The 72,089-nt window shown below is 41.5% G+C and overlaps 5 protein-coding genes across 5 annotated transcripts; 3 read left to right on the forward strand and 2 right to left on the reverse strand.

Annotated features, from left to right (window-relative positions):
- Positions 1–3,066: 3,066 nt before the first annotated feature.
- LOC308283257 (growth arrest-specific protein 7-like) lies at positions 3,067–26,133 on the forward strand (the record flags this gene model as incomplete). The annotated part of the gene is made up of 10 exons (XM_080723647.1): positions 3,067–3,192; positions 11,253–11,342; positions 13,715–13,830; positions 15,425–15,499; positions 16,058–16,136; positions 17,942–18,073; positions 19,778–19,901; positions 23,337–23,416; positions 23,508–23,606; positions 26,020–26,133. The coding sequence occupies 10 exons, from the start codon at positions 3,067–3,069 to the stop codon at positions 26,131–26,133; spliced, it is 1,035 nt and encodes a 344-aa protein (XP_080579773.1).
- A 4,792-nt stretch (positions 26,134–30,925) lies between these two features.
- Positions 30,926–33,967, reverse strand: LOC308282866 (S-modulin-like; the record flags this gene model as incomplete). Its single annotated transcript, XM_080723253.1, has 3 exons — positions 30,926–31,059; positions 32,605–32,716; positions 33,587–33,967. 3 exons carry the CDS (start codon positions 33,965–33,967, stop codon positions 30,926–30,928), a joined length of 627 nt encoding a protein of 208 aa, XP_080579379.1.
- A 6,540-nt stretch (positions 33,968–40,507) lies between these two features.
- On the forward strand, positions 40,508–45,869 carry LOC308283891 (germ cell-specific gene 1-like protein; the record flags this gene model as incomplete). Its single annotated transcript, XM_080724408.1, has 5 exons — positions 40,508–40,811; positions 41,458–41,505; positions 43,075–43,227; positions 44,804–44,915; positions 45,566–45,869. The coding sequence occupies 5 exons, from the start codon at positions 40,508–40,510 to the stop codon at positions 45,867–45,869; spliced, it is 921 nt and encodes a 306-aa protein (XP_080580534.1).
- Positions 45,870–51,624: 5,755 nt separating this feature from the next.
- Positions 51,625–53,587, reverse strand: dhrs7ca (dehydrogenase/reductase (SDR family) member 7Ca). Its single transcript, XM_080724289.1, has 6 exons — positions 53,410–53,587; positions 53,164–53,276; positions 52,758–52,968; positions 52,527–52,619; positions 52,261–52,407; positions 51,625–52,068 (listed from the first exon to the last, which is right to left on the reverse strand). Exons 1-6 carry the CDS (start codon positions 53,573–53,575, stop codon positions 51,863–51,865), a joined length of 936 nt encoding a protein of 311 aa, XP_080580415.1. The 5' UTR covers positions 53,576–53,587; the 3' UTR covers positions 51,625–51,862.
- A 6,318-nt stretch (positions 53,588–59,905) lies between these two features.
- Positions 59,906–68,491, forward strand: LOC308283699 (splicing factor U2AF 65 kDa subunit-like; the record flags this gene model as incomplete). The annotated part of the gene is made up of 11 exons (XM_080724167.1): positions 59,906–59,954; positions 61,278–61,494; positions 61,596–61,699; positions 62,002–62,153; positions 62,298–62,414; positions 62,558–62,696; positions 63,476–63,555; positions 66,870–66,992; positions 67,096–67,182; positions 67,762–68,004; positions 68,360–68,491. 11 exons carry the CDS (start codon positions 59,906–59,908, stop codon positions 68,489–68,491), a joined length of 1,443 nt encoding a protein of 480 aa, XP_080580293.1.
- Positions 68,492–72,089: the final 3,598 nt, after the last annotated feature.

A 72,089-nucleotide genomic window follows, 5' to 3' on the forward strand; every position in this document is an offset into this window, starting at 1 on the left:
AAGATATCTCATCATGATCACAAGACTTCTTCTGTTGATTGTTCCAAATAACAGATTATAATCTGTCTGTCTGTCTGTCTACCCGTAGAAATGTCTGATGTTGCTGAACAGAAAGCCACCATGGACAAGCAGGTACAGTATGGTATAAAACTGAACATCATAGAATTTTACATTTAAAGTTAATTAGGGACTCCACATCAAACAGATTTTGATTTGTCCATAAACGTTATCACGTTATACGTTATATTTGTTATTTTTCATCTCCTTTAGAAATATTTACAGGATGTAATGATCATTAACTTGACTCAGAGCAATAACCCACCTACTGTATCTCCCTCCCCAGTCAGAGTTAGGAGTTTAAATGAATGTAGCATTATGTGCAGGATGTACTTTTTATTTAGATGTGAGGGGAATTCATTTAACCAACATTTTGTTGTTGTTGAATATTACAATTTTAAAACACTTGTGTGCCAGTGGTCACCCTCCCCGTCCGTGCCAATGTTAGCACCTGTACCTTTGCCTATCCCTGCTGTAAATAGGCCTACTGTACAGTAGCAGCCCCTTTTACAGTCTTGATTTGTCTATTTGTTTGTTTGTTTAGTTTGTCAGTTTGGGATATCATGCAGAGTGCCATGCTCTGTGCCATGTAACCAGTGCCACTCCCATATCACAGATTCATCTGTGCCAACAGTGATCACACGCCAAGAAAGACACGTGACCAATTACGAGTCAGATGAGGGCATACCATGTCACCGTCGCACCGGAGCGGTACTAGATGGACAGATATCAGGGCCATATGGGAAACAGAGAATTGGAAAACACATCCTAGGGTTTGTCAGCTTTTGAACGGAGGCCAGCCAGGGAGCTTTAGCTCACATTGAGAGACCTGGGAAAGCTGGGGGCCCCAGACCGATAAGCTGGCTCCATCGCTGTCCTTCTCCCAACAGCCTGAGTAGGCACTGCTCTGCACTGCCTGCCACCATGTTCTGTTCCACGAAGGTGAGAGAGAGACCGAGCGAGTCTGTGGCGATACGGTTTTAAATACTACCTACTGTACGTATAGCCTACTGTAGGTTCAGGTTGTATTCTGGCATGTTTTCTTTGCACATTGCACACTCTGAGACAACGACATCGGTGGTCAGCGCCACCTGCCACCATATGTGTGCGGAAGGACGGAAGGTGGGGGTGTGAGCCCACCACAGTATTGTTGCGGATCACCTCCTCCATTGACCATGTTCACGCGGCGGCCATTTTGCTCGTACTTCTAAAGCCTCGTTTATACTTTGTTATGTGGCGGTGACCCGCACCGAGAATGGCAGATCTCCAAGCTCACGACGCGTCACTCACAGCCAGCCCAGGGCAGTGGGCTGGCCGTGTTGGTGTTGCTGATCAGTTGTAGGTGGATGTCATTATAAGGCGTGCGGGTGCAGGGAGCTGCTGCCCCTGCAGCGATCACGTGTGCAGTATAGCTGCTCTGCTGTTCACATTAGAGCGGGTTTCACGCCTCCGGTGGAACACTGTCATAAGAGAGAGATGATAATGATGCTGTTGGAGCCGTCCTGTACTCACATATTAGACCGACCATGAACACGGATGTGCATGCACACGTATACATGCACGCGCGCACACGCACACGCACGCACGCACACACGCACGCACGCACAAACAAACATATACACGCTGATGAATATGAGTCTGCTTTACTAAGTAGCCACAAACCTTTTAAAGTCCTTTTACAGTGCCTAACGTTTGGTCTCACTGTCACTCAATCTGGATCACACATTATTGCGACTGTCAGGTCGCAGTTACTATCAAAACCTCCACCGGCTGTCTGTCAGTCTGTCATTCTCTCAGTCAGTCTGTCAGTCTGTCATTCTGTCAGTCTGTCAGTCTATCCATCACACGTCACGTCATACTTTTGCCCTACTCATATCTCTGCCACCGTTGCCCCTATCCATGCCAACCTCCAGCCCGCATTTCTCACATGGCCCTCTTCTAGCGCCACCATGAAGCCGATTCTTGCAAAACACATTTTTGGACACTGCTCCTACAGATTTTGCCCTAAAATTACACAAAGCGGTACACAGTGTCTCTAAAGTCATGTCATTAACATAGATCTGTCCTATTTTACATATTCCCACCTGATTGGCTACCATTGCCTTCTAAAGTTTGTGTATGAGACCTGACGGTCGCTTATCTCCCGATTAGGGAGTCTTACTGGTCCATACAGAAACTGATTATGCATGTACGCACGCAAACATGCACGCACGCACGCACACAGGCACGCATAGATGTCCTTAAATCACAGCTTTCCAAATCTAATAGGTTCATAAACATAAAACCATAGAGGCACTTGATTGGCTGCTTTTTCCCTTCTTCATCTCACATGAGAGGATGCTCTCTCTCTCTCTCTCTCTCTAGCGCTCTCTCCACACCAGCTTGTCTCATCATAATTAGCCTTTTGGAGATCATCATTCACCCATTTAAATCTCACCCTGCTCTCCCTCCTTCCCTTCATCCCTCCTTCCCTTCATCCCTCCGTCCCTCCTCACACCACCTCCTCTGTTTTCCTGGCAAGGACTATGTAAATACCCCCCCCCTCCTCTCCCTCCTCTCTCTCTCTCTCTCTCTCTCTCTCCTTCCTCTCCCTGGGTAATTTCCTCAGACATATTCACACACTGCTATGCTCTCTCTCTCGTCCGCTCACGCATCTCCAGACGTGTCCATCCTCACTGGTCGGTCTCTGCATGGACTGGAGCAGACGTACCGTATCTCCTCGCTGAGACGCGCAACTCGTGTGTGTGACAGGCAGCAGCTCGACGCCTCACGTTCACAGGACCGCGACCGACCCCCACCCACACACGCTGCCTCCCCCCCTGGTCTGCCCCCCTCCCTGCTCCCCACCACCTCCTACTCACCTCCCCCTCCTCCTCACCCCCTGCAACGCATCACCTCCTCTCCTCCTCTCCACTCAGCGCAGCTCGGCAGCTTCAGGGTGCGCGCGTGTGCACGAGAAGGCTTTCCCTCCCGAAACAGAAGGAGCAGGAGAGAGGAGGAGAGGAGACGATGATGGAAGCCAGCTTTGACACTGAGGAGAGCTTTGACGATCCCTCCTGTCTTGTTCCACAGCCCCCCGGCTCCATCTCCCCGGCCAAGAGGCAGATCAGAGAGGTCAAGGAGACCAAGACAACGGTGAGTACCTCGAAGCTCCCAACTTCACCTGTCTCCTCCATTTCCCCTGCTGCTCTCTGCTGTCAGTCAGTCTCTCTCTCCTTTTATCTCTGTTCCTCTCTTTCCTAGTTCTGTTGTTCTCAGAGCTCCGTTTCTGAAAGGCTGGAAAATCTCAGGTAAGCTGATGTTCTGTCTCCAGGATTCTGATGCTCTCTGCAAACAAAAAATCTAGTAAAGTAAAGTAAATATCTTTTTCATGTCATGGCTAGAAAGATTTGATCTTCATGTCAACTGATGAATACTGCATTTATGTAACTCACATTCTGTCTCCACAACACTACGGTAAATCATAATGCATGATGTGGATCGTGACTATGGAGTCACATAGGGAATCCTCCATTGAGAGTCTACAGGACAGAACATTATTCTCAATGAAGGAGCATCCCTGGTGTCTCCCGCTAATCTCGAGCGAATGGACTAACCGTCCTTTACTCCGCAGTATTGATTTTCACGACTCCCTGGTAGCTTGACAGACCCCTGGCAGAGATAGATTTTACTCACACAAGATGCATCCTCAAGGCACCAAACTTGCCTAGTCCCCCCCCCCCCCTCCCCTTTCCTCCAACCCCCATTCCTGTCTGCTTCGCAGATTTGGAGCAGGAGTGTAGCCTATAGTTCCATTCCAGGTAGAGCGTCTGTTTTCGGTACGGCACGCTGTCTTTGGAATGACAGAAAAGCGTAAAGCTTTTGTAGAATTGCTGCGGCAAGCTATATGGGTATTATTTTGGACTGCGCACTCGTGTCTGTCTGATAAGGATCTCATGTGGATCTCCAAGAGTTTGTTATTCTCTCAAGCATTTTACAATAATAGATTATAACTCATTTTCAAGTGAAAATAATGTGACACGTTTTTCACCTGAAAACCAGTCATTTCTGTCGGAATGACAATGTATAAATTAGAGTTTTGTCGCTTTTTGGTCTGATGCATTTACATCCCATCCCAGGCCTAGAGGGGCCACAAACACACTACTCTGCAAGGCATTGCAGGTCACACAGCACTGCAGCTGTCATCTGGCAATGTCTCCAGGATTTGGAAAGTAAGCACTTTGTACACTGCATTGTTAGGACGGAGTACTCCTCCATCAAGTCCACTACAATAGCAAGCATTCAGCCTGTCATACCACACGCATACATTCTATGTTAATGAATCCATTATGCACATTTTATCTCATAGTTGTACTGCATTACACACAATCATAAAGATCACTTATCGGTGTGTCATTATGCTGAGTTGCAGATCGTCAAACAAAGAATAAGGAAAAGAAACCAAAGATGTTGACTGGACGCTCGTATCCGAACGAGTCCGACTTTACATATAATCACTGATTCGTCCCAAGTTGTTATGTAACCTGATGGCTGATTATGATTGATGGCAGAAGTTAGAGGGGTAGAGGGAAGCAGGTGGTGGTGGTGGTGATGGGGGTGGTGGTGGTATGCCGGGCTGAGAGCAGACGGACACAGGAGGTTTTTGTGTTTGGCTGGGCTGGTGTCGTATACCCTCGTGGGCTCGCTGACCCGCCGCGGCCACGGGAGCCGTCAGTGTGGCTATTGTGAAGCCCCACAGACCTGAGAGAGACTCTGCCAGGCCAGTTGCCATGGTGACAAAAGCTATAGCACTGATTAATGGGTGTTGAAAAGGAAAACACTGCTATAGTCTCCTATAGCAGTGTTTTTCCATTTCAACACCGTCAAATGCTCAGATTTTTACTGAATATACACTAGGAAAAAAATATAATGAGATGCCTTTTAAAAAAATCTTTCATTGATCACAGATCTATTATGGTTGGCACACTATGATATATTTCCTTTTGATTAAGAGTACTCAACAGATATCTCTGTATTGCTAATAAGCCATGATAACATTTTGTTGTTTTTTATGACTTTTAACTTTAATTAATAATAATTGTCTCATTTGATCCTGCATGCTTCTACAATAATGAATATATTGAACAATACAAAATAACAAAATGCAACTGAAATGATAAAATATGGTAAAAAATATACTAGCTCTCTGACGTTGCATGTTAAATCACACATCATGTCCAAAAAAGGTGTTCTGATGGTGTGTGTGAACAGCTGAATCAATAAGTGTTGGTGGGGTGACGTCAGGGGAGGGAGGTGTTTTTATTGTTGTGCCACCAGTGCATCTCGGATTACACAACCCTCTACAACCCTCCAGTTGTCATGGAGACGCGTGTGCACATCCATGCTAGAGTGCCTGCTAGTGTCTCGCTGCCTATAGTCAAAATCCTGTAAGTGTAAAAATGGACTCAAATAGACCCTCTGAGACTGAGTTAAATGAACACTGAGGATTTTAATGTGTGGACCCCCATGTGGGTCATATGCATCATAGAGCAGAGCAAAGCAGAGCTACAGTATAACCTTGCTTTCACCTTGTCTCCTCCATCATAGCCAAGTGTGACCAATACATGTAGGTTATGGACCGAGAGCATTTTGTTAGCCTTCTGTGTTTTCTCACATTATCACACAAACCCTTCTTCTGGGCATGTCTTAATTGGCGAACGTTTGGCGGAAATTGCCGATCCACAAAATCACGGCGTGTTGCAATGCGACGCAACACAATTCACATTATGAGTTTGTAGATCAGCTATTTTCAGGGAAGAGATTTGGTGTAGCAAAGGGGCCAAGGTTAGACGCATGGTAGACCCCAGTAAACAAAGTGTATACTGTAGGGCAGTATTATAGTAGGGCACCTTTTCTGGATCAGGGCCCACTTGAACATCTTGAAAGCCCACCCATCTGACCCCTTAACACATTCCCCGCCATTTTAACATACCTTCGTACTCTATGGTGCCTCTGGTCTCCATAGACTTCCATGTAATTCATAGTGCACGGATCATGCACACCCATGCCTAGATAATGCACCACGTGTGTCCACATTGCTCACAGCTTTCAAACAAAAAAATCCGAAAGGAAATCCGTTCAGGCATTCATGAGATAGAAGCCATTATGTTTTCCGAAAATGTAAACAAAGATGGCTGCCATGTTTGATAGATGGGGTTGCTATGGGGGTTAAACATGCAATTTCGCGATTTCTATCATGCCTACTACATTTTTTGGGGTCCAAAAAAAATTTTTGAAAAAAAAATTAAAGATTTTTTTTTTTTCAAAATGGCGGAAATTCTCGGGACTATCGGGCCTGGCGGGGAAAGACATTGAAATAATCTCGGGACTATCGGGCCTGGCATGCAATGAGTTAACATCAGCTCAGATGGGTGGGCTGTGTGCATTGTTTAGTTTAATGATCCTATCCCAGCTTATATCAATAGTTAGTTCCTATTTATCAGTAGGCCTATCACAATGAAAGTGCCTAAAGAAAAAATACAGCAATTTTTTTCTTTTTTGTTTTGCATATACAAATTTCTAATATTAATGATAAATTATCAAAAAACCTTACAGTATGTTTTGCCAATTATTTGGGGGCCCCCTTGCGATATCCTCATGGCCCACCAGTGGGCCCCGCTCCACAGGTTGGGAATGGCTGCTGTAGGGTGTAAGTGTTTAAACACTCTCTCGGGTGCTGTTGGATGTGTTGCCATGCTGTGCCACGCTCAGCGCAGACTATAGCCCAGAGGGCAGATGACAGCTTGTTGGAGTGGCATCTGCCATCTGTGGCAGGACCTGTCTTCTTTTGACCGGCCTCTCCCAACGCGGTCAGTTCTTGCAATATTATTAGCCCATGTAAAATAATAATAAAGAATGAGAGAACAGTGGATTGGGGTGGAATGGAAGCGAAGCATGCTGACAGCAGTGGGGAAGTCTCACATTGTGTTTGTTATGGAGGGGCTGCCTTTACAGCAAAAGTAATTTGTCGCTTAGCAACAGCTGCCGAGCCTCTCAACAAGGCAGATGATTTCATGAACCGTTGCTGTGATGTTCAGCGCTACAGTATGCTTAGAACTGATGTGATGGGGTGTATGTAAGTGAGTTAGCAGATAAGCAAATGAGCAAAAGAGTGAGGTAATTTGGGGGGTTAGGAGGTTCTAGTCTACATCTGATTGTGTTGGAATGGCTAGTTAGAGTCGTTAGAGTGTCATTTGTTTGCCTGACATATGCTTATTTTTATGTGTGCCTCATAGGCCATTAATCTTCTACTCTGTCTGTAAAATGTGTGTCTATTCAGCAAAACAAAAAGCTGCTGCAATATGTGATGAAGACCCCCCGCACACTCAAGTTTGTTTATGTAGCTTATGAAGAAAAAAGAAAAAGGCCCCTAATTCTACAAACTGACATCATCATATGATTATGCTACAAGAAGTTGATGCACTGTTCTAGCCTAATAGGATATGTACATTATCTAATACTGTATGTAACCTAAGGCTATACAAATATAACCTATACCCACATGATAAACACCATTAATCGCTCAGGCTACAGTCTGAAGGGCTAAACCCTTTCTAGTTTCTAGCTATCTTAAGGAAAGAAAAAGGTCAAAAACATCAGGAACGAATAGATCCTCAATGAGGATTTATCGTGCTCTGACTGTCCCTGTGTCATAAAGGTAATCTGTATTAATATTTTAGTCCTGACTCCGGAGCACCTCACTAAGCACCCATAAAAGAGAAGTGAGTTAGGGAGACAGCCTGGCTTTAGATAAATGGTCTCATTTTCTGCTGGATGTGAGGAAGGAGATAAACAACGGCTGTGATAGATGTGGACCAAGCGTAATGGAAAATCTGGTGCCCATGACAATCAGTCTGATCTCTGATGCAGAAAATGAACAAAGTGACTGCTCTACACACGGAGTAAATCATGCTGCTTCCGATTAGATAGTGCCTACATGTATGATAGTGTGTGTGTGCATTATGTAGAGTTGTGGTCAAGTAATGTTTATCTTTCACATTTGCAACGATGTTAGCATGCATTACACTCCATGCAAATCTTTTTATGATTGCGGTGGGTAGTCTAGAAGAGGGTCTGTCTCTGTGTGCGCGTGTGTGTCCTCAAGAGCAGGACTGATAAGCCAAATGTCTTGTGCACCATGCCAGGATGACAAGGAATTAACTCCACGTTAATGGCAATGCAAGACCTAGCTGTCTAAAGGGTCTCTGCGTGCGTGCGTGCGTGCGTGCCTGTCTGTCTGTCTGTCTGTCTGTCTGTCTGTCCAGAGCTAATCTTGCAAACCACTAGACCAGCGGTTCCCAAAGCTTTCAGGTCAAGACCCAAAAGAGAGATTAGAGTTTTGCCCGGCCAGAACCCAAACTAGTCAAAACAAAATAGCTTTTTGGAAAGCAAAGGGAGAGAGGGACCCATAAAAACTTGGTCTGCATGACGCCAGTAGGCCATACATATGTACCTCACTTGATGGCACGCTCAGGTGAGTTTCAGTGATGTCATCAGTGTCAATGATGGCATAATTACACCAGTCTTCTGCCAAGGTGTCTATGCTTTACCCTAGAGATACCCTAAAATGCATATCAATTTGGGGGTTCTTGACTTGAAACAGTTTGAGAAGCACTGACATGTATTGCCCAGCGATGGCAGGCAGCCTGTGTGGAAGTGAAGAGTGGATGTGTAATATAGAAATACTTGAAATAAAAAATTGAAAAAAATCAGATGGTGTTGTAGGAGTCCTAGTAAGAGGAAAATGTAATGTTTTTTTTCAAAAAAATGTTTTTGTAAGGTTTTATAGCCATAAATCAAAAATCATAAATCATGCTCTAATTTACATATGGTCTTGCCAGTCTTTATAACAGAAACACTGCAGTGGCACCTGCCTGCCTGCCACGACTCGGTTCAACTCAGATGTGACTGGGCATGTTTTTAAAAAAATATGTATTTCTCCAAAAATTATGTTTTAGCAAATTCAAACATAAAAAAGGCGGAACCAGGGCAGGACAAGGCAGAAAGAGCCTGCTGGTTGGTCAGTCAGGGACCAATCAGAAGGCTGACAAAGGGTGAATTATGCCATCAGTGACACAGGTGTTTAGTCGATTAGCCCCACTGCTCTCATCATGTGATCGTGCTGAAAACTTACACAAATGTGCACTCATATGTCATAAGTAGGCTTGTGTCATAAATGTATGACGTCATGATGTCATAGGCTGAACACAGTCTTTTGTTCCCTTCTTCTGTCTCTTTTAAAGGATCGAGGTCAGGAAGGTGTTTCTGCTTTAAATCTTGAGAGCATTTGTGTTTTTCTGCATTGCTGACACTATGTCTGGCTGCCCATGTAGTTTCTGACATGGCACAAGGACCATGCCGTTAAGGAACCACTGGCATTGAGGGCATGTTGTTGTGTCAGGAAGGAGGGAGGGTGCACAGATGGCGAACATTACATAATTGCAGCCCTTAGATTAACTGAACCTAGGGAATACATGGATGTGTCTATTTATTCTTCTGTGCGGTGCTGATTGTGTTGGCAACCCCACATACTGTATACTTTCACGGATAGGCATACTTGATTCATTAGATTTGGTTTCTCGCTCTCGATGACCAACAACGTTGCCATGCATAAGGTAATAGGAATTAGGAAGACCTACTGAAAAATCATAGCATTAGCCTACTGCTCTTCCTACTGTTCTTTATATTAAAATAGGCCTAAGGGAGGACCGGCCGACTGGTTATGGTGGGCCACTGGCGGCCGACCACGTCGTCACGCTCATGACCACCATGACTCAGCCATAACCACCAGTAAGACTCCCTAATCGGGAGATAAGCGACCGTTGGTCGCTTATCTCCACAAATATCACAGCCTCCACCTCTCACGTCATACGGGCAGCCATAGTTACACCTGGAATGTTGAATCTCCATATATGGAGATAACCTACCCATCACACAAAGTCTGACCTCACCAGCCCATACCTGGGCATGGACGACTTATATCTCCATATACGGAGATGGCCATATATGGAGATACGATGACATCACAGAGTCCACAGCTGATGATGTGGCGTGATGTCATACAATACACAAACAAGCCCTATATAAAGGGGCAATTCTCACCAGGGAAGAGAGCATTCCCCTCTAGCTGAGTATCTTAAGATGGTTGGATGTGATGATAAGCCACAAATAGGCCAAAAGTTTGTTTTACCAATTATCAAGACATACGGGCAGTTGACAGTTTGCCATTGTTACTCATTGAAGTTGAATCTCCATCTGAATCCCTTTTATGCCCATATATGGAGATCCCTGCTCTGAGTATCTGACATCACTAATCCCTTTTATGCCCATATATGGAGATCCCTGCTCTGAGTATCTGACATCACTAATCCCTTTTATGCCCATATACAGTATGGAGATCCCTAACAGAATCCATTTTATGCCCATATATGGAGATACCTGCTCTGAGTATCTGACATCACTGTGATGTCACCTGTTTATGCCTAAATATGGAGATCCCGGCTCTGAGTATCTGACATCACTGCGATCTCACCTGTGATGTCACAGTGACACATCACCTCAGTATCTGTGATGTCACAGTGACACATCACCTCAGTATCAGGCGTTACACGTATACATTGAGCAGGGCAAAGGTGTGACGTGTGTGACGGACGGACGGACGGACGGACGGACGGACGGACGGACGGCCGGTGGAGGTTTTCATACTAAACTGCGACCTTACGGTCGCAATAAGTAGTTCCCTGATGCAGCTGTGCCCAAATATGGAGTGTGTTGTCATGGCATCAGGCACAAACAAATCAGTCAGCTCCATATATGTGCACAAAGGGCCATATATGCCATATATGGACATATACTGATGACATCAGAGATTTCCATATATGGGCATAAAAAGGACAAGGACTGACAGATACAGAGATCTCATGTATGGGTTTAAAAGTGCAGTCCAGATACAGATGCGTGACTAATATGGGCATATCAGTCGGATCCGACGGATAGGCGGTGCAATGTACCATAGGTGTGAGGGCCACATATCGACCCGAACTCTAGTGTATATATATTTCTTTTTTCAGACAGGCTGGCACCAGAGGCACTATCACCTACTGTTTGTTCTTGTTGTTCTATGTTTTGAATTGACATTTTAATGTCTGTGTTTCCAGATTAATGGCGTCACGTTCCCTCTACCTGGGGAGGGACCAGAGCAGCAGCTCCTTAAGCCCGGTGAATGGAGTTACTGTGACTACTTCTGGGTAAGTGAACCCTCATCTATTGTCATTAGGCATGGCTCAATACCAAGCAAGCACCATCACGATCATTATTCCAGCAGTAACCAATATGGTTAATTTATCTCAGCACTCGCCAGCTGAAACCTGCTTAAAGAAAATGCTAAATGAATGTGTTCTTCCTCAGCGTTAATTGTGTGCTGGCTACTTTCTCACTCTCAGGATAGTGTTGAGCTGTGCACCTTGAGACTTTTGCTTAATCTGGCAGTGTTGCAGGGAATAAACTCCCCATTGCAATTAGAACTGTAGACTCACTCCCTAGCTTCCGCCATGGTCTGAAGACTCAGCTCTTCAGACTCCACCTTAGCCCACAGCAGTTACCGTTGCACTTGCCTACCCTCAATGACCATACATGTAAATTAGATAGCATTTTCTTCTATGTTTTTCGATTTGTAAAGTCTTTACTGAATATGTGCTTGGTCTACCTATGTTTTTATTTTTCTTAGATTACTATTTCTATGCATTTGATGTATTAATGTTGATGTACTGATGTATTACCTTGCTTATTGTAAGTCGCTCTGGATTAAGGGCGCCTGCCAAATGACTAAGTTGTAAATTGTTGCAGGCGTTCTGCTTGGCAGTGCTTTCTCTCAGTACATAAATGAGATCCTACACTGATAGATAGTACTCATTATGCGTTTCACCGGCACAAGATGGAATACAATACAGCGCACTGCTTTTGGTCTGACAAACGATCTGAAGGGCCTCATGAGCAGTGGGGTTGATTTTCTGTATGCCTTATTTATACAGAAGGACACGCGCGCGCGCACGCACGCACGCACACACACACACACACACACACACACACACACACACACACACACACACACACACACACACACACACACACACAGTATATTCCCTTTTAATCACTTGATAAGATAAGCCCTCAGTCACTCTGCTGGCCCCACAGTTTTCATACATACCGTGCAAAATGTTATTTTTAGACCATTTTACCTACTCTACCTGCAGCTAGTGTAGTGATCTGTAACAACATGTACTCCTGCTGATCTTGGATCGGAAATCTCCTTCCTGTTCACTCTGCTCTGTACCTTCCAGCTTGCCAACGTTGCCAAAAAACAGAAAGAGACAAATACTGTCCGCTCTCCTTCAAAAAGAAAGAAAACCATCCACCAATCTCTTTACTTGTCCACAACTGCTGCCGTTTTAATTTATCGTCCTTCGTCCATTTTGTCATGTTTTCTGTGATTGATTGTGATCCCACACGCGTCCCGTGACCTGCTTCATGGAAGCCACAGCACCAGATAAATCCACCGCCTCTGTTCCGCTTAGTGTGATTCATCAGTCCCTGTCACAAACCACAGAGGATGCTGCTCTTGGCTGACTCTGTTATACAAATCTGCACACATATCGTTGTTGTCAGGTGTTAACGTTGTATGTCCAAAACCGTTTGTTTTGTATTTATCATTTTAAAAAACGATTTAAACTAGTGAAAATAGCCATCTACAAGCACACAACGCCTTGTGAGCTGCTATTTTCACTACTTTTGTGCGACACTTTTGTATGATGAAGTAGGGCTTTAATTTACCAAAAAACATACACATGAAACATGGAGATACAAGGTTTCCGCCTGATAGAGACGACATATAAATGCTCGGATTACACGTGAACAAATGCAACAAACAGATGCACGTATGCGCACATATGCACTGATACCTGTACACAGAAACCTTTCCGCACAGACACACCTATACAGTACATCCACAGACACATGCTCACATACACACCTTAACAGTAAAGTTAGTTGTTGCTCAGTGCTAATTCAACAGTATTTATTAATGTATTTATTTTTAGAGTACTTGTCCCTATTATAGTCCCTCACCTGAAGTGAGGAGCCCCCACCGGGAGGAAGTAGTATCTCCGTCCTACTCCTACTTTTTATCCCTGTGCTACATGAGCGCCCTAACCGTGTTCAATTAACAAATGTAACCAAATGGCCTACCGTATATAGACTCTCAGAGTTAAATTAAAGCACATTGACATATGCCCTCCTTGACAGCGATGTGACTCAGAGATTCCGGCTCGTAGCTCATGACTCACCCAAGCTACACACAAATCCCCCAGCACACACTCAACATGTAAACAATGCCCAAAGGTGCCATGTGACATTCTGTTAATGAATTCATGCACTGTAACACCATGTACACATGACATGTAACTCTGAGTGTAAAGACAGACATTTTGGTTCCATTTGTACTCCAGATTTGAGTTACAAATGTATAAATGAACACTGAGGATTTCCCTGCACATGTACAGTAGCTGTGCAGTGGATAATTATTGTGTTTGTGTAATTGAGTGATGTCTCCTTTCTCTCTCAGACTGACAGGAAGGACCCCCAAGGGGGCGCCTGTGTTCCGGGCTTCGAGGTTCTTCTGCAGAAACAGCTGAAGGGCAAACAGATGCAGAAAGAGATGGCAGAATTCATTCATGAGAGGTATGCACGCATCGTGACAGAGAAGGCTTGTGCATTCCATTGCGTGTTGAAGTCACCCAAAACAGATTTCAGATTTTTATTAAAATCTGCTTGTTGAACATGCTATTATTAGATAGCCTCGGGTGATCTTTGTCTGATCGTGTCTTATTTTGATCTGTGTGTAACAATGTGTCTTATCAGCATACAACAGAGGCTTTTATCAGCATGTTATCAAGGCTTTAATAATGTGCTCCTGTGTTCCTTTTTTACCCTTGAATTTTGTGATACATATTAGTGTGCGGTGGAAAGTTTTCGATAATGATCTCTGCTTTTCAGGTTGGAGTTGGGGGTGCTGCGTGCGTGCGTGCGTGCGTGCGTGTGTGTGCGTGCATGCGTGTGTGTGTGTGTGTGTGTGTGTGTGTGTGTGTGCGCGCGTGTGTGTGTGTGTGCATGGGAAGGAGGGGGTGGCTGAAACCATGGTACTGTTGGGGCCTGGTGACTTCAGTTTTAATTTTGCATGGATGTTTCTAGGTGTGGCCATGTGACATTTTTCTCATTTGAATTTGTCTGGATCAGTGTCACTTGATTTGTGGTGACTTTAATCACAGATGACAGCCAGTCCACCGCTAGACTATAAGATCCAGAATATGAATTTAACACAGGTCCATCTGGTTACATTTGTACACTGGCAGGATTTCACTAACACTCAGGATTTTACTCTGTACATTCTGCATAAAATGTAACACTTCCTCTATATCAAAATCTTTCTTTCTTTAAGGTTTAACATTAATTTATGATGTTCTACAAATATATTAGTGCTACGCATGCATTTATCAGATAAACACATTGTTTGTCATATAACATCAAAAGAATCAAGCATCTGAGTGATGAAGAATTGAATTATAAGTGTTACAACTGACCTTCAGGACACACATGGTACAGTAGCTTCACTTAGCACACAACAGGGAAGTTATGCTTAATTTATACGCCGTCATACAATACGATGAAGTATAAATCAGGCTTTAATGAGCATCACACAGCAGAACTCACATAAATATGTTGAGAGTGCAACATATTTATGTGCATGCAATAAAACAGTGGAGCTTATTTAAAGATGGGGTGCCATGATCCCCCCCCCCCGATAATGACATCACGCATCACGCTTCACTGTGCTGTCACACTAACAGAGTCCCTTTTATGCCCATATATGGAATTCCCTGATGTGGAGTTAATGATGCCCTGTTAGAGAGATCCATGTGATGCCAGGGGGAACAAATCCCTTTAATGCCCAGATATGGAGATCCCTGTGATGCCAGGGGAACAAATCCCTTTTATGCCCATATATGGAGATCCCTGATGTCCACATCACTGTGTCTCTTGTCGCCCTGAGGCGTCTTACTAGTAGCCTATATATTACAGGAGAATTCTGTAGAGGTCATAACTGTGGTCTGCCATTTTGACAATGTCTGCCTTGGCAGTGGGTTGGAAACTTTTGCTATTTCGCTCTGATGCACTCTCAAAACTAATTTCAAGTTTAAACATTTTTTCACTAAAGTTTTGTCCCTCCCTTGGGCTCAGCAACTTGAGATTCTATATCTGGCTCTGTCTGTTTTAGAATAAAGATTGAAGAGGAATATGCCAAGAACCTCTCCAAGCTGTCTCTGAGCCCCCTAGCTGTGCAGGAAGAAGGGTGAGTACCATAATAATGTGTTCATCATTGACTCGCACTCTCTTGTTATGCCAGCTTGCAGAGTCATAACAGAAATGGGAGTCTACACTCTACACCATTGGTTGTCAAAGTGGGTTCTTGAGGGAGTTCCAGGGGGTCCCCAGCAAAATGATAGATAGCTAGGAACCAAATGGACCCTTTATGGGTCTGTAACTCAGAGAGTGTGCAAATTGAACCAAATGGATCCGTTAGGGTTAAATAACACTGTTAAATATTTATTTTACAATATAAATTGGGGTCCCAGAGATAGAAATGCCATTAAATGGGGACTGTAGCATATACATTAAAATGGTTGAGAATCACTGATTCACTGCTATAGAGCTGTAAAAAATCTATCTATCTTTTCAAATGGGGGGAGAGAGAGAGATTTGATCGCATGCTCACATGCACCTTTCTTACATCCTGTGGTAATGAAACCTGCATCTACAAAAAAGTGTATGAGAATATTGCTTAATCCGAAGGTACCTCTTGTACATTTGGTTGAGGCCCGACTAAAGTACCATTCTGTTGGAATTCCAGAACTCTAGGAGAAGCCTGGACCCAGCTGAAGAAGAGTCTCCATGATGAAGCTGAGGTCCACCTCAAATTCTCCAACAAGGTAGCATCTACAGAGGTCTATAGTAAAATCAAATAGCCATTCCTTTTGGTGTTCTTATAGGTTTTAATTCAGAGACATAAAGTTACCATAAAGCTAAGTTATCACAGCCTGGAGGCTGGAAACCAGATGTATCTGCTCTCTGCAGATTAGTCTGGCCCCACTCTGAGTCAGACGGAGGGTTGTGATTGAATATCGCTAGCCCTTATGTTGTGGGGGCACAAATCGGAGCCCAGTATGTAAATATGGGGCAGGTTTATCACCGGAGACGTTTTTTTTATTCGGCCCTTGGAAATGCAGGTCCCACACAGGGATTCCAGACAAATATCTACACGCACATGCACAGTGATATTAGTCTGGCCATGCCAGGCTAATGTTATCAGATACTGATCACTAACTATCATACAAACAGATATAAATATAGTCGCTCGATGCTGCTAGAATATTGTAGTGGATAATTAAGTTACCATTTGTAATTTTAAACAGGTAATCAGTGAATGTTGTGTCAAACATGGGGCAGTTCCTTCACTGTAAAATCTTGAGTGTTGATTTACTATTCATTTCATTACTGTGTTAACTCCTTCAGCAAACATTCATAACTCACAGAATATGACTAAAGTACTTTGACAAATTCAGTACTGATACTTTCCACATGTCAACCTTTAGAATGAATTTCAAGATGAAGGAACAATTAACAACCAGCTCAAAAAGTAATCAGACACTGATCAGGGTTTGTAATTAATTAAAAGAAAAAAAGGTTTTTGAGCAATCCCTCAAGAGATCTGCCCACATTGGTCAAACGATTCAAGTTTTCAATCAACTGGAAGAAATTCTCAGACCACATCCTTGAGTCAAAGGGCTTATTTATTTCAACCTTGTCCTTGTCTGTGTTGACCGAGAAAAACGACCCTCTGCCCTGCAATTCAATTACCAAGTGCGGCAGAAACTTGACACCGGCTTCAAATGCAGCCTTAAATAAAGCTGAGGAAGCCTCAGAGCTTCGCCTAGCCCTCCATTGTCTAACTAATTAGCTCTGTGTTGTGACGAGGCCCCCAGCAAGGGGAACAGAGGCTGAATCTCTGCCCTGCTCATTATGAAAGGACGGTGTTAACGTGTGTTAAGACTCAACAGAGAGAAGTCCTTGTTCAAAGCTTGGCAGGTGGTAACCAAGTTAGACACACAACTTTGATGCTTTCATAGTGGAATATATCCTGCATTATTAGTCCAGCAGACATTGCTTCGGACATCATACAGTAGAACCACGTTTTTATAGATTAAATTATAAATCTTTGCAAACAGTATGGAGTCTGGGATGCAATTTGTCCACAGTGACAACTGACTAGATACTACTCTACTAATTTGATATATATTTTTATTTTTGGAAACAATTATACAAGTAAAACCACTTTATAACTTAAACCCAGGATAACATATAAGCGTAATGAAACCATTGTTTCCAAAGTGGTACCGAATTAACAGCTGGAAATTGTTGAAAACAATTCCTCTATAAGCATAGCAGTTATTTTCTGTAAACATGCTCTTAAGAGTGACTTGTACAATGTCTAAATCTGTCTGCTATATTTCTGGTGCTGCTGCTGCAACCTCCTTTAGCATAACACTGGCTTAGCATTCTCTATCTATGGAAGGTTAACAGGCCAACAAACATTCAAGACTAATTTGCAGCTAAGGCAAAAAATAACCCTCAGGTACCATGCAGTGACATAATATCTATTTGTAGAGTAAGATGTACAGTAGGCCTGATTAAAGACATGTATATGAATTGTCTGCTTTGTCTTGTTTCTCTCTAGCTCCACACCGAGGTAGAGAAGCCCTTACTGACATTCAGGGCAGACAACTTCAAAAAGGACCTGAAGAAGTACGACCATCACATGGCTGACCTCAGGAAGCAGCTGGCGAGTCGTTATGCAAGCGTGGAGAAGGTACCTATACCTTTGATGTTCACATTGAATGTTGGGTGTACTGGAAAGATTACATCAGCTCAAAACTGTTACTTATTATCAGTGGTTGCCCTAAACCAGACTATAGTACTTGTCTGACCTTCTTCCATCCATCTTTCCATCTATCTGGATAAACGTTATTTTGCCGCTCTACTCCTCCCACAGTTTTGGTGGCACGCATGTCAAATCGCCCGGCTTCATTGGGGCTCATCTATCATTTTGCAAAGAGATATGTTATAATTTATGTTAATTTATTAGTGAATAAATTGTCTCCATTGACTTGAATAGGAAAATGCTAAAATTAAACTTTTCCCAAATATGGAGATGATTGATGTCTGACCACATGCGATTGACATCAGGGATCTCCATATATGGGCATAAAGGACGGAATTCATTTAGCAATTTACCAGAATTGCATCTTTCTAGTTATTATTACTAGACGTTTGCATCACCCTTTACGTTTATATCAGGTCGCACTTATTGATGGTGACGTCACCAAGAATGCTGGTCCCTCATTGGCTTTTATGGTGATGATGATGATGTCATCACCCGAATGATGACCGCCACTCTGTGTTTTTTCAAGGGGTTTCCCATTGGATGACTTCAGCGCAGACACACATTTTGCTATTTCAAACTGTTAGAATAGAATCTGTTTTGTTAGTTTTGTTTGATTTGGAGCAATAAAACATAGAGAAGAGGGTCAGTATCATTTGTCTGTGCATATGTGTGCGCTCTTTTACTCTTCCTCAGTTAGCCCAGTAGCCTACCTGGATACGTAATTAACTGAAGCCTAGTTAAAGTGCTGTTTAAATATTAATAGTAGTGAGGGCATTAACAGATGTTTCCTCCTCCCACAGTTTGATTACCTCTAAATCTTGCACACACTCATTTGCAAGGAGACAGATGGCACAAGAGAATACAGACTGAAACAATTGTATGTTCCAATTAAAAAGATGAAAAAAGCGAGCTATTAGGTTAATTATGCTTAATTTACACTCCCTACTGTATATACCAGTGATCTTTGCATAATGCCGTTTTTCTTGAACTACAAATATTCAAGCTGCAAGATGATGGTGGCTCCACCTTTGTGACACCCTTGCTATACATCATTACTATTTATTCTTCCTTCATTGTGTACTACAGTATGTAATATCAAAACTATTCCAGTTGTGCTAATCAGTTTCCTAATTAAAAGTTTGTTGGTCCAAATTTCTGCCATTCTAGGAAGGATTACAGTGACTCCAACACAGGGGCTTAGGGGGGACTTCACATCCCACTGTTTTATTTTAGTTGGCATCTGTTGAAGAGATTTGGTGGGTTTATAGACGATAGCTAAATTTGCCTTTCAAACATTGTTACCACACTATGACCTTAGTGAGTTTGTTCACCGGAGGATGTAGGAGCATCCCACGAGTATTGCAAGAGAGATTAAAAAATTAGACTGGGATTGAAGAGTGGATATAGCTAGTCAATATAAAGGGCTGTAATGACTCTAGTTTGATGTGGGAATAATAAATCTGTGGATTATGCTCATTGTCTCATATTGCATCTTTGTGTTCTTTTCGTGTGTGTGTGTGTGTATGTGTGTGTGTGTGTGTGTGTGTGTGTGTGTGCGTGCGTGCGTGCGTGCGTGCGTGCGTGCGTGCGTGCGTGCGTGCGTGCGTGCGTGTGTGTGCGTTGCTGTAGAGTCGCAAAGCCCTGGCAGATAGACAGAAGGATCTGGAGGTGAAGACTCAGCAGTTGGAGATCAAACTCAGCAACAAGACAGAAGAGGACATAAAGAAGGCGCGGCGGAAATCTACACAAGCAGGTCAGAGCAGAGGCCCCTGTCAGGGTTATTTTAGTTCACTCTAAAACTAACAAAATAACCAGTAGGCTAAGACTCCCTAATCGGGAGATAAGCGACCGCCAGGTCGCATACACAAACTTTAGAAGGCAATGGTAGGCAATCAGGAGGGAATATGGGAAATGGGACAGATCCATGTTGATGACTTTAGAGATACTGTGTACCGCTTTGCGTGATTTTAGGGCAAAATCTGAAGGAGCAGTGTTCAAAAATGTGTTTTGCAAAAGTCGGCCTGATGGTGGCACTAGATGGGACAGATGGATGTTGATGACATGACCGTAGAGATACTGTGTACCTTTTTGCGTGATTTTAGGGCAAAATCTGTAGGAGGCGGAGCAGTGTCCAATTTCTTTTTTGCAAGAATGGGCCTCGAAAACATACAATTGAAAGACGTTAGTTAACTGAAATAGAATTAAAAACCATTCACCTTAATTATCGTGTAAACTGTATTGTGAGCCAGCGTTTCTAACGTAAAAAAAAAACATGTTTTACTGTATCTTGCCCTTGACTACCCCATGTTACAGTAAAATAAAAGTAAAAGTAATAATCACTAGCAAACACACTTTGAAATGAATGAAAACAAACTGTAAATGAAAATACAAAGTAAAAACGACTTTTCCACAAAAAGAAATTCAAACGTATAACCTTGATACACATTTCAAATAAAGACCAGGGCTTAAATACACACTGAGAGAAATGTAATTTCAGGTTGTAGTGAACAAAACATAAATAGAACCGTGCCTTTTCTGTGAAGAGTAACCAAGGAGGTAAGGTCAGCAGACTAGATGTATATTAGAGCTTAAAAAGCTTTAAAACCATCCAGCTAACAGAATTATAATCCTAGGCTAGTGGTGATGATGAGACATCAAAAGTGCACTTGGAGCCGTGTGCATTTTCAGGTGTGCATTATCAACCCTAAAATGGGGTTTATGGATGGAGGCAAAACATTACCTTTCCTTTCAAATGCTGTCCATTCTCTTCACATACAGCCTGGGTCGTCTCTCAATAAATCAATCCTGTATTGTTGAGCAGCCCGCTTTCATTTTTTATAAGCCACCTTGGGGGACTTCTTTTTTTATTGCTCTCAAATTGCCTGCTATTGTTGTGCTGCGCTACCGTTGTGTAAAGTTGGGTTGGTGTTTTGAGACAGAGCCAGGAAGCAGAGTGCACAGTGAAGGGAACCTCTCCTTGGCAGCAGACAAGAGCTCCAGTGGATCCTGGCTCCAGCCAGCATTTCAACACGCAATCATCTGTTTTCAACTCTGAAGATGAAAAGGACCCCTACCCCACATTCCTTGGAGCTAATCTTTTGGTTTAGGTGAATAATGTGCTATCAATGGGAGACTTGTCCTGTTCTATTCATTAGCCATTCTCAGAAACTTGCCAGCTTTTACTTTCCCGTCCCATTAGAAAGGAACAAGGCTGTAGACAGAGCAGAGCTGAAAGCAGAGAGAGCACCAGCAGGTGGTAGCTTCTGACACTGAGGCTTTGCTTTAATAAAAGGACTTCACTGTTGAGACATCCATGCAGACAAGAGCATGCTGAAGAGCTCAATGGTTGGATAGCAACACGATTACACTATTCCCTGGCTGACAGTATCAATTTCAAAATCAAGTTTGAAACAAATCTTGACTTCAGCAACTCAGACGGAATGTAGGAAACACATTGACACATATTTCCACATGGAACGTTGGTTCATTGAGATGCAGCATATATTCCCTATATTTCAGGATGTGTGTGTACTGTGTAGACAAGGGTATACTTTCCCTCTTCTATGCATACTGTACATACAGTAAACACTGTGTGATGTTTCCACTCAGTAGATTAGTCACAGTTCACAGCAGTGATCAATATCTCATTGTACACAGTTAAGTGATGTTCTGTTAATGATTACATTCTCCTCCTGATTGAAGCAAACAGAGGCTTGAGGTGCACTTCCAAACTTGTGTCATTGCCATACAGGCTGAATCTTAATACATTTATTTGATGTTTTTGTGTATAATATATCCAGGACAATCTTAAAATAGATGTATTTTTTCGTTATCCCAATGAGACCGTTCATGGTTAACTGAGGAAGATATGCATTGCAGATAAGGCCAAATACCCCAAGTCTAAGGAGATGGGTGTCTGTATCTTAGTGCCATCTGCTGGCCAGGATTGAGTCACCATTACCAAGGGTATAGACTAGAGGAGTGGTTCTCAAACCTTTTCCTGATTGCTGAATCCAAGTACCCCCTTTAACATTTTGACTAGAAAGTACTGACATCAAAATTCAAGTTTTTATGTCAATATGTTGAAAATAAAAGTAAGTAGTAAAGTAAAGTTAAACAGATCAGCACGTTCATATACATTTGTTAATATTTTATTTTGGTCATTCATAGTCATAAGCTGATCCATATTGTGGTTTATTATACTGTAGGTCATTGTGTACACTACATTGTAGTGGTCCATTGATGTGCACTTCTGTTGTTGATGAGGGCCATTGCTTGGTTGAGGAATCTGTCCTTGTGACTTGTGGCCCTGGTTTATATTGGACAATATTTCTCTGAAGGGGAAGCTATAAAAATGTCAGCGATGATCGTTACTGCCTGCTTCCTGCACGTAGACTGTAGCATTTCCGAAGAGTGGGTCATGTGTGGCACAGCTGATAGTAAAACCAGCTGACTGTACATATGGTTGCTTTTATTTGGCATATACAAGTAAGATCCTGGGTGTTAATTTAACTCTGAGATTGTACAGGTCCATTTGGTTACATTTGTACAGTCTGTCTACAAATGTAAATGATAAATGGTGCATTAATATAGCGCTTTACAGAGATTGTGCATTATTAAGAGGACGGAAGAAGTTCATGCCTTTCTTAACATCCAAGGCCCTATCCCTGAAGACGAAAGGACAAGTGTACTCAGCCTGCACCAGAAGTTCTATGACGTATGGAAGTGAGATGTGTGCCCTGAGAATGGAGCATGAGGAGAAGCTGGACAAAGCGGAGACCAGGATGATTAGAAGGATGTGTCGCAAGTCACTGATGGAGAGAAAGACAAGTGCAGAGCTGAGATAGAGACAAGAGTCTCAATAGTGGATGCGGTGAGGAGAGACACACTGCGATAGTATGACATGACACATTGTACGGAAGGATTCTAATGACTGGATGAATGACAGAACCATCGATAAAAAACCCAGGACAAAGATCCACTCGTCCTAGACTCTTCACCCTCCTGGCCCCAAAGCTTCCGTCGTGGTCTGAAGACTCACTTCTTCAGACTCCACCTCAGCCCATATTTAGTTGTTTTTTTGCTATGGTGAATATTGATCAATGTACTGCATAATGGACAGATTCCTCTCGACTGCTGACCCTTTGTTTGCCATTCTGTCATTCCATGTTGGTCTGTTTTTCTCCAGGTGATGACCTCATGCGCTGTGTGGATCTGTATAACCAAACCCAATCCAAGTGGTTTGAGGAAATGGTGACTACCAACATGGTAAGCTGAATTCACTTGTCTTGAGACTACAAAATAGAAAGTGCAGATAAATGTCTGCACAACTTTTCACTCTCATCCCTCTCTCCTTCAGGAGCTAGAGAAACTGGAGGTGGACCGGATTGAGTGGATTCAGCAACATTTACGGCAGTATACAACTCTGAGGCATGAAACCGACATGTTCAACCAAAGTGTGAGTATTCAATTCAGTTACCCATTTAGGCCTACGATTATTGACTGCTTTAACTATTGAAAAATAGCAGATAAACAAGCTCACAGCGCGGCACTGAGTGCCGCGCTGCGAGCTTGTAGATCTGCTATTTTTGAAAAATCATGATTTTTCTTTGCAAGTCTTTGAATATATCTATTTAAAAGCGAACATTTGTAACTCAAATATTTGCTTCTGGGGGGTCCCTGGAACAACATATTTTGAGATGGGGGTCCGTGGCTAAATACCTGTAATTTTGGGGGTCCTTGACATGAAAAAGTTTGAAAACCACTGATTTAGAGGAAGGATTTAGAAGTCGGGTCAAAGATTGGGTCAAAGATATTCAAAGACTTGCACACATTTTCACGATTTTTCAAAACTAGCAGATCTACAAGCTCGCAGCGCGGCACTCGGTGCCGCGCTGTGAGCTTGTATATCTGCTATTTTTCTAAAGTTAAAGCATACAATAATTGTTAAAGTGGTTAAAATCTAACGCGACTCGGGCGCGTTCCAGGTATTTGAGAGTTAACTTGTATTATAGTGCAAAACACACTTGTACATGAAGAGCAACCCCGATATTTCCCCCCAGAGCAAGGATTTGGCAACAGTGGCAAGGACAGGGGGATTTTTCGCCTTTATTGATAGAACAGGGAGAGAGTTGGGGAGTGACTTGCAGCAAATCCGCCACCAGGCTCTGTAATTGAACCCAGGATACACTGACAGGCAAAGTCTATATATGGCACACGTCTTACACACTGGATACAGCTTGTACCATAACAAGCTCCATTCTGGCTGACTGACAAGCCTCATGGACATGACTGTAGTGTCCACGTCACCCTAATGGGACCATGATCTTTTCATGTAATTGGCTCAATGCCCACCATGCAAATGTTTTCCTGAACACTCTCCTTTCTTTCATTGCTCGAAAGGTTTTAGTGATGTATTTGACACTTGGGTGTGTCTGTGTCATACAGATAACTGCATGGAAAGATTATAAATGTGAAGGGAAATGGCCCAGTAAATATCCAACATAGTTCATGCAAAATAACATACAGTATTCAGTACCTGCAAGCAGGCAGGCAGGTAATTGCATAGAGCATGTATTTCCCTATATTACAGGATGTGTGGACTGAAATTTCCCATAAATACTGTGTGATGTTGTCTTGTTCATTCCCCTTTCCACAGTAGATTAGTCACAGTCCAATGTAGTAATCAATATCTCTCATTGACTATCATGACTTTATGTCAATGATCAATCACAGGTGTTTCTGAATGAGCATCCTCTTTAAAGATGGGGTGCCATGATTTCCCCCACCCCTAAAACATGATCATCAGATATTATGATTATACCAGGAGGAAAATTATTTCCAAAAAGGTGTACAGAAAGTGTTAAAATTATGTTTTTATGTGGCCACACCCACCAGTTCATTATGTATGCCTGGTTGGCAGGTGGGTGGTGACCCAGCTGAAGTTGGCCACACCCACAGTGTTGGGTGTATGGTAAAAGTGGGAGGGGATGATAATATGATGTCATTAAATCTGTGTTTTTCAATCGGGTCTTTTGACACAGAGGCTTTCAGCTTTCAGGAGGAAACCAAAAATACACAGGGAAGGCAAATGTTCACATCATAACCACACCCGGTGGTCTGTTAGAGTAATGTTAACTCCATAGACACATACATAACAGAAAAAGTACAACACTATGGCACCACCTCTTTCAGTGGCTCCAAAAGTGTGGGTGGTATGTTTGACTCCTGACTTTGTCAAGTACAGTATGATGATAACTGCATGAAAACATTATTGCATTGCACAAAGATAATGTCAGATGTTCCATTTTGTAGGCGAAATAACTCATATACAGAATGTGTGTATACAGTATGTAATGCAGGGGTTCCCAATTAGTTTTCCCCAAGGGCCGAATTATGTTTAGGGTACCAAGCCGAGGGCCACAACATTGCAGGGGGTGACGGTGGCATTCCCGCTACTCCAGTGACAGTTCAGATATCGTCGTTGTCGGGTGAAAATCTTGTATGTCCAAAACCGTTCGTTTTGCATTTATCATTTTAAAAATGATTTAAACTAGTGAAAACAGCCGATCTACAAGCACACAACGCCTCGCACCTCGAGGCGTTGTGTGCTTGTAGATCTGCTGTTTTCACTACTTTCGTGCGACGGCCTTGCATGATGAAGCAGGGCTTTACTTTGCAAAAGAACGTACACATTTGGAGATACGAGGTGTCCACCCGACAATGACGATATACTAGTGTTGTTGCTGCTCTTATACCACCATTATTACTGGGGTTGGTGGGGGCCAGACAGTAGCCCCGGCCCGCGGGCCGCCTATTGGGGAACCCTGATGTAATGTATGTGTGTAACTGTGTATGTATTGTGTTTCTAGACAGCTGAGCCGGTAGACCAACTGCTCCAGAGTGTGGACCCAGCCAAAGACAGAGAGCTGTGGGTGAAGGACCACAAGACCGGCGAGGTCCGCCCCGTGGACATGGACATATAGGCCATGCACCAAGTGTCTCCCGTCAACACCAACACCTCCATACTGTCAGAGTTCAAGGACACTTCTACACAGTAAAATCATCAGTGTTATTCATTTAACTCAGAGAGTGTAGGGATCTGTACCTGTACAACAGTACAGCTCCAAGGGCAGTGCATGTTCAAGCTACACGGAAATCTCCTCATTGTCTCAAAAGGAGAAATGGTCCCTTTTTTTTAACACAGCTTGAGTCTCATAGCCGGTAAACAGTGATGGATCAGCAGTCAAAATACCAGCACGTTTCTTCTAAACTGTAAAGTATTATAATCTGCCATAGCTTAATGAATGCCACTTAACATCATTTTGTTGTTTATATGTTGTAAGGTTGAGACTATTAGAGAATCCTGTGTATAATTTTGAATCGCTTAGTTTGGTTTAATCGGTAGTTCCTGTTAAGCCTTTCCAATTTTAGCAATTTGGACACATTATTAATTCATATTACCTTGATTTTAGATACTGAAAGGTATTGAGGTATCTTTGAACGAATATGATATATTTTCATATTTCTTTGCTGGTTCATTTTGGCAGATACTGTATGCATGTTTTGAACAACTTATATTTGTTGTACATGGAGAACTGCACAATAATTGGTAAAATTGTGATGGTTATGTTGGCACAGTACAAGACAGATGGTTGATGTTTACAAAGGGTGTGTCTTAAATATAATGTAACTGTAAATGGCCAGGAGTTTCTCAGCACATTACCATCTTTCTGGTATGTAATGAGCGTTCACGTTGTACAATGTACTGTACATGTTGTTGAATAATAACCACTGTTGATAAAACATACATGTATACTGTATAAAACACACACACACACACACACACACACACACACACACACGCACACACGCACAGACACAGGTGTTTTGGAAAAAGTTCACACCATGCGGCAGATCAGAATTTAGGCCAGGGTATTATTGTGGGTCAGGGCTGAAGAGAAAGATGATCCACGTTACAATGAACACCTTTTAGTGCCTAATGGTTATATATACCTGGAATGTCCTTGATCAATTCTATTCTGCATCAATGTATAATTGTATATACACAACGTAGATGTATTTTGCTGTCAGATGTTTTAACAGGCCTCACTCTTTGGGCCAATGAAGTGTTTGTACATTGTTGCTTGTTTTATTTTTGGTAACTGTACAGAGAACATCTTTATGATGGTGTTTGATAAAAGGGCGACTTTCACCAGTCTGAATTTAGGAACAGAATTCAATTCATCCTTGATACTGGAGTCTGTTCACATTATTTCCAACAATATCATTTTGGGAAGTGAAGTTGGGACAGCAAATACTTCCCGCTTGTATGGATTGATATACAGGTACAGTAACAAGGAGGTTGCTTGAAGCAAAAGGTGGGAGACATAATAACCCATTTGAACAAATGCTGATAATATAGATTATAACATATGGACTGCATGTACAGTAGGTCTCTGTGTATACATGTTTGTGTCTGTCTCCACATTCTGATGTGGTTTGGATGTTCTGAGGTTTAATGGGATTTCTTCCTAGGTTTTTATTGTTTTAATTGTTTAATTGTTTATAACAATTATTGGGCAAGACTAATTCGATGTATAAAACAACAATGCATTCACCTTATATGGAAGATAACGTATTAATTTTCCTAGCACCACTGCATAAGTGGTGAGTAAAATAATAGCACAAATACAGCTTGTTTTTGTTTTAGATGAATGATAATCATCTTTAATTAACCACCTAACTCTTGTAGCCATTCAAGCCCCTATCAGAGTCGGTACCGCGGTGAAGAGCTATCCACCGCTGTGTAGTATTTTTGAGTCATAAAACTTGTGGTGAAGAGCTTTCCAACGCGAGTCCCGACACATCTCTCTGTTTTTACAATCAGACGGATCAACCCATCACCCCGTTCACTGATTGGTCAATCAAGACCAGTCAGTCACAGTGATAGTACTTCACCGTGACTGACTATGATGGCCTCCACTTATTTTCTGACTTGAGGTGGAAAGCTTTCCACCTAAAATTTGCGGTGGATAGCTCTTCACCCTGGACTCTGATAGAGGCTTCAGTTGACCAGGGTGCCTGAGGGCTCTACACTTGGCCTGCTCCTTTTTTTCCCTTCTCTATACCAAATCTCTTATCTGATCTACAAGCTCACAACAAGTCGCAATAGATTGGTTATTTTCGCGGAATGTTCGCACCAGAATAGGGATGTTAGATTTCATGTGGTTAATCCAGATTAACTTAATTACTTTTATTTAAACTTTCTTTGAAGCTATCCCAAACTGCTACAAGTTTTAATGTCATATATCTGTTGTAGAAATTGGACCCGTTTGTGTCAATGTTGTGCACTAAATGTGGCAAAGTTATTACATTCAATGTTTCTTGACAGAATCAAACGCTTCATGATGATGTAATTGTTGAGTTGCCCCTTGTGACAAATTATTTTCATAATGTGCATCAAATCCAATGTTCCTGATGTTTCCAGAATGTTTTATCATACTGTAGGTGACCATGTCGAGACAGTGTACTGTGGAATGCGCCGTCCAAATAAATCTCTTCCTTGAAAATGAAACATTAGGCTTTGATATATAAATATACCGTATACTGGTTATTTGTGATTTCTCAATGTCAGCCAGTTTTCTAATCTTCAACTGGTATTGAGTCAGTTCAGAAGGTGACTCTTGGACATGTTTGCTGTTTTATAATGTCAAGTAAGGTCAGAATGTGGAAGGCATAACCTTTAGGAAAGAACAAAGACTTACACTAACACAATTCCAAGTGCATTATAGCCATACATGGGTGTTTAGAGCATGTACCACCTGAGCTCTAATGCCTGACAGTGAGTCTCTGGCTCGATACCCGTCTGGCCAGACTAATTGCTGCATGTCTCTTCTCTCAGTTGAAGAGTAACTCAGAACACATGCTGTCCTTTCCATCCCATAGGTGCATTGGGAACACAACACTCATATGAATGCTAAGGGTTGATGCCCAATGAAAGTCAAGCAGAAACTGACAGTACTGGCTTCAGCCGCGGTGGTGGAGTCATGGCTTCCAGTTCCCACCTGATGATGTGTGGGAGTTTTGACTGCTCCAGATCGTACTGAATAACTGCTAGCTTGCATAGCGTCTTAAGACTACGACTCAAGTCTAGGATGTACAGGTCATCGTTGTGTTTGAAGTCTCCTTTAAAACCTCCAAAGATGAAGACAACTTCCCACCCCCACAGACATAGGCTACATGACTTTTTGGCAAGGCACTGCTGCGTATCCTCCTCAGTCTCAGCAGCCAGACGCATCCTGCTGACAGCTTTGGGCACTTTGCTGCTTGGTTATTCCTCAGTGTTACTTCTTTCTGGCTCTTAAAGCTTGTATTCTATCTGCAGGTGTTTTAGGCCTTTTCTCAGAAGCTGGACTTGATGATGTAGAAGCGTCATTGGGCTGAATTACGAATAGGTTCTAGGCGTATCAGGGTCTCCCAGGGGCCACATTTTGAAAATCTCCATAATGCATCTGACGGTTAATGCTGTCTGACATCAGTGCATCAGAAGTGGGACACACACACACACACACACACACACACACACACACCACACACAAGGAAAAAGGCCCAGGCTAGCTGTCTATACTGGTTTCGCCGAAGATAGCCCCCCCATCGTCAGATTGTACCACAACAGCTCCAATTGAAAGCGTCCTGTCAGACTGTGTTACAGTCTGGTATGGAAACTACACAGCCAGAGAAAATAAAAAACTACAGTAGAACGCATAATGGTAGGCGAACTTCCCTCGCTCCAGGAACTGTACAAGAAGAGGTGCGTATTCAAAGCTCGGTGCATCATCAAGGACAGGCACCATCGCAGCCACAAACCGTTCAAATCCCTACAACTACCACGGCCAAGGCGGCCAACCGTAGTATCAAGAGCCAGACCACCATTTTTTTTTTTGAATTTTACCCACTGTTTTACACCTGTAAACCTGTGATATGACAATAAAGATGATTCTGATTCTGCATGTTGAAAATGTCCATGTATAGTTTTATACTCTGAAATACTCTGTAGGCAGGATACAAGAGGAGGCAAACTGTTTATTAGCCTGTATAAAATCCAAAGTGAGGTACAAAAAGATTTAGATGAGCAACAAAGTTCAGCAGACTAAGCTATTGACAGAAGGAGGGGGGGGGGAATCTCACGTGAAAGAAAGTACAAATTATCCCTTTGAGTTCCAAACCCATATTACCGCAACAAGAAAGACCAGTAAGGAGTTTGTTTGTCTCAGTTGACCTTCAGCTCCTAATAGGATTGGTTCGAACAGAGGGATTGTTAACTTGAGCCTAATTCCTCTCTCAGGGGTCTGTTTCTAGCAATTAGTTTAATGAATGACACAGTGTACACAACCATGATAATGTAAACTGGTGCTATAGATTCATGTTCTCAATGGACAAATGATATTACCAGCTATAAACTATGTCAAAAATGTTAATAAAGTTAAGTCAGACATTGATGGCGCATCATAAGTTGTCTATAGTATACAGTATACAAACAGAATGTTATGTACTGTACTGTACATTATATGTGCACATTTATTCAAAAAGTGGGCCAGACTCAAGGAACTATTCCTGAGAGGTTATCTAGACTGACTTGTATAGGAGTCAGCTATTTCCTGTACCACACATCCAGGAAAGTGGTCATTTCTTGCCATGTGTAGTGTACAACAGTGTACTGTAGTGTTGTACTGAGGAGTCAGGTCAACAGCATGTAAACAGTAAAGATTTGAACAGTCATCTATCCAAAGGATAATGCTTCTTTTCCTTCAGTTTGTCTTTGATCTTCTGGGGCTCATCATACTGTATCAACCTCAGAATGTCTTTGTTATCCATTACACCTTGAATGAACTCTCCTTCAGAGATGTTATCTGTGGCAAAAAAAAGGAAAAGAGAAAACATGTTATTGGCTTAATTATGTGTGTGTGTGTGTGTGTGTGTGTGTGTGTGTGTGTGTGTGTGTGTGTGTGTGTGTGTGTGTGTGTGTGTGTGTGTGTGTGTGTGTGTTGACATACAAATAGAAGGTTAAAACATCTGTGTTTAAACACATTTTTATGAATCATTAACATTAAACACATTTTATTATCAATGTTTCAACCTTATAGGTCTTCATCAGGCAAATTGTGAAAAGCTGACTCATTTAAAACACAACATTGACACAAGGAATTAACCACTAAAATTATCCCCCAGGGCTCTGTAATTGGTCCCGCACCGTTTTCCCTCTATGGACCGTTTTCCCTATAATCTCACAGCTTGAGCTTGTTGATCAGCTATTTTTGCCAAATGTTCACCAATTTACCACTAATATGAAATGACCAGGATAGGGAGTAGGGACACTAAGGTTCAAGAGGTTAAGAATAAGAATGTATGGATTACAGAGCTAGTGTAGCTGCCTGACAAAAATATGAGAGAAAGATGTAGGAATGTAAACAATGAATGTGTATATGAGGGACAGGGAGACAGACAGACAGTGGAGATACAGTAATGTACAACTGGTAATCACATGCAGCACTAATGTCATGGCTTTACATAGAAATAATATAGGGCATAACTCCTGGCCTAGATTTGTGCTCTACTGAGCATGCCAGGCCCATTCAGCTTTCATAATCTATTTTCTTTTATATATAATCGCAGAGCAATATTGCCTGCAGGCTATGAGAAAAGCTTGTTAACACCAAATGTACATTTTAAAGATTTCAACATTCCACAGTCTTGATGTCCATATTTTAATTGACTGTGAGTGTGAACTTCTGTAACTGTAATGTAAATTACACTACAGATATTCTTCTTGCAAAGGAATCGCACGCTGAGAGCTGGGCAGCAAAAACCCACAAATTGCAAACTTGGACTGATGATACAAACGTTAGTAGCCACCGCAAGAAATTAACAATCAGACTTTGAAGATTACAGAGGCATTTGAATAACATAAATCTGCCCATAATCTGTTTCGATCGTGTTCTTGTATTTTGTTTTTTATTGTACTAATATAGGTTTTGTAAGTATCTCACAACTCTTTGTGAGAGGTTCACAACTATTTTATCGTGATATGTGCTTTGTTATATTATATTAAGTGTTGTGGAGTGACACTTCAGGATCTATCTATCTATTGGATCTTCCTCTAATATATATAGTATTTTTAGGAAAGTCCTATTTAATAAACCATTTGTATGAAACATTAAAACAATAGATGTGACATGTGAGTCCTCCTTTTGGAATTGTGCTGTAGGCCATGCCTTCATAAATGAACATGTGTGTGTGAAGATGTTTGCACGTTTGGGCGACTGTATGCAAAGCTGTGTGTGTGTGTGTGTGTGTGTGTGTGTGTGTGTGTGTGTGTGTGTGTGTGTGTGTGTGTGTGTGTGTGTGTAAATACATTAGGTCAGTGTGTTAAGGTATAAAAGCTATTTTTGACTTGCCATTTTCTTTCTTTCCAAAGAAGTCCCAGATCTTTTCAGTCCTCTTTTCTGGTGTGTTTTCATCCTCAGGGAGATTCTTCTGGTCACCAGCAGGGATCATGCTGAATATTGCCTAGATGACAATAATGATTAGAACATATCTGAGAAGGGCATGCTGAAACACATGGAATGCTGTAGGAATGGCTCCTTTGAAAATGAATTCAAATTAAACACCCTATGAATACATTACACTCAGTATTAAATTAGCACAACAGCAATAATTTGCAATTGCCTCATGCCTTTTTATAAACATGTGTGTTGAACTATGACATTGTATTGAACAGAATAATAGTAAATGCTTTAGAGTTTCTATAAGACATACAACACAATTGCAGAGACACACCAAGAAGTGTAACAGTCAATTTCTTAACGTCATGCTGAGTCTATGCTGAGCATTAAAGCTATGCTTACAGGATAACGACATCAATCAAAGTATTGTTTTACAGTAGCAAATGCTTGGACTCAATGTTTCCATAATGCACCATTTGTTTCTTTGTAGTGTCTTTAAATTAAATTGTGATGAAAATGTGTGCATTGGCCAAATCATTATGTGTTAATTAATTTCATTGTTCATTACCTAACATACAGTATAGTCACAATGTTTATTTCTAGGTTCACATTTCAGGACATAGCCAAGCGGAAATTGCATTTCTCATCTCTCAAATCTCTCATGCATGAGACCAGGGGCGGCAGTGCCTCATGAGGTAGAGCGGGCTCCCCCAGAGTTAGTGTCTAAGTGTCCTTGAGCAAGACACTGAACCCCCTATTGCTCCCAATGAGCAGATTGGTGCCTTGCATATGGTTTCCTCCGCTGTCTGCCTAATGCACAATCATTGTAAAGCGCCTTGGATAAAGGTGCTATAGTATATGAATGCACCATTTATTATTTACCCGGGTTTGAATCCAAGGGTAGAACATAAAAGTTATGGATTTAGTTCTGTACCTTTACGATATCATGGATTTCATTTTTGCTGATGGTTCCGTTCCCATCCACATCATAGAGGGCGAAGGCCCACTCCAGCTTCTGCAGTGTTTTGCCACCAGAGGTGAGGTGCAGAGCCACAATGTACTCCTTAAAGTCCAACGTGCCATCTGCGTTGGTGTCGAAACTCCTGAACACGTGTCGTGCGTACGCGGTGGGGTCTGCGTTGGGGAAGAAACTGGCATAAATGGCTTCAAACTGCTTCTTGGTGATTTTACCACCAGGACATTCCTTGAGAAAGGACTGGTACCAGGTACAAAGCTCAGCCTCTGCGTACTTGGTGTTGGATGTCAGGTCTTCCAGAAGTTCCTTTGACAGGGCCCCACTCTTACTGTTCCCCATGCTGCAAAGACAGTCTCAACACTTTCTTAACGCTTGTGATTTCCTTCTTCTCTTTTTCTTCTCACGGTCCGTGTCTCGGATGGGAGAAAACCTCTTGCTGCTTCTTTAGTCTGTCCTCTCATGCACCCTGACCACTCCTCAAAGTGTTGGATGGGATTATGGCCATCACTACCCTTAATCCACAAAGGCTGTCTTGAAGATTAAGGGGATGACCACATCACACAACTACTGTAAAATCCTGAGTGTAAATTTAACACTGATAGTGTACAAATTGGACCAAATGGACCCCTGGGTACCTTTGGCCAGTAGATAAATTACTTGGCTCAGAACAAATTCTGACACATACACACCCCACCATTGTGTGTGTGTGTGTGTGTGTGTGTGTGTGTGTGTGTGTGTGTGTGTGTGTGTGTGTGTGTGTGTGTGTGTGTGTATTGTACATATTTTATTTTGATTGTATTATATTGATTCATTGCGTACACTTCTGCTTTGGCAATGTAAGCGTACTGTATGTTTTCTCATGCCAATAAAGCCCTTTGAATTGAATTGTGTGTGTGTGTGTGTGTGTGTGTGTGTGTGTGTGTATATATATATATGTGTGTGTGTGTGTGTGTGTGTGTGTGTGTGTGTGTGTGTGTGTGTGTGTGTGTGTGTGTGTGTGTGTGTGTGTGTGTGTGTGTGTGTGTGTGTGTGTATTGTACATATTTTATTTTGATTGTATTATATTGATTGATTGCGTACACTTCTGCTTTGGCAATGTAAGCGTACTGTATGTTTTCTCATGCCAATAAAGCCCTTTGAATTGAATTGTGTGTGTGTGTGTGTATATGTGTGTGTGTGTGTGCGTGCGTGCGTGCGTGCGTGCGTGCGTGCGTGAGTGAGTGAGAGAGAGAGAGAGAGAGAGACTGGCCTGCTCAACAACGCCCCTTGGTCACTCAGGCCTGTAACTGGTCACCAGCGGTATTGCAGCGCTTGATACTGACATAGTCGGTAACATACGGACAAAGTCACTCTTAGGAGACGGTGTGACCACCGCTCAAAAAGTGTTCAGAGTGTAGGTGACTTTGAAGTTATAGCCACTCTTAGGCAGCATTTTAGACAATAAACTATGTGGACTATCTGTAGAGTGTATGTATTTCAATCAATTTGGTTTGTACACTCCTAAAAAGTGGTAGTATTGCTGCTTGCAGCGTTATGTCCTGAGCTTGTGGCCATTGGGAACGGGGTGATTGCTTGGTCCCCAGAAGTGCACATTTATGAAACGTATAGATATTCACACAACGGCTGATGCAGCCATGCAAGGCACCAACCATCTGCTTCTTGCTCGGAGAATTAGAGTTTCAAGCAAGCTCTTGCTCATTGTCATGTCAAAATGATACCAGGAGGGGTGAGTATCGAAACTGGAAACAAGCAATTCCCATGCTCATACCTCCTGAGTCATTGCCATTTAAACGGGTATTTTTGGGGGGTTCAGACGTTATTGAATGCTGAAGGTCTTTATGAAGCCCCTGTGTGGGCTGCTGTTGTACAACGAGGTGAGATTATCAGTGTGTCTGCCGGTGTAATAGCCTCTGTACAGATTATGAGACCATCTGTTCCAGTTGTTTTGCTACACCAGAGTGACTGATCATTAAGGAATTGAGATCAGTATATGCTGTGTAATGTGAGAGTACTGTCCTATGAATAAGCAATAAGATTTGGGACTAGATGGGGGATTTTCTCCAACTCTAACTATTGGATAAAATTATGTGATAATGGGGAGAAAACAATATCACAGACTTCCCTGTGTATACACATACCTGATGTTTATATGTTTATAACCTAGGAGTAAGAATCTTGCACTTTCAAGCACCTGAAGGTCAAACAGTTCTCTTTCTTATACTTTATTGTCTCCACCAGGCTGAAGGCATGGCTAAGACTATGTTTTGTACCCTGTCTGTACGTCTGTGTGTCTGTCTGTGAACAGCTAATCTCCCCCATCATTGGTCAGAACGACATGAAACTGTGCACACAGCACACACTCGCTGTATGTCAGAGCAGAACCTCTGCCCCAATTCTGAACATAGCTGGCCCACAATAACCTACCTGACCTGGCAGAGACCTGTCCCCAGAAGATAACTTTTTCTAGTTGTTGTTAGTGGTAGTGGTAGTAGTATATAGTGGTGGTAGTGGTCAGGGACGTGCAGAGAATGTTAGAGAGGCAGGGGCTGACATTTCTAAAAGGGCCTTTTGGTGAACATATCCACACCACACATTAAGCTTAAAAAAGGCAATAGGCCTACTGGAGATATGGCGTATGGCATGGATTTCTACACAGTGAGGGAAATGTTTTCAACATAAGATGCTGCATTCAAGTTCAGGAGAGTTTGGACAAGGCAATTCTCTTGAATGCTGCCTTCAGGTATGGCATGGAAAGAGGGCATCTGCGTTTCTTTCACTAAAAGTGACAAAAACTGCATTCATGGTCTGGAGAGGGCACTTTTTACAGACAGGTAAAAGGGCAGGGGCTCAAGTCCAGTCCCCTTTGATGTCTATGTGTGCCTGGTAGTGGTAGTCGTGGTAGTAGTAGTAATAGTAGTAATAGTAGTAGTAGTAGTAGTAGTAGTAGTAGTAGTAGTAATATTAGTAGTAGTAGTAATAGTAGTTGTAGTAATCCTGCTACAATATCAGTAACAAAATACTGTTACTCTTATGCAGTAACAATAAAGAACACCTTGAACTCTTGAACCTTTAACCCGGAACAGGTCAGCGAGAGTTAATTGTTTTTTCTCTGTGGGAGGCCCAGAAGCTGCTTTGAATGTATCAACCTGACAAATATAGGATGTCGTTTTATTTTAATCTAATCCTGCGTGGTCCATTACTTATGGAGCATTTCTGTTCTTGTTATTCCAAGGTATTAAGTTGTACTCTGGATATAGCTATATGTAACAGCAAAACCAAAGGAAATTGGAAAAGTGTGGTTGTGGGTATGTGTGTGTACTGTACTGTGTATGCACGTGCGTGCATGCACGACATGACATTTTTTATGTGTCTTCCTCATACCCTGTGGAAGGCAGCATGCCTGCCGAAACATTGTGTTTTTAATCTCTCTCTCCATTATTAAAGTATTTGGCACTGAAGCTACGAGTGGGCGGCTACTTTGATCTCCCTGTAACATGTGTACCTAAAAAAAATGTTTTCCATCTCTGTGCTTGGTGCAGCAGAGGTGATTGAATTGTGTTGTGTGCACCCTGTTAACATAATCTGTGCATGCAGGGACTGAAACAAGCCACAGTTGGATAATAATAATAGACCTAATAATAACCAGTAAGACTCCCTAATCGGGAGATAAGCGACCGTAGGTGGCTTATCTCCACAAATAGGGCAAAAATGTGTTTTTCCCAAATCTTCCTCATCCATGTTGATGACATGAGTGTAGACATGCTGTGTAGTGATATGACAAAAATGTGTTGTAAAAATCGTCCTGAAGGTGGCGCTAGAATAGGGCCATGTGAGAAATGAGGGGTGGGGTCTCCGCGTTGCCTTGGCGGACGAATAGGTACCGGCCCCGGCTCTCCCGGACGCTCCTAGCCCGAGTTACGGCATTTTATGTGCGCTGCAGTGGCAGGGGGTCCTCCACTGCGGGCGCCACCACTTTTGCATCCGTTCTGGAGCACCAGGAGTCGGTGGTCCCCGGGAATTCCCCGCGAGCAGCCCCGTTGGGGTGGTCATTTGGGCATTTTTGCACATTTGGTCATTTTTTACATCTGGGGGTCCCCCAGGCCGGGGGTCCTTGGAGGTTGTAGTTTGGCAGGCAAGGAGTGTGTGTGTAAAATGTGGCATGGATCGGGTCAACGGGTGCGGAGATATAAGCAGGGAAAAAGTGTGACGTGTGATGTGTGAGCACATTTGGTCATTTTTTTCATCTGGGGGTCCCCCAGGGACCTGGGGGTCCCTGGGGCTCCGGGGGTCCTTGGAGGTTGTAGTTTGGCAGTCAAGGAGTGTGTGTGCAAAATTTGGCATGGATGGGGGCAACGGTTGTGGAGATATGAGCAGGGCAAAAGTGTGACGGACTCACTCACTCACTCACTGACAGACAGACAGCCTGTGGAGGTTTTGGTAGTAAATGCGACCTACGGTCGCAATAATTACCTATATTATCCCACAGGGGAAATTCAGTTACAGCTTAACCCAGCTGAGTGCTGCCCACAAGGAGCGCAGGGGAGGGGAGCAGTCATGGACACTTCGACACATACTGTAGCTGGAGCTTGAATCGTACCTGGGACCTCTGGGACATCCGGAGTCCTAGGCATGGACACTAACCATTCAGCTATGGCCGCTGTGACATGATCATGTGCAGGTCACAATTCTAAAGTACACAGTTCATTTGGATGCGTCTTTAATAGGACAGTTGATATAGCCTTAAAATTGAGAAGGCTATTACTTTGGTATTCCAAAACAATTCCTTAAATATAAGTTAAATATGTAAAAAGCACATTCTTAAGGTTAATCCTCGAGTATCAGTCCAAATTCACATTGCACCACTATGCTCTTCATCGTTATCTTTACAAAATTGGAGATTAAGAAACAGGCAAACAAACTACAGTACTAGTTTCAAACAGCACAGTGTTATTTTATATAAACAAATGAAAGCACAGCACAGTATGTGATAGTAACCTTGAGTACACCTTTGTGATCGTACACAAGTCAAGAACATACACAAACAGACATCCAAATCTCACATCTGCCAGCTGAATACATGGATAATACATGGATCATTCTATCAAAAGGAGCTCATCTCTAGCAGGTATTATACAGTATTATGCAAAGGAATCATGGTCAGGAAAAATCCACCATACTACAACAAAGGCTTACTATTTCATCAAGTTTAGTGTTGGACATTTTCCAGTTCAATTCAAATGACACGCAACAGCAAATGTTAATGGAAAGAACATGGGCCACTGGATTCTATATACTTTCTGACAGTGTGTTGTGTTTGCCTGGTTTTAGGGAGAAAACAAACCTAAAAATCACTATAATGTGTCACTAGTTAGAACTGCTAGAAAAAAAGAAAATGGTACTACAGTACTACCAAATGACAGGAGTAGAGTCCTGTTGAGCTGAGGAAAATCCCATTGCACTCTAATTAAGGTTATGTCAAAACCCTATACACACAATACTCCCTATACTGGTAAGACACCCTAAGGGCGAGAAGGGACGTCTGACATCATAGATGTCTGACGTCATAGACCACATGAGACTGACACAATATGTCCATATATGGGCATTCCCAGATATGGGCTTAAAATTGATGACATCAGAGATCTCCATATATGGGCATAAAACGGACAAGGACATGTATTGATGACATCAGGGATCTGATGCCATCAAGACACGCCTCAGTGTGACATGAGGCGTCACGCCTCAGCATGACATGTGACGGACGGACATGATCTCTGCAGGTTTTCATTCTAAATGTGATGTACGGTCGCAACTATACGAATTGGTTGGTAACAGTTCCGGCAGAAAATTCAATTCCAGACTTACCTTTCCTTGGCCACATTGCGACTTTTGACTGGGGGATCCCGAGGTGTTCATCCTCCCATGTGGTCTTTGGTCTGCCCTGTCGTCTACTCCAGGTCTCTCCTGAACATTCAATTCACTACAATGCAATTTGGACAACTGAATGCCGTGGCTGAAAAACAAAAACAAAACATGACTATTGTTGTTATTATGTTGAGGGAATACACAGGAGTTTATCCCCAGGTTATCATTATTGAGAGAGAATCTTAGAAACAGTTGTGTTGTAGTATGAGAAAGTAGGTACAGTAACATTTGGGAATAAAGTCACCTCTCGCCATAAATATGTATCAAGTTTCTTTGATTTTTATTGTCATATTAAGTGTATTGTTGCTTATGTGGGTATGTATTTTATACTCACAATTGGACATACAGTAGTAGTCCAGGTAATGATATGGAATATTTTGTCTACTGCAGTAGAGTAGTTTGAGGTACTAGAATTAGTGTACAGCAATATTATGGTTAGAGGTTAAGAATTTGTGGGGAGTATGGGGACAGATATCATGGGGAAAGGACACTATTTGTCATCTGTTTTCACATGTAACAAGCAACATCAGTAGACAATGAGCAGATTGCTACAGTATGTTCCCACATGCTGCCGCCTTACGTTATTCCTCACATGAGGGTATTCATATTATGGAACAGTGCGCTGACTGTGATATGTTGAACAATGCTTGCAATAACTCTGAGAAACACTTCAACATGGCATGCAAAATAGCAACTATAAAGTACCTGTTCAAGATTAAGAGAGCAGAGAGCGAAGCATGAAAGAGTCCCCTGGAAGCAGAGAAACAGAAAAGGACAGACTTGTCAGGATGTGCAGCATCCACCCTCCACCCAACAAACCTCAAACTCAAGCAGATTATGACGATTTGATTTGAGTTACTGTATCGGGGGCGGGTGAACCATGGTGGCTACACATCAGCCAGGATTAGTTGCCTTATCATTTCATTTCATCTTGCCTGCATGGTCTTGACCATGATGCTGGTGGAGCGTGGTCGGCGGGCTTCTTTGGCGATCACCCTCAGCTTTGTGGCGTTTGCCTTTGCCTTGTCAGCTGTGACCACCAACTTCTGGTGTGAGGGGACGAGGAAGGTGGTCAAGCCCTTCTGCACGGGACCCCCGATGGCGGCCAAACAGTCGTTCTGCATCCGCTTCAACAGCTCCAACATCAATGACAGCCGACTGGTCCAGTACATCTGGGAGACAGGAGAGGACAAGTTTCTTATGAGGAAGTTCCACACAGGCATATTCTTGTCCTGTGAGCAGGCTTCAGATATGAAAGGTGAGAAACAATCGGTCCTGCCTCCTCAGGTGTTGCATAGACAGGAAGCGATGGAGGAAGTACCTGCATCAAAACAAGATTCACTTTTCAAGTTGTACTGTAGTAGGAGGTTTTAGTGCTCATCTAAGATCCACAGCATATGGAAATGTTGTTCATACGGGTCCTATATTATCTACCACTACCCAAGTGAGAAGTATGGTTCTATAACAGATCAGGCTTACAGTATGTTTTTTTGTTTTGTTTTGTATTGTTATTGGTTGTGATCTTTGATAGGCTAATAACATTTGGTTTTGAATTTTTGAATTGAGGTTGGGATGAATGGCAAAACAAGTGGCAAATCGAGTGAAGTGAGTTTAACGTTGTTTAATGCAATCAGATAGGACTTTTCTTTTTGAAGGTATGGGCTGTCAAGGCCAGAAAGTCGTTTTTTGCTCCTTCCCTTTATTGAAATAATTGCCATCATGCCCTTAAGCAACACATTTAGGTCAACACCAAAATTATTATTTTTTGGTGAGAAAAGGTTTGGCAAAACTGAGCAGGCAGGTCTTCTTTAGACCTCTTAACATTAGCAACACTAATGCAAATCAAGATGATCATCTGATGAACTATATCAAATTGATTTAATTGTTGTTTTGTCTCATTACAGGTTTTGTCTGCAGAGACTTCTCAGATATAGCACCTGAACAAGAACGAGGTTGGTGAAATGCTGGCAATTTGATTATGCATTTATTTACTTTTGAATGTAGAGTACAGTATATGCCAGTACCATTTAAGCTCTTTTGTTCCCTTCAGCTTCCTAAGCAAAGCTCTGGACTGCTCATTCTTGTAGCATGATTTAATGTCTACTCTTCTCCATCTACTCTTCAGGTTTTCACACAGTACTGTTAGAGGGTGGGTTGTACTGTAGGGGTGCAACAGTTAAACTAGGCTTATCGATCTAACGATTATGAAACAATACATTTGAATAAAATAATCAAAAAATAGTCAAGCTAGCTTAGATAGTCAATATATCTGCTTATCACTTTTGTATACATTTTTAAATGGATAAAATAGGGCAGAAGTATTTAATCAGACTAATCAATGTTAAAACATCTGCTAAATTAATTTGATAATAATTTTAAAATATATTATCCAAAAAACACACTTTTATTATTAATTTATGTTATTCGATGAATTAAACACTTTTTTTATTTTATATTATTCAAATAATTGTAAAGGTCATTGATAGAGTAATCGTGAAGAAGATAATCAATAGTTGCAATACTAGTCGAAATGGTATATGCATGATATAGAACCAAAATATCTATACACATGGTATGTACTATAGTGTGTTGAGCTCCACCATTGCAACCTATTCAATTTGATACGCATGTTGTCTTTCACCCTCTCTGCCATACATTTTCTGTCCATATAGATTATGTTTCTATATATAAATATATCAGAATAATAATCTTGTCAAAATGTTTAGCTGCCATCATACGGAACCAAATTGTTTCAAATTGTATCACAGCACAGTGGGAAAGAAATCATTGATAAGACTTGCCTGGAAGAATTCACTTACGGTAGCCTGACTAACCTTTGGCACAGAGATGGTCTGTGTTTCAGCTTGTGACGGCTGGGGATATAGGACAGTAATCTATTACTAATAGGCTAACAATACAAACATAACACACTATGTGACAGATTCTCACATGCTAAACGATTAATACAAAATCTTGTCATCTTGAAAAACATGACAGTACTGTCATTCTGTCATAACATTGACTAAATATTCCCTTGAAGTTTATCCACACTACACCCCAAACATGTTTCATAACACACAGATCCTATTCTTTGTCCTCGAGCCCAGTTTTCATAATTTATCTGTTGTACAACTGTGTCTGTGCTGAGGCAATCTACAAACTAAAAATGTGTCATAATGGATTGTGATCTTTGGCACAGTGCACTGTTGTAATAGAACAGAGTATAAATGACTGTTTTAGTCTCACCTCGGCTAATCTTAAAGATAATGAGCAGCTTTCATCGTTATAACTCTATGCTTTCATCATTCTCATCACAATCAGCAGGCATGTTTACACAAACCCCTTTGGTCATTCCTACTAGGGTGAGACAGATAACAGGAAACCTTTGCAACCACTCTCAATCTAGCCAGTTTACATGAATGCCCTCTACCACACATGGAATTATTCTCCAGGAGGATATTAAAAGACTAATTGCGACTAATTGTGCATGTCTGTCTGTCTGTCTGTCTTTCCTCTCTCAGGGGTCTTATGGTTGTGTATAGTAGCTGAGTGTCTCTACCTGGCCCTGTTGTTTACGGGTGGGGCCATGTTGATCCTGGAACAGTGTCCATGCTTCAGTGTCATGAACAAGCTAAAGCTCAATGCCTTCGCTGCCATGTGCATTGCCTTGTCAGGTAGGGAAGGAAGCCACAGTCGAATGTGTGGTGTGTCTGGTGTATATTAATGTTATTACATGTTGTTAAATATTCTTCCATCTTCTCCTACACATCCGCCCTTGGCTTCTAAGTAGGTTTGCAAAAGGACTTTAGCTACTACAAGTAAATCATTGTTTAAAGTTATTCAGTTATTCCTTGGCCAATGACAAACCATTCCACAACATTTAATGCAAATCCCTTAAGCTTTGGAATTTGAGGTATCCTGGAAACAGACACACTAACAAACGTGGAATACTGTCCATCTCTATTGTTGAAGGTAATAACACATGTATGTGTTTATACAGTAATTAGTGTGGTTACCAGACTATTGTTCTAGCCCTAAAGCTTTCTGTAAACATTTATTTAGTAAGAGTAAACCTGTTTTCATTTAACTTTTCTGTAAACCCAAAAGTCCACTGTGTTCAATGGAGTTTTTTCTGCCCCTTTTCTGATTGGATAATACAATGTCCAATCGGACAGGATTGGTCATGCGTCACGTGACATCAGAATATGTAATATAAATGGTGAGATGGAATTCATTTTCCAGCGGGTTCCTCAAGACTCGCGTCAGTGCAACCACACTTGCAATCTCCCAGAATTGCACCTTTCTAGTTATTTTGTGCTACAGAAGCATGGAGAGCTATGCACCATGCCTATAATGTCAGTATCTGATTAGTTACTGTGACATGAGAAAAGAACATTAACATAAAATAAAATATAAGTATCTACAGTAATTATTACTGTATATCGGCTTTGATTTTGTTCAATAACATCTAAGGCACCACTGGGGGAAAACATAATGGCACAATGCTGACTAGTGCAACATGAGGAGCAATGGTCTGTCCAAAACCCACTGCTTCAGAGGATTTAAAAAGTGGTTTGTAGACTAATCGGATTGGAGCTGGGACAGTGGTTTTGGGCCATGACAAGCCAGGCCCAGCGGAGACCCCTCCAACACTCTCCCCTTCTCTTGACCCCCATCTCTCTGTTGTTAATGTTGTTTAATTCCAAGAAAAAAGCAACTGTGCCAAAGCAGCATGTTGGCCGAGAGCTGGCAGAGAGGAGGTGCGACATCCAGACACAACCCTGCTCACCTCGCCAGTGTCCCAACGTCCCATTGCAACATGCAGATGAAAGCAAGAACATGTTTCAGCCTTGAACACTCTGTCTTCTGACATATTTGTAATAAAATGTAATTAGGAGTAAATGATTGCTTCTTGGACATTTGTCTTTTCATGAATTTGTCAGAAAAATAAAACCATTTAAGTTATGTGTAGCCAGACCCATAATGGAATTTCCCATGACTGTATAACTGCCAATTACTCTTCATTCTAATTTTCTCAGTAATATACTTGTTTCCACACAAAGATTAGCATATTGTATGTCATATGTAAATTATGGAACTCTGCCATGCGGTGCCTTCATTATAAAGTGCATTGGTGTAATGAGCTTGCAAAACAAATTTAATTAAATGATAGCTGGATAATGCTTACATTGTACACATTTTTAATGTGCCAACATTGGTTTGTTCTTATTCCCCATCCCATGCACCCAGGCCTTTGTGGGATGTTGGCAGTTATGATGTTCTCCACCATTTTCCAGTTGGCTGTGAAAATAGGCCCAGAAGACTGGAGACCTACATCCTGGGACTATAGCTGGTCTTATGCGTAAGCAGTGCATCTGTCATTTTCTACTAGTGTGTCAACCACATAGCTTCCAGCCAAAGACCTGTGTTGCATGTAATACCCCGTCTCTAACCTCACCTTCCTGTCGTGTCGCTAGATACTGTATACTCTCCTATCTAAATACAAACCTAACAAAAATATTTAACCACCTTTTAATGAAATGAAATCTTTGAAAGTAGCTGATCTACAAGCTCACAATGATTCACATTTCTGTGTGTTGTGAGCTTGCAGATCTGCAAAATGTATTTCCGCCTAAAATAGTATGCCCAAAATTGGGACCCCAGGGTTAAAGGGATAGTTCATCCCAAAAAAAAAAAGAAAAAAAAAAAAAGATTGTGGTTCCCTATGGAGACACAAAGAGCCTGTTTTGTTCCCTATGGAGACACAAAGAGTCTCCTCAAATTATTGGCTTAGGAATGCGACAATAACAAAAAAATATCCATTAATTCAAGTCTCCACAGAGTGAGTAACCGATAGACAAGAAATTTCATTTTGGGGGTGAAACCGGTGAACTATCCCTCTAAAGTGGTAAACAATCTGTCATGTGTTTGAGGCTTATTGGATATTGAGGACGTGTGCACAATGAGGTTATGTCATTTATGTAACAGTCAAATGTGTCCCCTACCCCCCAGGTTAGCGTGGGGTTCCTTCGGCACCTGCATGGGCTCTGCAGTGACTGCATTGAACAGGTATACCAAGACTATTGTAGAGTTCAAATACAAACGGCGTAACATTGAGAAGAACCTGAGAATCAAGCAGAAGCTGATGGAGCTGGAGATCCAAGATCAGATGTGGGACATGTACTCGACCACTGCGCCCATGGGCACAGACAACCCACTAGCACTGTCTACCAATGGACACAAACCACCACATGAAACCACCTACTTGGTTGATATGGACAATCTGCCTGAACCACAGGGAGAAGAATGTTGCTAAAATGCCACCAACCCTGGCCCAGTATGAGGACTTTATGGGGTTGATTACAATGACACAGATTAAATGTGGTCATTTGGAAAACACTTCCAATTTGGGCCAAGCTCAACGGATGATACAGAACATTACAGTTATGGTCAACTTACAGTATGTGAAAACAATATTGTGTTATGCCATCAGAGCACAATTACTATACTGTGAGTGTGACCACATGCATGTCTGTAGAAGGGAATGAGTGACACCCAGTGGTAAAAGAAAGTATCACACAATCCTGGAAAGGTTCATGCATGTGGCTTATTTATCACATACAGCTGTTAGCAACATTGCAGGCAATGACAATGTTGTACTCCAACTTGGTTTCCTCAACTATATTAAAAACATAATTAAATAAAATAAAAGACATACCACAAAGTCCCCAAATTGTTTTGTGGGGTCCCCAGATGATTGGCTTAATGTGCAACATTGTTTTCTCACTCAACAGTAAACAAACCAACATAACGTTTAAGTGTATGGAGGGTATCTGCACATTTCTAAAGTGACAATTTGAGTACTTTTTAATCTAAAATGACAAATTAAACATTGGTCAAATTGTCAAATATTAGAGGCAGAAATTAGAACCGTGTCATACAAAATGTAATGCCTCAACTCTTAGTGCTCATCAGGGTGGGGGGGTCCCCAGTTAAAATTATTATTTTGGGGGTCCCGGCTTGAAAAGGTTGAGAACCAGATGGTTTGGAAGCCAGAAAATAAAGAACTAAAACCGTTTTTGAGGCATGTTGTGTATGTACTGTACAAGATTATTATAAAGCAGTTCTTATTTTTTTGCGAGAAACAAGATGAGAACTATTTTAATCAAAAATATAACTTTTAATTAAATGATTTACTCTGTTTATTTAACATGCACATACAATAATTTACAAGTATCAAATAGCTTATACTGCTGCATTATGCAACACTACATTATACATTTTACATATTTATTAGAAAGAGAAATATGATATACAGCAAATAGTATGATTTCTGTCATTATTCTTTATAGCAATTAACCCTTCAAGTATAGACTTCATGAGATAATTTACTCAGATCTGGAATGTCTGGAAGACATTCTTTGTAATACATCATATAGGAATATGGATATAGGGTATTTCACATACATACATACACTGTTCACCTAGTCTCTTCTGGTAGTATATAATACCCATAGAGTTATACAATAACCCATAACATTCATGTGAACTGAGGTAGTTATTATATTTTTTTTGACACTTGCTTTGGCAATGTAAACATATGTTTTCTCATGCCAATGAAGCTCCTTGGAACTGAAAAGTAGGCTGCATGACAGCACTGTTTCACAAACAGTGAATCGGGTCACAGACCCATTGCTATTGGTCTCAAGTGGTCTAAATATAGCGGTTTGTATTTCCTACATAAAAAAATAAAAACAATATTCAAAATAATTTCAGAAATAAAATGTAAAACAATCCAGGCATTGACACTAAGGCTTGCCCACCTGCCCCCGGCAGGTAAATAAAACGTCAGGGCAGGTGAAGTTGGCTTTCAGGTTGCCCGACAGGGCAAGAGCTCATTTGAGAGGAGACACAAATGTCTATAAACACAACACAAGATATCTGTCTATAAACACCTGAACGTGGCCAGTGCGCTGTGTCTTCTGGTCTGTGGAATGTAAAATAAGAGCACTATTTACCTATAATGTGCTGTTTTTACTGTTGCTACATTTAAAAATATAAAATAACAAGTGTGAAACCATAGACATATTCAATCATAGCTAAAGTATTTGGTATTTGGATTTGGAGGTATTGAGGTATGACATTTTATCACACAGCCCCAGAAAGTAAAGAAATAAGTGTTAAATTGAGTGGTAATTAAAATCGTACCTATCATTTTATAATGGACGATTTACTTTTCAGGCAAGTGGGCATTACCTTCGGGCAAGTAGAACATGACCTGTACTTGCCCGATGGGCAAGTGCCTCTGAGACCTTAGTGTCAACCCCTGCAATCAAAGAAATTCCGTTCAAAATAAAAAGAATACTTTAAAGAATGAGCCTATAAGCTGATGTGAGCTTGTAAATAGAACCAGAATGGAAACCCCTAGCTAGGGCTTTTTGTGTCCTTCTTTTAAAGGTACTCTTTTAGTTTTAACCCTAGGCCTACTTCAATTATACAATAGTACATTATATAAAAGTGTACCTTTAACATTTACTTGTGTACTGCCAGGGGTGTCGCACCAAATTCTGGGCCCTGGGTACAAGGATTCACTGCGGGGCCCCCATGAATGTTCTTCATAGGGGGAGGGGTTTAACCAATTTAGACTGGGAACAAATAATTTTGTGCTTTAACTATTGAAAAATAGCAGATATACAAGCTCACAGCGTGGCACCGAATGCCACGCTGCGAGCTTGTAGATCTGCTATTTTTAAAAAATCGTGAAAATGTGTGCAAGTCTTTGAAAAACCTATGTTTCTATGTCAGTGGTGCTCAAACTTTTTGGTGATTACTTTTTTAGGAATTAAAAAGATCAAGTTTATGTCCCAGGAAGACATCAAGAAATGTCTCTTTTGGGTCGTCTCGAGCTAAAGAGTTTGGGACCTGCTTGGCTACAGTACTGGTGACTGGTCCTTATGTGGCATCAGTGAGCTCTGATGATAAGATCTTCATAACCAAGCAGTGGGTTGTCCTTAATGTATTTGTTAATGTACCAGCAAGAAACGTGAGCCTTGAGGTTTTCTTCAACAAGAAAATCCATTGCAGCCTGGAAAGGAAATTACACTGTCAATATTTTAATCAACATTACTGAAGAATTGTAATTCTCATTTATTTATTTAAATTAATGAATTCACATGTTTAGCTCCCCCCTACTTGTATCAATAGAAGAGGGATGTAAACAAAGTCAGCCTGACAACGGCCAAAATTAAAAAGTTGACTATAGCACCTTTAAACTAGAAAAATATTGTTCCTTCGAAACAATTGTGGGCTCGCTTCAAGCCAGAAAACAATGGCTATAAAAGTACAAAATGTCAAGATCGCAGGCAGTGCTCTCTTTGACGTTACTGACGTCAAAGATTGGTCCATTTTGTTCCAAAAATGTGTTGTGCAAAAGTTGACCCGCTGGTGGCGCTATAACAGGCCAATGTAAGAAGGGTGGTATCTGTTCCTTGACCTATTGGGAATGTGCTTGCAAGATTTCACGCACATTGCAGGCTGTGTTCATGATTTGAGGTGTTTTTGGCTTTGGCCACTTTATCGCTGCTTGCAGCTATATTCATTATTATTTTATTTTTTTGTGTGTGTGCACTTCATAGGCATATTAGATAAAGGTCCCTAGATTGTGTGTAGAATGTTTCATGCAAATTGCAAAAAAAAAATCCTAACGGGTTTAAGCATTTCACAAACTGCTCAAAATGATATAGCGCCCCCCTTTGGCCAATTGGGGTAAGATTGGTTTTAGTGATATTTGGACTAACACTCTACATCTTTGCCAAATGCCATGAACATGTTACTTTGCATGTATGATTTAGAGGCAGAAGAATAATTTGCATAAAACTGCAATATTCATTGAATTTATTTAAAAAAGCATGTTTCAATTTTAAAGAAATCCGATCTGACAGATCTTTAGATATCGGTCCAAAGTTCACGTAAAAAAAGTTTTGTGCACGTGGAACGAAAATTCCAGAATAAAAGCGGGTTTACGCGTTTTAGAAACTGCTCAAAATGGCGGAAAATTGAAGGGCGGAGCTTACTTAACAACGACACAGATGTCTTCCGCTTGAGTCAAAGCACGCGTGTAACAAGTTGCATGTCTTCAAACGAAACGAGTCATGACTTATGCCCGTTTGAAGTTTGAATTTTCAAACGCTTCGTATAGCGCCCCCCTTTGGCCGATTGGAATAAAATTGGTTTCAGTGATACTTTGACTAACCCTCCACATCTTTGCCAAATGCCATGAACGTGTAACTTTGCATGTATGATTTAGAGGCCGAAGAATAATTTGCATAAAACCGCAATATGGATTGAATTATTAAAAAATTATATTTCACTTTAAAAGAAATCCGCCGAGACTAGTTTGACCGTATTGGTCCAAAGTTCATGTGAAAAAAGTTTTGTGCACTTGACGCGAAAATCCCAGGAGGAGATAGATTTTTACTGTTTTTCATATAATTCCGAATTGTGGGAGACCTAAAGGTCAGAGGTCAAAAGTTAGAGGGTAAAAGTTGTTCGGCATGAGGAGACGCATAAGTGTATACAGGTTTCATGGCTGTATGTATAACACAGCATGAGCTATACCTGTTCAAAGTTCGCACTTTCGAAGGCTTCCTACAGCGCCACCATTTGGCCGATTGCTATAAAAAATAATAGCGCACTTCGCCACTGTAAACTGAACACATTGATGTTTTTATTTTCATTTTCTCACTAAGTATGTAGGAGTAGAAAGGAACCGAAGTTCCCGTCTACTGTCTGTCTGACTGACTGACTGACTGATAGATAAATAATGACAATATCTAAAGTGTGCTCGCCTTATAGGCGAGCCCACAATTAAGTATTGCATCTGTTTTGTAACGGCCGTTTTGTTTTCACATAAACCTCAGATAAGAAGCACTGGCCAGCCAACCTTTGACAGCAGCGCAGCAACACCTTTCCCCCTGAACGACTCTGGCACATTGGTTGACATTAGATCCACCTCTTTCTCTGCTGTGAACTTGTAACGCAGAACAGCACGTTCACTGCTCCCTGCTGTGTAAGAGAAGACACACGACAACCAGAACAATGTATTCCCTGTATTCCCTGTGTATTTTAGACATAAAATCGTCCTTTTGCCCTGCGAAGCATTAGTGCTGCTGCTACCGTCCTCAGTAAGCCGAGAGTGGACGCCGTCGCCGCCACGCCGGCCTAGAGTTACACATTTACCCAATGAATGATATGAGGTCCAGCTGAGCTGTGCACAATGGTTCTTCTTACCCGCCTCGCCGCTCAGGCTGATGGTAAAGTGTGCGTTCTGTCGGTCATGTTCCACTCTCAAGCAGCTGTTGTAGTTGGGGTTGGATTTACATGTAGACGAATAAGAAGTACTGAACAGACGCGTGCTGTTCAATGCGTTGAAACGGGAAAATAGTTTAAAAGCCATTGAAAGGATCTATCACCGCCGTGTTGTGGAAAGCCGAGTGGGAGGTTACATGACGCGTCTGTCAGATAGATGTGTTGGTAACCACCTGCAGGTGAGTCTTTGTATTACACCTTGCTCATCAGTTGATCTTTGTTCAGCTGTCCAAGGTTCAATTACTTTTTAATGGTACAAAATGATTGTTCTAAAACCAACGTTCTGATTCGATTTTCATCCATCACTATCCACTATACAGTATAGTAGCCTATAGAGTGTGTTTTTAGAAGGATCGCCCAAAAAGTTTTATTTCCCATCACAGTCATTAATAGGCCCAGATTGAATTAAAGTATTTTATTTACTTCAAACATACCCTGTTCCAGTTATAATCAGAGCAGGAAATTAAATTGAAACAGAAACACAAGCATGCACGCACGCACGCACACACGCACGCACACACACACACACACACACACACACACACACACACACACACACACACACACGTCACTCACTCACTCACTCACACACACACACACACACACACACACACACTGACACAATAACAATTAGATTTTTTGGTTTGAATCCCTTCTTTCAACATTGACTTTCTAATTAACAAACCCCCTTCATTTTCATATGAGAGCGAGCAGCATCACTCCCACACCAGTAACACCACTAAATTGTTTTGCACTTGCAGCTATCTTTTCATTTCTACTTTTCAAGCCTTTCTTTCATTTCAAGATCATTTTCACTTTCTAACTTTAATCCATTTATTCCAAATACTATTAAAAACATTTGATGTCAATGGACCCAGCAAATCTCATTACAAGAGTTAAATGTATTCATTGCGAAATAAAACTATTTAGCTTATGGCAGGACTACATTTCCTTCGTAGCATCAGCATTCTTCACTCCTGCAGCCATCACAGCAAAGAATAAGCTGGGGAAAAAAGATCTGGTATAGATGGCCATCTTGGGGAGAGAAGGGGCAATTACAACCTCTTCTTTTTTATTGCTTAAAGTCTTCACGATCTCAGCGGCTGCCTCTTGTGGGGTAATGCCAAGAGGGTTCTGGCTATACAAATCTGGAAAATTAAGAAAGCACAAATAGGAGAGGTTAACATTAAGGAAAAATATGTAAATATTTAATGCAACACAATTCACAACTCATGCTTAGATTATTCACCATTCTATAATTCCACGTCATTATGTGCAACTAAGTAGCCTACACAATAAAGATCATTATGTTATGTCTGGATTTAGCTGACTTCACTCACATGACCAGAAGGTTCTTTTGCTGGGTGTTGTCTCTGCAGAGGAGCTAATGAAGGTGTGGTTTACGGTGCTGACAGAGATGCTGTACTCTTGGACTTCTGCCCTCAGACAATCAAAGAAAGCCTGCACTGCATGCTTGGAAGCAGCATCTGGATGGAAGGCAGAATACACTTCACTGCAATGTCAGTGTTTCCCACCAAGAAAATCTGATTTCTCATTCATGTGTTTAGAACATTGCTGGTTGCCACCATAAAACATGTTGACTTACATGTAGTGCGAAAAGGCACAGCCAGTTTTCCTTGGATACTATTGACCAGGAGCAAGTGACCTGTTCTCCTGGTGATCATGGCAGGTAGAACACCTGAAACATAAATATAAAGCACATTGCATATTGAAAACTAAGAAACAACAAAAATGTGATTAAAAACAACCCTGCTGCTATCATATCCCTTGAATCTGCATTTGTTTGTCAATGTTATTCCTTAAATCCTTGTTTTACCTTTGGCCAGCGTGATGGGTCCAAAGTAGTTGTTATCCATTATTAACTTCTCCATCTCCAGAGTCACACTCTGGGCAGGTGCCTTGACCTTCAGACTGCTGTTGATGATGAGAATGTCTACGCAGCCATAACACTCCAGGACCTCTTCAGTTACCTCAGGCATACTGTCCATGTCACCAAAATCTACCAGCACCAACTTTGGGGGGAAAGTCTGTTGACAAGAAAAGAAAATTTGGTTGGAGATGCATTTAGTGTGGTTACTAAGACCGGATTGATATTCAGGACACCTATAATCTAACCCTAACCCCAACAATAAAACTCTGTATAGGTAGAATTCTACCTACAGTACTCTATTTCTCTTTAAAGGACTGGTCTACTTGGTGATTCATGTGATTGGTATACTTACTAAAGTAGGGTCTGAAGCGCTTGTCAAATCACTATCAAGTTCTTCAAGTTTCTCCCAATTCTTCCCACATAGGATCAGTCTAGCCCCATCCTTGTGAAACACACTGGCACACTCTTCAAAGATGATTCATGGGGAATTCAAACAAAAGAAAGTGAGGACAAAAAAGAATACTATAGGAGATTAAATCAAATGCTGAATCAGCATGCTGAATCAGGGAATTCAAATAATCATTTAAACAGAACATACCTTTTCCAAGTCCAGATGTGGCATCAGTTATTACCACCACCTTGTTGCGCACACATGTTTTTAACAACAGACTGGAGACCAGACCGTACAGGTAGAAAAGCCCAGCTGTGACCACAATCACACATGGTACCACCAATAGAACAGTGATGTTCCACTGTTGGTCCATCTCTGGGAAGATATAATCCTAAAAAAAAGAAGAAAACAATACAGTGCGAGTAAGTGTCTATGATTTAAACATGTTAGCATAATCTTTTAAATTAAGAATACAAATTAAAAAGGCTAATTGTGAACACAAAAGTGTTATTCATTGCAAACGGCACTCACAAAATATCAATTTAAACCATTAAATAAAAAACATACCATAACCATGCAAAGCATGAAAGCAACGTTTTTAATGAAGTGAGGGTTAGCTCAAAAGAAAAATGTTTCATGGTAGAAGTATGTTGAGAGTATGTATGTGTACTACTGGATGCAAAATGGATTGTCTAAGGATGCAGATGAAATGGGATGGTACTACAATCTACTGAACATGACATATGTCATACCCATAGACTCCCCACCTCTGTTACACTGGGATCCGAATGCCCTTCTACAACCATTTTTTTAAATGTATTTAGCTATATGCTTACGATTCTGAAATGAAAACAGAAAAGACAGTTTTGTTTTTTTGCAATGTTCTTTCTCAACTAGAAAAAGAAGAAAAATAGTGCAATCTACAACACCTGGTGCAAAGCGATAGTGTAAATTAATGCCACAATCCAAGACAAGCCATAATGTGAAGTATTTGGTCACAGAATAAGCTTGCAAGAGAAGATGTAGATAATAGGCTGTCTTAAGGCCTTATCATAGTCCGAGGTGAAGAGCTATCAACTCAAATTTTTAGGTTAGGTGATAAACTTATCACCTAAAACTTTATACAAGTGGAGGCCATCATAGTCACAGTGAAGTCCTATCACCGTGACAATGATGCCTCAGGTGTGCCTCTGAAACCAGGGGACACGGGGTGATGGGGAGATGTCGGGTTCGTGGTGATAGCCCTTCATCGTGGCGAATGACGTAATATTGTAGTTTTCTGACTTAAAAAGACTACACCGCGGTGATAGCTTATCACCCCACCCTGCACTATGATAGGGGCTTCAGACAATCAAATGAGTAGCAGAGGGGGTGGGTAGTCAACCTTAATATAGCCTACAATGCATGCCGGGATTGGGCCTCAAAAGCAGAGGCATCAACCTTTAAAATATAAATATGAAAAGGTGGTCTTTACCCATCTTTTGCTTTAAAATGGGGGCTTTGGCAATGTTTTATCCAGAAATGCACTTATGCATACGTATGCATATTATTTCTTTTTTAAGTTTGTTTATTACCTTGTTTTGGGATAATTTGACGATGTTATTGTTTTTTGTTTGTTTTAATCTGAGCTCTTTTCATGTGTTTAAACTGGAGTATAGGTATTTGTGACACCAGAGGGAGGTGTCACAAATGAGCCTTGGCTAGAAACCCTAGATGCATTGCAATCCTCTTGGAGTCATGTTTTGTAACCTGACACAATGTTGTTGTTTTTGAGCGGTGGTTACACCGTCTCCTATACTTGGCCGTGTGTGTATGCGTGCGTGTGTGTGTGTGTGTGTGTGTGCGTGCGTGTGTGTCTGTATGTAGCCTGCAGGCCTGCAGTACCTTTTATGACCACACATGTTAAGGGAGGGGCGCTGTTGTTCAGGCCAGGCCAGACCAGGCACACACACACACACACACACACGCACGCACACACACACAGGGGGGGGGGGGGGGGGGGGGGGTAAACCACCGCTCAGTTCACACGGGTGTGATTTTTTTTCTGATTTGTCCCTGACAAATATACATACATACGTACGTACATACAAATACATACATAGCCTACACATACATATAGATACAACGACAACAAATTATCAATTCACCTGGGTAAAACAGAGTCCATCCTCTTTGGATCAAATCATAACCTCAAAAAAGTTGATAACTTCACAATCAAAGTGGGTGACAAGGTCATAACACGAAAAAACGAAATCTCTTACTTAGGATGTATCCTTGAAGCTAATCTTTCCAGTGAAAAGATGACTTCTAAAGTAATAAATAAAATCAACCAACGAACTCGTTTCCTACAGAGGATCGCCCCGATGGTCAATTCCAACACACTGAAGACCATAGCTGGTGCAATAATCCAGCCCCTCTTTGACTACGGAGTCCACGTATGGTATTGTGACGCCCCACAAGCCCTGAAAACTAAACTACAAACAGCCCAAAATAAACTAATTAGGGTCCTGCTTAGACTTCCCTATCAGACTCACCTCACCGCTACTCACCAGTTAAGAGTGGGGTGGCTCAGAGTAGTTGACAGAGTACAGCAACTTGCAATGGGCCTGGTGTACAAGATACACTACACCACTATGATACCCAAGTACCTGTCAAAATACTTTATAAACATTAAGGATGTCCATAATTACAACACCAGAGGCAGCGCCACAGATCACTTTCAACCCAGAGTCAAAACCAACAAAGGGTCAAACTCTTTTTTCTGCTATACCACCAAAATGTGGAAAGCCTTACCGAAGGCCACAAAGGAGTGTGGATCACTAGCATCCTTTAAAATTGCCCTGAAAAACCACTTACAGGCAGCAGCCGTTCGCAACTGGTAAAAAAGAATCTAGCCCAACCCTACCCTCCCCTGCCCCTTCTTTGTATATACTGTTTGTTTTGACTTACTGTCTTCTATTTTGTTTTTCTTTACATATCTACTGCATAGTACTGTGTTCTATTTGTCTGTCATTCAATGTTATATGAGATACTTCAATGGTTTCCAGTGGAAATAAGCTTAGTCTTTTCATGGATCTCCTTTTAGTAGACCTTGTACCAGTGAACTGTACCGTCATGAAACTGTACCTTTTCCTATGCAAACTTCTAATAAAGTCTTCAATCAATCAATCAAACAAACATACATACATACATACATACAGTATATTTAACTCAGTTACTCTCAGATTGGAACATTACTATCTTTTGTCAAAACAGGGTCATTATCTTCTGGTCTTTAAAAAGGGGGCATTGAAAAAGGGAGGCATTAAGTTCTTTCAACTAACTTAACATGCAGCTGCACTTCAACATTCACCCCCCTCCCCCGGGGACAGACCACCACTTTCATAAACACTTTGAAGAGTCAAACTTTTCTTTCCCTGAGTCTTCCTGGCTAACATTAATTTAATAATACCACAATAATTCAAGATAATAGTTTATCAAAGTGTCGAGTGTTAGCTGAGATCTCTATTTTTGGCCAACTGTGGGTTGGAAGAAAAGCCTTAGGCAACTGCTTGCTGTGCTGAGGACAGTCAGTGCATGTGCTTGTCCAGGCAGAGACTAAATATAAACTGACCTAGAAATAGATACTGTATCTCTCACAAAAACCCAATGTCATGGCGTAACATCGGCATTATTCCAAGTCAAGAGTCAAGATGTCCAAAATAACAACATAAAACTTCCAAACAATATGTCTCAATGTCTTCCACCAATGAATCACTGAACTATAAAAATCCCAATCCCAAACTTCACAGCTTGCACAGCATCTCCACCGGTGCCAACACTATTGTAAAACATCAGTGCTCAGCAAACAGTAAAATAAACAATTTGGTGTCTGATCAAAATAATGAAGAACGAATAGCAACAACCACTTACCGCTTGGAATTGCTATTGTAGGCCGCTGAGTGTGCTCCTGGGTAAGTCCTCTCGTGAGGAGCTGTGTAGCTCCAAACCCGTTTATTCAATGAGGGTCCCTGGCAGCCAGCATTCCTTCTCTAGCAATACTGGGGGATTTGAGCTCTTTTAATAGCAACACAGCTGAGTTCGTTTTTTTCTACACATGTTGTCAGTGTGGTAGCCTATGTTTAGAATGACAGGGCAATGGGTGTGGGATGGGGTGTGGGCTGGGGGCCAATGTGGTATGTCTAGCATGACAGGTCAGGGGACCCAGGGGGTAAGTGGTCCATGTGCTTCAGCCAGGCTATCTTTAGGTTAAACTTTATGTTTCATACAGTGCACCACAATGACCAAAATAAATACAAACTAGAAGCAGTGCTCTTCCGAGCACAGGTCTCCACCAGGCCACACAAATCGGCCTGTTATAGCGCCACCATGAGGCTGATTTAAAAAATGTGGGGCAGAGGTTCTGAATTAGCATCCAGGGAGTGTGTGTGCTCAGTTTGGCAGCGATCGGGCCAACGGCGCCGGAGATTAGCTGGTAACAACCAGGCCACACAAATCGGCCTGTTATAGCGCCACCATGGGGCTGATTTGAAAAATGTGGGGCAGAGGTTCTAGATTGGCATCCAGGGAGTGTGTGTGCTCAGTTTGGCAGTGATCGGGCCAACGGTGACTGAGATTAGCTGCTCACAAACTGCGAGGACGCACGCACGGACGGACGGACGGACGGACGCACGGACGGACGCACGGACGGACGCACGGACGGACGGACGGACGGAGGGGAAAACATACTCTCCCTCAGCCTTCGGCTGGTGGAGACAAAGAAGCAGTGCTCTTCCGAGCACAGGTCTCCACCAGGCCACACAAATCGGCCTGTTATAGCGCCACCATGAGGCTGATTTAAAAAATGTGGGGCAGAGGTTCTGAATTAGCATCCAGGGAGTGTGTGTGCTCAGTTTGGCAGCGATCGGGCCAACGGCGCCGGAGATTAGCTGGTAACAACCAGGCCACACAAATCGGCCTGTTATAGCGCCACCATGAGGCTGATTTGAAAAATGTGGGGCAGAGGTTCTAGATTGGCATCCAGGGAGTGTGTGTGCTCAGTTTGGCAGCGATCAGGCCAACGGTGACTGAGATTAGCTGCTCACAAACTGCGAGGACGCATGCACGGACGGACGGACGGACGCACGGACGGACGGACGCACGGACGGACGGACGGACGGACGGAGGGGAAAACATACTCTCCCTCAGCCTTTGGCTGGTGGAGACAATAAAATAAAACATTTGTGTAACACACACGCACGCACGCACGCACGCACGCACACACACACACACAGAGACAGACAGACAGACAGACAGACAGACAGACAGACAGACAGACAGACAGACGAACGGACAGAATATTGTATGTACAAATGGACAACACACAACAAATGTCTGGGCAAGAAAACTATTTCAGAAATAATAGCCAAAGGTGTAAGCTCTCAAACACTTTTTTTATTTCTTGTGTCTATCTGCTACAGGGGCTGAGAAATAAATATATACTGTAACCCTATATAACCAGTAAGACGCCTAAGGCCGAAAAGCGACAAGGTTGTGCATACGGAATTCGCACAGGACGGAATTCATTTGCATGTGTGATTCGAATTGCGGTTGGTTGTTTAAAGTTGGACAAAAGGACAAGGACAGAATGTGACGTCACAACAATATGATGTCACAACGGGTCAGCAACTATAGACATTGAGGCGTTACTCACACAGACAAGATGTGATGGTTTTCACAGTTGACTGCGACATAGGTCGCAACAACATCTAAATGGGTTAATGTGTATTTTCAGGCATTTACATTTGTTTGGGGGGTTGGGGGGAGGTTTCTCACACAAACATTTGGCAGCCCCACTGTAGTAACACTGAGGACCCACAAGTTATTGAAGTTATGGAAGACCCATGAAATAGTCCTACTACATCCGGGCATGTAGTATAGTGGGTAATTGGAGAGTGGGAACCTGAGAAGTCTGGGTGACTCGATGTTAAATTGGCAGTGTATTCCTATTATGAAAAATGCGAAATAAATAATAAATGTGCACATGTGCTTTGGGAAATGGTCTGAAATGTGTGTATAGGTCTATATGTCTTGATTCTTGAACATGCTTGAGAATAACATTTTGGCCTAATATTGAATTGGTCCAGAATATCCAGATTGCTATAAAACCTGGATATCCAGTCATTATGGCAAATATATAGTCTAAGTTCATGGGTAAATTCAGGTCTGATGATCATGTCATCATGTGCCATTTTTGTTCAAATCATGTAGGTCTATATTATTTCAGGCCATTTTCAAATCATACCTTTATTCTTTACTTTTTAACAATTTGGAGGGGGAAAAAAATGCCAATTTCACATTGCACTGCCCAGGCCCGAGACAGATGCCCACTCTTCTCTTGAATTAAACTGGGATTTTATTGGAGGGAGTTGGATGAGCTCACAGAGAAATGGTGGGCCTAACATTGCTGATCTGTAATTACTCGGCAAGGCCAGAGTGATGCTATTCTCATACACTACTGCTGAACAAGTATGTTTTATCTATCTGCGCAAGGGGCGGCGCTACTATTCTGTGTATCTGTGTGTGCGTGTGCACCATACAACTGTCGCGGAGAACTGCTCGAAAATTCTGTGGTCCTTCTCGCACTGACATCGGACCGGTTTATTATTGCGATAAAAGCCAGGCGCACAGTTATTGTGTATTATGTATAAAGGTAGCTGTCAATATGTCTGATTTCGAGGAATTTGAGAAACAGCTCAGTGAGAATCGACAAGGTGAGCTAATCTGTGGTTGCAGAATAGCATGATACGTCGCTGACATTCTGAATGCATGAATATCATCTGTCAATGCTCATCCGATCTACTGTGCATTTCTATAGCCTCAAACTTCATATTATGTATGTCCATGTCGTGTATTTGGCATTCGTGTCTTTTAGTGTCCGACTGTCCGTCGCAGATAGCTAAGACATTGACACAACCTTATTGCACTGTGCCTACATTGCTAAACCTGATATAAATAATGCAATTGTACACATACCTGGACCCACCGGGAGATAACAGGGCTTGGTATAGGACCAGCCATAGCTCCAGTGGATACAGGATAGGTGGGCACTAGGGAGGGACATCTGGGCACCTCGATGTAAAATTGTCCATTTTGTCCAAAAATGTAAAATAAAAAAAGAAGAAAAAACGGCACATCATTAGAATTGATTGTATCCTTCAACTTATTGTTTATCATGCTCCAAAATGACTGATGATGATGGATATACAGGTTTTGTACCAGTTGTAGAAATGTTAGAACGTAAGCATGTTATAAACATATACTTTACTTGGTTAACTTGAAAATAAAAACATTATCCAAACTATACAGTCGTTGGAGGTGGTCTCCTTCATTGAGAAATGTAGACCCTGCCTGCAAGTGTCGGTATGACACCTACTGGTTGACATCTAATACTGCCTCAGCTCATATCCCAATATCTCCTAATGCCTTATTGGCAGAGTGGTGGAAATGTGGTCTCTCGTCTCATATGGGAGACCCCATGTAAGTTATGGATTATGAGGATGGTTGCAGCTATAAAACTAAGCAATTTGTGTAGGCCAGGGGTCTTCAACAGGGGGTCCGGGACCCCTAGGGGGTCCTCAGAGTTACTACAGGGGGGCCACCAAATCTTTGTGATAGGATCATTCTTTTAAATTAACAACTTGAACCCCTCGCATCCCTATTCTGAGGATAACTTTAGCCAAAAATAGCAGATCTACAAGCTCTCAACGCCTCGCAGTGCGAGGCGTTGAGAGATTGTAGATCGGCTATTTTTGGCAAATAGGTTTGGTATAGAGGTAAAAAAAAAAGAGCAGAAAGAGTGAAAGGTCAGGTTAACTAAAACACGAATCCAACATAGACTGATGACAGTGCTGTCAAAAAGTCTATGAATCTATCTATCAAATAGATGAAAATCTGCATCACACATTTATACAATATGTAGAGGGAGTCCCTGCTTCATCTCTCAGCAAAGCGGTCCTTGACCTTACCCTGAAAACGTTGAAGACCCCTGGTCCAGGCTATACCTTTACTCTTCTTCTCCTTGTTGAACTGCACAGAGAGAGAGAAAGAGAGGCACAAAAAGAGGAGCCGCAGTGGATCCCAGCGCAGTGAGAAGCACCGTAGCTGGAGCAAAGACCGGGGAAGCCGCAGCCGAGAGAAACGGACTCGCAGCAGAGACCGGAAGAGCCGTGACCGAAGGAGCACCTCGCGGAGGAGCACATCACGAAGAAGCGCCTCTCGAAGGAGCAGCTCGCGGGATCACAAAAAGCACAGGTGGGTGGGGTGTACAGTACACCAGCCCACTAGAAGAAATGTGTCAAGCCCTTGTGTAATGTTTTGGCCACTTTGGACCTGTTTTTATACTCTTCATTTAGCTACTCTCCAAGGAGAACAAGGAAGAAAAGAACCTGCAAATATTGGGATGTGCCGCCCCCTGGCTTTGAACACATCACACCAATGCAATATAAAGCTATGCAAGGTATTTGTTAACCTCTTTTTGTTTCTAAGTCCCAAAGTCAAGCTGTCTTTGAAGGTTGAAACGTATGCACATTTTCACCTCAGCCCTCCGTAGCTGTCATCAATGCATTTGTAATCTCACACAGCCTCCCATTTACTGTATCATCATAGCATCATAGCATTATATTGCTCGACCCTCCTACCCTTCTCCTTGTTTGACATTTATATGAACTCGAAGGCTCAAATTTATCTTCCCTGCTTATGAGTCATCCGAATCATACATGGGAAGATTCTCATGTGCCTTCAACTTTGTTTTTCTCTCAGCCGCTGGACAGATACCAACAATAGCTCTGCTGGCAACATCCACTACGACCGGAGTTGCCGTGACACCAACCCAAGTGCCCATAGTTGGCAGTCAGATGACAAGACAAGCCAGACGCCTTTATGTTGGCAATATTCCCTTTGGGGTAACTGAGGTAACTGAGCTTCTTAATTATTCTACTCACATATGGCCTACTCTGTTTCCTGATATTTTCTTTATATTAATGCCACCCACTGACAATATCAAGTGATGTTTTTAACACTAGGGTCACATGAACATATTCAACACTTTTTCATAGGAGTCCATGGCAGAATTCTTTAATGCCCAGATGCGACTTGCAGGGTTGTCACAAGCCCCTAGCAACCCTGTGCTTGCTGTGCAAATTAATCAGGATAAGAACTTTGCATTTCTAGAGGTGAGTGATTCTAGATTAGAGCATTTCTGTCATTTCTACAATGCCTTTGGCTACTAGATCTCCATTGTGAACAAAGTCGTTTTTCTGCACTAGCATTAGATACTTCTTGGTTTGTCTCTTCAATGTATCTTTTCCATGTATAGTTTCGATCAGTAGATGAGACGACACAGGCCATGGCCTTCGATGGAATTATTTTCCAAGGTCAGTCACTGAAGATCAGACGACCTCATGACTACCGGCCTTTACCTGGTATTTCAGAGCAACCTGCCTTCCACGTACCAGGTTTGTTGGTGTCGGTTATTTTTCTAAGCTGCTAATTATATGCTGTCGGGTGCAATCCTTATCCAAGACCATTCCTTTTCAGGAAATGGTCAAAAGAACCAGCGTTCCAATGGATCCAATGTAGTTTAGTTACAAGTTCCTAATACTTTTCATTGATTGAATATTTATAAAACCCACAGGCAGACTTTTGGGCTTGTGCATTATAGGTGAAAATGTTCAATTCATTTATTTATTTTTGTTAAGTGCGTTGGATGGGATGCCACACACTGTGAGCTTTTTGCACTATTTTGCACAACGTCATACAACAAAGTATACAATAGGGCAGTGATACTCAAACTCAGGCCTGCGGGCCACTTCTGGCCTGTGGCACAATTTTGACTGGCCCACCAATCAAACAATCAATCAATCAATCAATCCCAACATTAACCCAAAATGGACAGATGCATGCAAATTCAACAACCACAGTATGTTTCATTTGCCAAAAAACAGTGTCAGTTGTTAAGATGGACAATATGAGGCGCCAATGAAAGACAGAAGTTATCAAGTATCATAAATGTTGTCATTTTATCAACTGGCCCCTCGCCATTTCTGTGATGTGGCCCACAGATTCAGCTGTTTGAGTATCCCTGCAATAGGGCATTCATTTATGGTAAAAAATATTTAATATGGGGTACAGGGTTTCTGCCTGATATATATGATATATGGCATATGATATAATAAACTCTCATTTGGTGTTGGATTGGGATGTTATTTCTTTCTTGTTGCTTTTGTCTATTTAGGTGTCGTCTCCACAGTAGTCCCAGATTCCCCTCATAAACTGTTCATAGGAGGACTGCCCAACTATCTTAATGATGATCAGGTATTTGAGCTAAAATGCTTTATCAGGCTGACAGATAAAGCAGCCGCAATCACATTCTGTCATTCTTCTCTCATTCGTTTGTTTTTTAACGATCACAGTTACACATGCACAGATTATTTCTTTTTTTAATTTCATTGTGGGATGAACACATCTACCACACAAAAGTAAAGTCAGAAGATTGCAAAATATTCCCTATTAGATCTAGAAGAGAATTATAAGAGTAGCTAAAAAAGTTGATAAATATACATAGTGCATCATGTCCAAAAGTAGATTCTGGTAATGGCAGTGTAAGCTCCTGGGAAAAGAAGGAGAAAAAAAAGCTGAAATTATCGCTACTGGTGAAAACATTAGCATGTGGTTAAAGCTTTATATTAATAAAAAGTATTTTTATTTGATTTGATGAAGACTTTAATTTAATGATTCAACTGCAACGTGCAATTTCAGATTAAAAGCAGTCTCTGTCATCATATTAAGTGGCTATTGGACACTTTGATTAGATGGCTAATGTTATTCCACCTTCGCCCTAGAAAAAGATCTCCGACCATTGGTGTCAATTAAATAACAATTATGTGTACACAGCTTTATGTAAGGCTTTCTGTGACTTGGCTAACCAAGTAATTTGCTTATCACATACTGCTTATTCATTTCTCATGTTAACCATACTCTTTTGAAAAAGGTAAGCAAAGTATGATTCATAAAAGCCCTGTTAAGTCTCATGCCGTTGTTTCTGCATGGTATGCAGGCCTGGATGCTGTTCCCAAATAACAAGTGTCTGTATGTTTCTATATATTCATATATATATGTCACTGTTAGATCGAGAAACAGTTAGATCGAGAAACGGAGCGCTCGTCGTGAGGCGCGGGGCGGAACAATTGCGGTCGCTTTGATCCACAACAATGACAACGACAACGTAGCGTCGGCAGGAATGATAACCCACGGAGGTTAGGTTAGGGTTAGGGATTAGGGTTAGGCATAGTTTTACTGAGGTTAACGTTAGGGTTAGGGTTAGAGTTAGGCATAGTAAGCTAATGGCTAACTACAGCTGAGCTAGGCTGCTAGTAAACAACAGAGAAGGGTCGCAGACGAGTGATGTCAGCCACTACACAAGTGAATGGCTGTTGTCGCCATCTCATGGTGACTACGCAGAATTACACAGGTGCGCTGATAAGAGACTATCAAAGTGAATTGATCCAGGTGGTGTTTAGGGGTGTGTGGTGAACTACAAAACGAGCGCTCTTACCACGATCTAACTGAGTTACCCAATCTAACTGTAACATATATATACAGGTAAATACCGTAAGAGTAAGTAGGTCTGTGGAATTCAACTTATGGATATAAATAAATGCTCTCTTAGACTGCTAACGATAGCGCAGATCCATAGATCATCTTGGCACACAAGTGGGGAGATGGTGTAAATGTCCAATCTTGTGCAGTGAATTGCATTAAAATATTATCCCAAGTAGCTGACAGAGTAACGTGTAACGTGTCGTGTACCCTTGTGTTTATTATTTATTGGTTATTTTATTTATTATTATTGCAGTCGCTGCCACTGCTTTGATACTCACAGCTCTTTCATTTTTGTTCCCCCACTTTGTCCCCAGCTAGGGGCCTGTAAGATCGTTAAGTCTGCGCTCATAATTTGTTCAGTAGTACTGATCTACTGCTGCCATGCCAACATGTAACACAAGGCAAGTAAGACATTCTGATCCTCACTCGGATACACTGCTAGCCAGCAGGCTCCCTTTAAGCCTCCTGGCTACTTTCTTTCTCCCATCATTCTTATGGAGCGCGTTTAGGGCCCAGGAGTTGGGGTAAAGGATTGCATATTAGTAAAGGCTGGGGGGTTGGGGGAGGTTGTATTCTTAAAACTAAAGGTAAGACTATAGATATGCGGTCTGGATACTGTCTGCAAAATATAATAAGGCTACTCTAATGTTTATAAATAAGAGCAATTCAACTTCATCTTATGTCTTTTGCCTTGCACCATTTATAGCTTGTGTAGTCGAAATAAAGGCAATTTAGAATCATGTTGCTCTTTTGATTTAAACAAATGACCACTCAAGACTAACTTAAAGGTTAATATGGTGTATTTTTCTGGTGCTGTAAAATCAAAGTCTCTTGTAGCAAGTTCTTTATAATTAAACGCTTACAGGACCATATCACCTTCAATACATGTCATTGTCTATTCATAGCTTTGGGCATATATTGCTTTATTATTTTTATTTCACTTTTTTGTTAAACGTTATTGAACTTAACCGAAATATTTATTATCAATATGGCTAAACATCATTGTGCATTGTGCAAGTGATGGACGTGGGGACTTCATTCATAAATCAATCCAAGGGATTCTTTTTGTCTAGACTTTTCAAAGCCCTTTAACTGTTACTGTGGATTGTCCTGCTCAAAACCCTGACCAAAAAACAAACAAAGACTTATTTATTTTGTTAGTACAAATAGAAATATTGAGCAATTAATCAATATGACCTGAGCAAATTCTAGTTTAATCATATAATTTATTATGCTTTTCTTGTCCATGCTCCATGATATGATTTATCTCGTGTGTATCAATCAAATTGAGGTTTATTTCATTCAGGTGGCGTACACAGCAAAATCATGTTGTGTTCACAAGACCTGGAATTATTTTATGCTTTAACTATTGAAAAATAGCAGACATACAGCACAAGCTCACAGCGTGGCACCGAGTGCTGCGCTGCGAGCTTGTAGATCTGCTATTTTAGTATTTTTGAAAAATCATGAAAATGTGTGCAAATCTTTGAATATATATTTTTGAAAGTGAACATTTGTAACTCAAATATTTGCTTCTGGGGGTCCCTGATACATAATATCTTGAGACGGGGGTCGGAGTACTACATATAATTCGGTGTAATACATATAATTCTAGGGGAATTTGACATTCCCCTAGACATGAAAACATTTGACATGAAAACATTTGAGAACCACTGACGTATAAAAACGTGTTTTTTTTCTTAAAAAAACCTTAGAAGGATGTAGAAGACATTTATAGAATCGGGTCAAAACTTTGAAAGACTTGCACAAATGTTCACAGTTTTTCAAAAATGGCAGATCTACAAGCTTGCAGCGCGGCATTCAGTGCCGCGCTGCGAGCTTGTAGATCTGCTATTTTTTACTAGTTAAAGCATAAAATAATGGTTAAAGTAATAATGCGTTCCAGGTCTAAATGGTTTTTAACTCATCAGAGTTAAATGAACACTCATGATTTAGCAGTGTGTAAGCTTTGTGAGGCTGATGCATGGTGTTTTTCATGTCTATGCTGGTTTTCATCTTTTGTGCAGGTAAAGGAGCTCTTGACATCATTTGGGCCGCTCAAAGCTTTCAATCTTGTCAAGGACAGTGCCACATCACTGTCAAAAGGTTACGCATTTTGTGAATATGTGGACGTCAGTGCCACCGATCAGGTAAGGAGCTACTATTACTATTTGTATCAACAGAAGTGCAGTGTTGCGTGTACTGGTGTTTAGAGGCTTCTTGGTTTTGTTGTGTTGTGTTGTGTTTTCTCAGGCAGTAGCAGGGCTCAACGGAATGCAGCTGGGTGACAAAAAACTCATCGTCCAAAGGGCTAGTGTAGGAGCTAAAAATGCCAATCCAGTGAGTAGGATTTATTTAAACTATGATCTATTGAGTCTGTTTGCACTATTTATATGGACTAATTTCTGTATATCTTGTGAAAGACAGTTTCCCTGTGCAGTGTATGGAAACTTTCAACCTGGCCACCAAAGAAAAACATTGATATTGTATATTACTGCAAACCACAAATACAATGAACGTTGACGTTTCCGAACCAAATATACAGACCACATCAACTCAGTTGTAGATTTCTATTCTCAATGTTTCTAGACAGACCATGTCAACTCAATCAGGATTTCTTCATCAAGCACTATGTGCAATTTCAAAATAGATTATATATTAGATTATGATTCCCACCCTATCAGCTTGCAACTTGAACAGGTGCTGCTGAGTCGTCAGGGCAACCATCGCACTGCTTGGGGTCAGCACTCACTCAGGCCTGGAGCTCAGGCCTGACTGCCTTGAAATGTCTTTATTCAACGTGTCCATGGTTTGCAGAGATGTACAATGCCAACTTTTTTTCTTTGGTGATATGGTTGAGTTTGAGTTGTTCTATAGTATATACATTGACTGTCCCTCTTTTTCTTCTTCTGCAACCAGACTTCTGTCGTTGAGACTCCAGTGACACTGCAGGTTCCTGGCTTACAAAGGCTCCAGAACTCTGGCATTCCCACAGAGGTGCTGTGTCTTCTCAACATGGTGATGTCTGAGGAGCTGGTGGAGGATGAGGATTATGAGGAGATCCTGGAAGACATTCGTGAGGAGTGCTGCAAGTACGGGAGCGTGCGCTCCATCGAGATCCCTCGGCCTGTTGACGGCGTGGAGGTCCCTGGCTGTGGCAAGGTGAAGTCTGCTGGCCTTAGCTGTTTTTGCATAATAAAGACAAGTGAGCGTGTTTGTGTTTGTCTATAAATGTACACAACTCGATAAATCATGTAGGTACAATGCGACGCATTGTGAGCTTGTAGATCTGCTATTTTCAAACATTTCGTACTTTTACTTTTGGTACTTTTAGTACATTTTGATGCCAATACTTTGATGCCGGACTTTTACTTGAAACAGAGTATTTCTCCATTGCAGTATAGTACTTAAGTAAAACATTTGCATACTTTTTACACCACTGATGTAGGTACAGTGAATGTCACTGACAACCCCCCCCCCCCCCCCCCCCCCCCCCAAAATGTTCTATTTTTTCCAGATCTTCGTGGAGTACGTTTCCGCTGCAGAATGTCAGAAAGCCATGCAGGCGCTCACCGGCCGCAAGTTTGCTAACAGAGTGGTGGTCACCAAATACTACGATCCAGATATGTACCATAGACATGAGTTCTGAGTGGACAGACTGGACTGATGGGCACATCTTGAAAAGTTGTGTCCACCTTATTCTTTGTTCCCACATTTTGTTTCAGCATATAAGAAAGAGATTGTTATTTTCTTTCTAAAGTATTTAACTTTTTGAATGTGGTGAACAGTTCCTTAAAGGACAACTTTGTTTTTTTACAACAAGGGTTCATATTTTAGATTGTAATTAGAGAAAAGAAAAAGTGAGTGATAAAATGTTTTCATTTGCTTCGTTCTATTGTTTTATCCCATTTATCATGCTAAAATGTGGGGCATGCGTACGCATGGGGGCATGCGTACAAGTGGCTAAATATATCTTTTTAGACGCAATAAGCCAGCAGTTTCTTTATTGCTATTTACAGTAACACTTCTAGCCCCCATAAGTCACATCCAACCATGAAAGGTTGCGTTGTATCTTGGGAATGGGCTTATTCTGTGTAAAATGATATATTTAGCCACTTATACGCATGCCCCCAACCACTGAAATAAGAATCTCTAAAACAATAGAAAGAAGTAAATGAAATCACTCATTCACTTTTATATTCTTTAATTTCAATCTAAAATATGAACCCTTGTTGTAAAAAACTAAAGTTGTCCTTTAACTAGACCTGGAAAAGTCTTTGTTTGAGAAGACATAATTCACATGTTTTACCATCTGTACTCTAAGAGTGAACCTAATATTATGTATTACCAGTAGTCTTGTCTACATGTCACATGTTCACATTATTCCTTAACCTTAAAACAATGATTAAGTCAAACAAGTTGTACTGCTTACTGTATAGGATAGCAAATGTCTAGTGGTTTTGTGGATAAAACCCCCCAAAAATATTTTATTAGAAGACATCAAATGTACTTCTTGTAAATAGAAAATAATGTCAGAATATTCATGTACTCTTATTGAAAACTACCTAAATTGGCACATCATCTCCATAATGTGTTGAGCTTCCACGTAAAGGTAATGACGAGCAGGAAGTGTTGAAGGTGACAAGATATGACACTGGAACTACCAGCAATAGCTATTGAATTACACAATTTATACTGTAGTTTTCAGAAACAGAAATCCGTCCTCACATCATAATGGAAGAGGTTAAATGTAATATGCACATTAAAAAAATGCACCTTTAGTTCTGTAGATAACATATATGAATTTTATTATATTAAGCTTTGTTACTTGTGTGCTGTTCTTTTTCATCTCTTAATTTTATTTAAACCCTTTGTTTATTTTCTTTATTTTTTTCTTCTTTATTTTTTAAAGCTTCCTAAACAGTGCGGGCATGAACATAATATATCCAACATGATAATTGGTGTATAATGTAATTTATTTGAAATGTAACAAAGTTGGATATGAGCAAATATGCATTTGGATAGCCTATTACAAAGTTTGCAGACACAACAAATAATTTGCTTTAAATGTAACAAGTGCAACATATCAAATTATATTAATCAATTACAGTATTTTATACACTTTTGGATGGCAAAATATTTAAAACATTTTTACTTGTACAATCCCTGCCACTGCCATGCCTTGAATAAATGCTTGCATCCAGTGTCATTATATATATTTATTTTCAGCTACGTTACGTCACTGTAAATGTAGGAAAACAGGAAATGTGGACGATATTCCAAATGTCTCTGCTGGAGAACATGGGAAATATGCACACTGTCCCCCACCAGAGAGTGGTGTGTCTGCTCTGAGGCGCTTAGGTCTAGTTTGGGTCATGGGTCATGTTGAGGGCCTGTTCTGAAATTGAGGCAGGCACACTGAGCAGCTGATGGCCTCGCGCATAGATGTGCATGCCGTTCGAGTCGCTCAGCTGTGGTGGACGGAATAGGATCTAATGTAGACATCATTCACTCTGATAGTCCTTACAGTCTAATGAATGATGACATCATCTACTTCATCATTTGTTCACTCTGAGTTAAATTAACACTGAGGATTTTACAGTGTAGATTGGGTCCCCCCCCCCTCCTCCACCTCCTCCACTCCCAGCTGCAACTCTGTCCCTTCCCTGGCTTAGACCCTCTACTACGCAATGACTTATAGTGCATAAATTATACTGCATTATTATAGCCTACTTTTTGTAGTGGTAGTAGTAGGCCTATATAGGCTAGTAGCAATATTGACAAACTAGGCTAGTAGTCCTTGAGGGAGTTCCAGGGGGTCCACATGCAGCTAAATGATAGTTACTCAGAGTTAGTTAAACATAGATTTTACAATATAGTCTAAATTGGGGTCCCAGAGATAGAAATGCCATTAAATGGGGGGTCCGTAGCCTATAAAATGCATGTCAAACTGGAGGTCCTTGACAAATGATTAAAATGGTTGAGAATCACTGCTAGAGCCAAAGAAATCGTCTCTTATAGGGATGACGGGGTCGCTGGTATATCTTTTTTAATGGGGGGTCCGCGGGGTAATAAGTGTCAATTTGGGGGTCCTTGACAAGAAAATGTTTGAGAACTGAACCACTGGCCTAATGAGGTTAAATGAGGTTACACATTCTCCTTTATTGACCAGTAGAGGGAAGCAAAGCTGTTATTTAGCTTGTTAACCCGAGGAGTTGTGTGTTGTCATCGGTGGGACATGTCCGTCCCTTTTTCAACTGTTTGGGTGAGATCACAACCCAGCTCGGGATTTGACAGATGTTCGTTCAGGATAAGCCGCTCCATTCAAAGCGGAGCGAAGTGGAGAGCAGTTTGTTTTTGTGGATTTCGGCTACACAACACAGACAGAGGGACTCGACACTGAATGAAAATGTCAGGAGAGAAGACTGCAAGCCCGTGCAATAAATTCCAAGCGAACATTTTCAATAAAAGCAAATGTCAAAACTGCTTCAAGGCCCGGGAACTGCATCTCGTGACTGATCATGACATGGCACAGGTAGGATAAATTACTGTTGATTTGCAGATTAATTCAACAATAGCAACCAACTTCGTTTGATAGCCTACTGTAGCTTTTCACAGACAAGACAACTGGCATCACACCTTTTTAATTATTATTATTATCATTATTATTACTGTTATACAATGCATAAACAGGAAATATGGCTATTAATGTCTCACATGATGGCACTGACACCATATTAATTCACTCATTAACTGTCTTGGCTGTAGCCTATAATGTCTTGGACTTGCTGATTTGTGTGTAGACACATAACAAGGTGATGATGGACAGCCCATGACAGCTTTGTGCATGCAGGCTGCATGCTCACTGCACAAATATGTTATTAGCCTACTTTGGCCAGAAATGTGTCTGGTGTCTCTGTCCCCCTGCCCTGTAATTTACCTATGGTGTTGCTCAACCAGTAAACACAAGACACAAGCTGACTAATATGCAAAGAATTAGTCTCACATATCCTGCTGCAAAAAATAATTCTTTAGTCTCAGAATAATCCTTTGCTTCAGCTTTGCTTACTGTATAACTATATTCTATGTAGGCCTATTTAATTTTCACTTGATTTAAATAATGAACTGTGCATATATCCATCCATAATGGTTTTGATATAACCTCTACAACTTCTCTTGTCAATGGGTAGCCTACATGAATTCCATTGTCTGCATAACTTGATACATTCATAGAAATAGTAAATTGT

Source organism: Nannobrachium achirus (genome assembly GCF_963921795.1).
Source record: "Nannobrachium achirus genome assembly, chromosome: 4".
NCBI classification, from domain to species: Eukaryota; Metazoa; Chordata; class Actinopteri; order Myctophiformes; family Myctophidae; genus Nannobrachium; species Nannobrachium achirus.

Bases quoted from the DNA above. Each gene is read 5' to 3' on its own strand.
- dhrs7ca (XM_080724289.1), bottom strand. From the start codon at position 53,575: ATGGACCAACAGTGGAACATCACTGTTCTATTGGTGGTACCATGTGTG. The intron at 52,620-52,757 runs GTAAAACAAGGA...TTTATGTTTCAG, and splicing joins ACCCATCACGCTGGCCAAAG to GTGTTCTACCTGCCATGATC. The intron at 52,069-52,260 runs GTGAGTGAAGTC...TTAATTTTCCAG, and splicing joins CAAAAGAACCTTCTGGTCAT to ATTTGTATAGCCAGAACCCT.